General features: G+C 41.2%; 1 protein-coding gene across 1 annotated transcript; it reads right to left on the bottom strand.

Moving 5' to 3' along the window:
- Positions 1-12752: 12752 nt before the first annotated feature.
- CDH20 (cadherin 20) lies at positions 12753-50107 on the bottom strand. Its single transcript, XM_058831727.1, has 11 exons — positions 49865-50107; positions 43084-43378; positions 41253-41372; positions 37944-38111; positions 35917-36104; positions 31162-31415; positions 27640-27776; positions 25014-25135; positions 23041-23158; positions 15722-15973; positions 12753-14326 (listed from the first exon to the last, which is right to left on the bottom strand). The coding sequence occupies exons 1-11, from the start codon at positions 50105-50107 to the stop codon at positions 13827-13829; spliced, it is 2397 nt and encodes a 798-aa protein (XP_058687710.1). The 3' UTR covers positions 12753-13826.
- Between the last annotated feature and the right edge of the window lie 21982 nt (positions 50108-72089).

Here is a 72089-nt window from a genome sequence, read left to right on the forward strand (position 1 = left end):
CACTTGAATATATAAGCACCAAGATGTTTATACCCCAAAATGCCATGTAGAATACATAGGAAGTCCACTTCTTCTCCTGGGGAAAGTTTGATACTGTGGTGCTCTGCTCTAGCAGAATTAGATAACTGTTATGAAGCAGGAGTTACTATTTTGAGAAAAATGAAATTTTTGTGCAGCAAAATTCCAGCTAATTGGTATGTGAACTTTTTCTGTGGGACAGGGGTATTCAGTAAAAACATGGGGCCTCTGATAGCTTGAATAAGGGAAAGAGTATCAAATATTTCTTTTTTACTTTATAGGTGTGTGTATTTAAAATTGCACATGTTTTTAAATATCTAAATATTTTCTGAGTCTGAAAAACTGATCAGGAAGCATGTTTCTTCACAGAGCCTGCAACCCTTTGTCAGGTGAGCTCAGTGCAACCTTAACCAGCTGACATTACACTTAGTGTAGGCATTTCATGTGGATTTAAACAAGCCTAATATTTGATTACATTTTCTTTTCTTGTAAAAGCACCAACCTCTTTTCTTGACAGATGCTGTGGGTTGACCCTGGCTGGACACCAGGTCCCCACTGAAGCCTCTCTATCCTTCCCTTCCTCAACTGGGCAGGGGAGAAAAAATGTAATGAAAGGCTCCTGGGTTGGGATAAGGACAGAGAGAGATCATTAACAAGTTATAGTCAAGAGCAAATAGACTCAACTTAGGAATGCTAGTTTAATTTGCTCTTTTAATTTTTAAAATGGTTATAACAGCTACAAATAATTTAAGAAACCTTATAATTCCTTTATGAACCTATTCTTTGGAGTGAAGACCTTCATACCCTGTGTTTTTAAATTACACATATTATGACAGCACCTCATGTGAGCATATCTACCATACTGTACAATTCAATAGAAAGGATCAACTGTGTTTCATAGTAGTTGCTTAGTTTCCCCTGCAAGTTTTGATCCTTGCCTTTGTGAAAGTTAACACATTGCCTTTGAAGATGTCCTACAAGGCAAAATCCTGTATAACTGTTGGAGCCAAGGGGAGCACAACCATTGGCTCTGTCAGTGGGAAGTACATGTTTTGGGCTGTTACACCACCGTGAGAACCAAAATGTTCCAGCCAAATGCCACATGGTCCTTTCCAGTGGAACCTGGTGAGGTTCTCAGTGGCTTATGAAGAATAATGCAAATTCTTGGCCAACACTGTGTTCATTTAGTTAAGTCATGGGCAGCCTGGTTTAACCTGCTGGTACGTGAGGGCATTTCTGATAGTGCTTGCTTATGCTTGTTTGTGGCTCTGAGGAATGGTTCTAGTGACGATGGAAACCTGGGAGTGAAGCCTCTTTCCAAACCCTCTTGTTCCCAGTAAAACCCTCACTCTCTGAAGAGCAAGGGCAGTACCAGCTCTGTCACACACCATCGTTTCCCTGCTTTTGGAGACACTCTGCGGAGAACTTGCTGGCACTTTTACTTAACTGGGGACCTGCGTGGAAGAGTTTGTGGCATAATTCTGGATATTTGTAAGGCTACAGTTTTCTTTTTTTTTTTTTTTTGTTCACTTGAGCCATCTACAAATGTATCATTCAGCCTCTGTTGCTGAGAAGAGACTGCCAGGGCATTTTTTTAAAATTAAATTTTCAAATGCCTCGTTCCCGCTCCTGTGCTTTTTTTATTAGCCTTTTGGAAATCAGAAATTGAAATCTGTTTCTTCCCTCAGGTTTTCTCTCTCTCTTTTTTATTTTTATCCCTTTTTTCCCTTATATTGCTTGCGTGTTTGATGACTGGTTTTAGAAGTCAGCCTGTAAGTTCATGAAATGAAACAAGCCAAGAAACAAATGGTACTACACTGAGATGGGAAAGCTGTTAATATATTTTGCAGACTTCAGACACAGGCGGGAATGCAGGGACACAATAGGTAATATTAGAATGGAGTGAATCCCATAAATCCCTGTAGCACAGATGTGGGTTGCCAATAGGCAGCTGGTAGCAGACAATGAGGTCTGTAGATCCCAAATGAAATGTGTCTCATTGCAAGACACCCAATGTTACACCTCAGGAGATGTTGATATGAAGGCTGGGCATTGGAACATTGGTCCAACAAGCTGTTCTCTGTTTCTCTCCTCTCACTGCAGTGGGGTGTGGTGTCATGCTGCCGTCTGGAGGTGATGCTGGCTCAGCCTGGCCTCCCTGGCACCTGGCTCCTCACAGAACACATCAGCACCCCAGCCTGTGCCTGTCTTATTTATCTTTCCAAGTGCCCTTCCCTCCTGTCAAGGGATTACCTTTGTGTGAGATAAGAAGAAAATCAGTCCCTTCTATTATAATAAATACCAGACTCTGGGAGTCCTGGCCAGTGTTCCTGTCTTTGGCGGTTTCATCACAAAATTCTTGCTATACATGTGTTTTCATTAAAAAAACACCCGCCTAAGAAAGCAGTTCAGTTTTTCAATTATTTAGAGAGATTTTATCATGATTGGACGCTCTGGGACATGACCTCCAAAGTTGCTAGTGTTAGTGGCAGACAGTTAAAAACAAAATGCAATCACTACTTAGAACAAAAACTTATAATGATGGAGCAAAGAAAGCTTAATAATTTGGAGGTAGCTGCCTTTTGGTTTTTTTTGAATGCTTGTAACTGACATAAGTGCTACCCCTGCAAAAGAAAACATAGGGGTACAGGAGGACTACCTGTCCTCCATGTCTCCTGATTGCAGTGTGATTTATACTTCATCTGTATACTTGGTATTAGTGACACAAAGAATATAATTATTTTTTATTATTGTGAAAATTCTAGCTTTGTTATTGAAGACTTTCCAGAGAAGGGCTTCTGGAAATGTTCAAATTAGCAAGCTCATATATAAGGAGAGGACATACTTCTCTTAGCCTATGGCTTTACACAATTGTATAACCTCCTCACCTGCATCAGAAATTGCAGCATGAAGTAGCTGCTGAAGCCAATGTTTTTTGTTCATCCTCAGATCTTTGTTCAGGCATTTCTAACATGGCCCTTTTCTGTCTGCCCCTTTTCCTCTCCAGCTAAAAGAATATGAAGTAGGATCAATATTTTCCCCTTATTGTTGTTCTGTCATTGTGTTCTGAATGTTCTCTTTGCAGTGATATACTGAATATCCTCGCAGCCATGAGCATCCTCACAACCAAATGCCTCCATCTTCTCTCCACTGTCTCATTCCCAGCCCTTTTAAATGGTGCTTTTTGTCCATTGTGCCTCAAATCTCACGATCAGACAGCAACTTTCCTCTGCCTTCCTACTCCTTTTGGAGCCCGGTGATGAGATGTTGCCTCCTCCCTTCTCTCATGAGCTGTTCTGTCCTTAAATATGAATCCACTTGCACATCTCAGTCATGCTTGGCTGACACATGGTGTGGATTTCATGGGCCTGATGAAGCTCCAGATAGAGTCTGGTTGCACATGGTGACAGTTTGGTATATGTGCAGCCTACGTGGGGTCTCGGTCTGCATTTAGATACATCTTGACACCCTCTAATGCTGGTGTTTCTGGATGGAGCCTGTTCACTCCAGAGCAAACCTCTGGAGTTAAGCAGCCTTTGTCAGTATTATCATAAATGCAAAGTAGTTATTATTTCCTGTGAACTCTGTTTTGCCCATCCCCTGCACAGTGGATCCCCTTAAAAGCAGCTCAGGGAAATCCTGAGCACAGTTAAACAAATGAGTCCTGAAGGCAGTACCTTACAGCCAAAAAAATGCTTCAGTTATAAACTCAGCTCATCCAAACACCTTAAAAATGTTTCCAGGCTCCTCAAACACTGCTGCAGCGTGCCAATCCCAATTACCTTTTGCAAGGAAGGCAAAGCTTTTCCCGTTTTCAGAGTGGTGCCACTGGAGCTGTTGTAGGGTTGAGCTGGACTGTCAGCTCCATGGAGAATCAGAGAAGTCAAAAGGTCTGAGGGGAAGCAGGAGGCTGGCATGTGCAATGGTGCAGTTGGCTTACAAGAAGTTGCATTAGAGCCTGTCCATAGTGTGGCTCCTCATCGCTTACCACATTTTAAGCAAAGAGAGATGCTCCAGCTTTTATAATGTATTGATTGATTAGTGGGAGAAAATAGCGTGCCTGGAGATGCTGTCTGTAGGCTCTCTCAGTGGAACTTTTCAGCCAAAACTAGGTCAGGTTTGAAAACCTAACGTGTGCACTGAAGCACAAAGGCAGTGATAGAGAGAACTTGTTCCCAGTAATGATATTTTAAACAAAAGGAAAGAGTAGGCATTCTGTTTGTTTAATGGTGGCAAGCTGATCGGATGTTTCACTACAGCTGTGTTTTGCTTTTAAATGCTATCACAGCATTTATTTGCAGAGACAGGACAATGAGTTGCAAGCAGAGGCTGGCAGGGAGGATGCAACACCAAAAGTAGCTTTATAACATAATTTTTCTTGTTATAATTCTGACACATTGCAGTACCCATTATCCAGATACAAAATGAGAGGTTCTCCCCTGGCCTTACGGGCAGAGCAGCTAAGGTGGAGGAGACCATTACCTCTGTGTTGTGCACAGGGATCTGATACTAATAGAACAAAAAATTTGCTACAGGTCTAAAGAAACTTTTATCACACTATGTATGAAACTAGTGCCATGTTCTTGCATCTTGTCCTCATTACATATGTCTTTCAATTAAAAGAGGGGCTGGCCAGCTTATTTTTGTCACATGTCAGATTGAGCAGTGAGGCAGGTGGGTAGTCTGACACCAGGTATGTCCATCAGCAGTGGATGTGCCTGCTGGGCTGTACACCCTTGTGAAACTTGTGAAGCAGCGTGTGCAGCACTACAGGTACCCAACCCAGTAAGTGGAGTTTCTCTGAGATGTTGCTCTTCACCAGGGTCTCTTGCACTGATGTCGTAATGGGACTTCTCTTCATCCCTTTTGGAGTTGTGCAGGATCATAAATGTCAGGATCATAAAATCACAGAATGGCTGGGTTGGAAGGGACTATTAAGATCACTTAGTTTCAACCCCACCTTGGTGTGGACTGGGACACCCTCCACTAGACCAGGTTACTCAAAGCCCTGGCCTGGAACACTTCCAGCAATGGGGCATCCACAGCTTCTCTGGACAATCTATTCCACTTCTTCAGCACCCTCACAGTAAAGAATTTCTTCTGAATATCTGATCTAAACCTACTCTTTTTGTTTGAAGCCTCAGCAGTCCCTTTGGCACCTCTGGTCCATGGGGACACCTCCCATGTAGCCAGTAGATGATGGCTTAGGGAGAGAAAAACATTCATTTAGGGGAGAAATCTTTTTGTCCTGAGAAGGCTGTCTAAGGTAATGTGCAGGTTTTGCTGAGGATTCATCCTCTCTCTCTAATGCCTATTGAAAGAGCTTAGACATTTAATTTTTAAAGCTAGTCTGCATTTTTTTCTGGAAAAATGGGACCTGCTGTATTTTTGGTCTCAAATCCTGCTGGGCTCACCAAGACCCTCAGCTGACTTTCTTTAGCAATGGTATTACAATAATAGAATAATACTCTCCCAGGACTACTGATAACAGAGCCACTGTACACATCAAGAATACTGTGCTGCTTTAGTTAGTCATGTTTATTGTGTGCTTTGATGTTTTTGGAGAGAAGGTCTGACAAAGAAGCAAAATATTGTGGCTGTAGCTGATAAAGTGAGACGAAGGGAACAATTCAGGATCTGGCTTGCCACAGCATTTTGTTCAAATCTATTCTAGGTAGGCTTTAAGGGAGCATGCATTCCTTCAACCTCTGAGTGCTTTCCAGTAGTGTGTTAAGAGATGCTACCAACATCTGCTGCTTGTGAGTCATCCTTCTTTTCCTCTTTTCCCAGAGCTAGAAGGGTATGTGCTTTTTGAAAAGAAATATGCAGCTTTATATCCTATCTAGAATGTGCCTGGGGCTCTAAAATGCTTAGAAGTCTGCTTAGATAAATACCAAAATTCTTCATGTTGTTATGTGACTTTAGAGCGAGTAGCAGAGACAGTTACCCTGTGGTAGTCTAAGTGGAAAGCCACAGTACAGATAGACTATGAAAATTTGCCTGACCTACATGTAGCACCAATATCAGAGTCAAAACCATACCTCAAGTCCTGTAGTCCCTTGGTGTTGGCTGTTAGTGATGAGCTGGGAAAGTACATTGGGCCCTCTGTGGCTTATACAGGGTTATTATGGTTGTTCACCAAAGTGCTGGTGGCAGATGCCTTGCTTTCTGTGAGCCCAGAAATGAAAACATGGTACTGGGATCCTAGGGAAGGTTTTCAGTCTTCCTTTCTCCTTCACCAGACATGTTTTTGGGGTGGCTGCTGCAGTGGCTTATAGATTCTAACTCCGCCCAGGGGATGGAGCTGTTGTCTTGACTGACGCTGGTTTTTCTTGCACCAAGCTGCAAATGAAGTCAGGGCTGGCGAGGCACTGAGACTATACCTTATCAGAAACTGCTGACAGAAAATGCTTGTTTAATTTGGTCTTGTTCTAAGCAAAGCCAGCAGTTTACCACATCTTTGAATGTGCTGCTCATTTATCAAGCAGAACCATGAGGTGGATGGAATTTCTCAGAGAAGATGAAGGAGGCACAGTGCTTATAAATCGGTCAGTTTGGAACTCTCACTGTTGAGTGATGTTTCAAAAATGCTAACATCATCTGTAATTACTCAAAATTACACATAATTTATGTTGTGCTTGTTCACTGCTCTAACAGTCTGGGAAAACACTTTACAATTAACTCTGGATGATAAGATTTAATTAGAGCTTTCAGACATTTTTATCCTACTCATCTGTTTTGAGTTGTAATTGCAACATTGACTTTTGATTTTTTCAGTGGTTGGACAGTGGGCATGAATGGTAAATGATAGGTTAAAATATACAGAAATCATGAAGTGAAATTCCCTTGGATTAGCAGCAGAGATAATTTTTCTGTTGTGGGACTATATTTATCATTTAATTCACAGATATTTTATGTCATCACTAAAAAATAATTTTGCACCTGAGCTATAGCTCAAAATTCTATTGCCCACCTGTCACCTATGCCATAGGCATAATTTACTAAGTTTCAAGAGGAATTTTGTTTAGATCAGCAGACTGTTGGGACAGGTCACCATTTCTACAATGATTTCTTTTGAAATCATCATAATTTTTTGAACTTCTCTGTGTTCCCATTTATTTGTCTGTAAAACAACCTGGACTATTCTGTAGCAGAATTTGCAAAACACTCTACAATCTCAGGACAAGAGCATAGTGTATAGGCAGAATATGCACTTTTTTCCTTCCTTCTAGTGCACGTCTCAAACGCAAGATCATGGTCAGTCAACAAGACTGAGGCTGTTGAAAGTACATACCTCAACTAATTAATTTTCTTTTTGAGAATATGTCTCTAAGCTGAAAGTAAACAAGAATTTTTGTAACCAGCAGGCTGCCCTGGGGTTAGAACAAGTCATATGCAGGCTGAGGCTCTGTTTATAATTTCATTAAAAAGACATTTGATTGCTTTCTACCTCATTTTTTTTCTACTTTTTCCATCTGTGATACCTATGATTTTACAGAATATTTGGTTGACCTTCATAAAGAAATGACTTTGCTGGACAGGTGTGTCCACAGTGTCCCTTTGACAAGCCCCAAGAATAATCTACAAAAAAAGAAAATTAAAAATGCCAAATAACCCATCATGTGTTAACACCACTACTTGAAAGAAAAGTTTTCCATATTTTTCTTTTCCTCGATATGGTAGAAAAGACCAAATCCTCTGTTCAGCATTCATCATGGTACTGTGATGCTAAGGAGGATCATGTTGCACTTTGATTTACCCATGGTAGAAAGAACCACAGAATCATCATCGAATCGCAGAATAGCCTGGGCTGGAAGGGAACTTATGGATCATCTAATTTCAGTACCTCTCCCATGGGCAGGGGCACCTTTGACTGGTTCCTCAGACCTCCATGCAGCTGAGCTTTTAATACTTCTTGGAACATCTGGAACTACCAATCCTTTGACTAGGGATTCAGCTTCCTAAATTCCCTTGAGTCATGTAACCTTCACTCTTCCCACAAAGCAGAAGCAAAATCTGACCCCCATTATGACAGCTGTTGTCATTATTGTTATTGATTTTATGTGGCATGGCAAGAGCTTCTGCCTCTAGTATTAAGGTGTAGCTCATGCACCTTTGGTAAAATAATTATAGGATTAGGCCTCACAGAACCACCCTAGAGATATTAAGATGTGCATTTGAAAATTCATATTTCCCAAGAGGTCTATTCCCTAATGGTGAGCTTAGTAACAAATGAGGTCTGAAAATGATATTCAGACCGTGTACTGTCTCCTACATCAGCTCTTAAAAAAAAAAAAATCACATGATTTTTTAAAGTCATTGTGAAATGACTCTCTTCTACCTCCTCCACCATATTACTCTAATGTCTCTTGGGAAATACAGTATCAACATTGCACTGCTGCTTCTGCTCAGTCAGTGATGCAGGTGGCCTGACATGCCACCTCTGAGGTCAACAGCAAAATATCTTGTGTGTCAGTGTGGGCAAGGTATTCAGAAGGCTGTTATAAGAAAACAAAACAGAAAATCTGTCCCTAAAGTCTTGCTTTGACAGTGAGACTCCCCAGCTCCTACTGCTTTCCTAGGATCACAGCTCTGATTCCACCTCAGTTTCATTGCTGTCTGCTAATTTTCCTGTCTGTTTCAACAGGATGCACTGATACAGATTATTACTGCATTACATCCCAAATGAGAGGCAAATCACTGACCTTTATGCAGGAGAACGAATCCCTTAGGTGATACAGCTGTTTTGCAGCAGTGGCTGTCTTGGAGCTTTCTGATGCTATATGAATTGGTGTGAGGGAGACAGGGTACAACTGACTGAAACACAGCTCCTCTTCTGAATGCTGCACATCTCAGCAGGCACAAATTAGGATGTCTTGGACAGATCCACCAAGCTGTTTACACCAGCTTCATGTGGAGACAGTACATTAAAGGCTATTCCTTTTAGCAGGATGAAATGGGCTGTCTCACACCCTGACACACAGGAGAAGGGAGAGCACCAACATAACTAGCTTGCAACAGTAGAGATTTCCTCACATGCCATCCTCACTTGTTACTGATCCCATCTTCTCTCCTGAGTTAGATCTAACTGAGACCTAAGCTGGCATAAACCAAGGTGATCTTATTATTCTATTATCTTATTATTAATAATTAGAGCCTGGCAGCACAAACACAAAAGCAACTGAATCTCCTCAACTTTGAATTTGTCCAGGTCAGAACTTTCCTGGAATCTGTAAGATATCACTTGTGCCTCTTTTATATGCCTCCTTTCTTTTACTCATGGCCAGGACAAGTAAGTGGTGTGGTGCATATGCATATGCAGAACAGACTTCTGGGACATATCCATCCCTCGAATTTGATGGTTCCTGGGAGCTGTGCTCAGATCTCAGGTTCTAACTTGTGCTATGTGAAAGTTGCATCAAGGAAAATATAGGCTAATAAATCATATTTCGAGGTGACCAAAATAAAACTTCTGGGTTCCCCAAGGATTTGTGTCACTATTGCCTTTAATGAATGGTCTAAAAGGAAATTTTAAGCAACAATATGATGGTATTGATAATGATTAAGAGCAATAAAAGCTGGAGGAGAAATGGCAAAATAAAGAGGGGCCTAATAAAACTGGATAAATGGGAAATGCAGCAGCAAATGAAAGGCAGCATTGCTAGAAAATTTACTCTAGAAACAATGATGTTAACTCTTTTCATGCATTCTTGAGTTCTGTATTTTGCTTTGAAGAGTTGTGGAGTCCTTGACAGATGGTTTAAAGAACACTGCTACTCAGAGCCTAGGTGTGATGACCAGTGCAGGATAAAAGTGGCAGGTCATACAATCCACCAAGACAAGACAGAGGTGGGTGGTAGGAAAAGTAAAGGAAAACATCACAGACTATAGTGTTTGTCCATGTCCACTTGTAAAACCAAATGTAGAGTAGAGTAGAGGGCTTGGGAATGTCATGCCTAGAGCCAGACTGAGCAGCAGGGATGCATCCCTAGAGGCCAGGCCATTAACAGAGAAGCATACAGCTGCAGGGGGCCATAGCATCATACAGATGGCCAGGATGGGGAGAATGAATCACTCTTTGTCTAACTCTGTTTGTTAGACAGAGAGAGTTGAGATGGATTGCTTAGCCCTTACGCTCAGTTTTTAAGTGGCTGAAATTAATAAAATGACTTGCATGCTCTGTTATTTTTTCATCTGAACCACTGATTTGCAGCCACAGCTGAGACTAGGGGATTGTTGCTGGATGGCAAGTCCTTTTGTTTTCCCCTGAGAACTGGCAGCTGTGGAAAAGACGTCATCAGAGGAATAAACCAAAATGGTAAAAACCAGTGGTAAAAGCTCTGTGCACTCAGACCAACCTTGGAGCACAAATGGGCTGGACACTGGTGAAGGCATGTAGGACCTTGTCCTGGCCCTCTGACATTTCTGCCCTTACACCAGGGTAGTGGATAGAGTGGGTGCCGTGCAGAACTGGGACTATCCCTTGGAGGTGTCTGGTGGTGTGGCAAAGCCCAGTCCCTCCACCATGCCAGGCTGAACCCCCTGGCTGTAAACCATGAGCAGGTTTTATGTAGTGCTGCAAACGTTCATGCGCACTGCCAGGCCTGCCCTTGAGCAGGAGGCTGAGGACCTGTGTGACTAGAGTGCTTGTTTCACCGACAGCACCACGCATTTCCTTTGGACTTGGAGTCTTCACTCCTCTTCTACTCTGGGCCTGCTGAGCCCTGATGTGCCTGAAAATTGATCCTTTTCATATCTCATCAGGAAAACGGGGGGGTTCTTCTGTTTTGTTTGTGGCAGTTTAATAGATGCAAGTGTTGGTTGTTGGCATAGAGATTTCACAGACTGCAGAAACACTGTCACCTGTTCCATAAAACAGAAAAAAAAGTGCCAGGCTGCCAAGTGCCTACTAAACACCAGCTGGTAAGTGTCACAACATCAAGCTGTGCAGCTATTGACTGTGATCACAAGTTGAGGCCAACCTGAGGACAATCAGAGAGCCTAATGCTGGCATGCAGCTTAGGAAGGTGGGTTATGAATTCCTCTGTGGCATGAGTGCAAGCCCCTAGCAAGAGGGCTGCTGGTCTTCCCACACTGGGGGACACACAGCCTGGGAAACTGCTCCTGGCTGCTGCAGTGCCTGTCTTGCAGAGACCAATTCTGGGGGATTCTGTGGAGTCAAAACGGACCCGTGAGGCAGCTTGTGCTGAGAAAACTCTCAATCCAGAAGGTTGAAGGCAATATGATGCTGGACTGTACTTTTAGGCCCCATCCTCCCACTCTGCCTACAATAGGAAATTTAAACTATCATGGAATCAAGATATGAAAAACAATCTTGAGGCTTTTTTGTTACAGTAGACTGTGACTACTGGGAGAGACAGTAATGGTCTGAAAATACCAAATCATAGCTCTGTGGAGCATCTATGTGCGTTGCAGGCTTGTATGGCTGCGAGGGGTACATGCCTTATACTTCCCATGGAAGGCTTTCAGCAATGAGTATTCTGATGTCGTGGAAGACTGCCTAGAAAGCTTTAACAGCTGGGGCTTTAAGGAGAAAGAGGCATCTGCTTAAAATATGTAAAACTAATGTTTAGATCAGACAGGGAAGTGGTGGAATAGATGTCCTCCTGCCTGTGTTCTGTGGTATCGCTGTTGAAAGTCTGGAAGCTCTCAGACTTTCAACAGCAGCTTTGTGTCCTTTACACGACTTCCGTGAGCATGATGGTTGCAGTTTTAGTTTAATGTTTTAAAATCAATATGACATGTGAGAGTGAGTGCTATGGTATGAGTAAAAAAATCAAATAGTTGTCAGTGATCTTTTTGCATGGTGTAAAGCATGTTCAGGTGATAAGCAGAACCCTTGGCATATCATGAAGGTCCGGATTTTCATCACATCAGATTAGCAAGCAAGAAGTCACTAAAACCGTTTTTCCTTGGTGGCTGCATGACTTCGTGTGAGTCTGTGGAAACAAGGCTCCTGTCTTAAAATTGGTACGACCTAAGATTAGGCAAAGTAGAGACTGCAACGTTTTGCGCACATTTGCAACAGGAACTGAGTACAGCATGCCCATAGTAAAGTGTGGTAACTGGGTGGTTATGTGTGCATATCTACTTGCTGGGCAATTGGAGATGTGGAGAGTCCATAGCTAGAAACAAACCTGCAAATTCCATTGCAGACTGTTCTGCTTTCAGAAGCCTTTCGTCACTTTCCATGAAACTTGTGTTAGTGTAATTTCCCTAGCTCTTCTCATTTATACATGCGAACGAGAGAGGATCCAGGTGCAAAACTGACTGCAGAGTAAGAATAAATAGATATTTTACCTTAGTCTGTCATGTCTCTGAAGGCATGAGACTCTATCAGGGCTGTGTAACTGGTTTCCAAATGTATCAATGCCCCGGCCTTAGTGTTTCAAAAGTATCAGGCAAGACTGTTTTGACTTCAGCATGATTTGATTGGAAAAGTAGCTAGTCTGGTGGGCTGTACTTGGGCTGATTCACTGCTAGGGGCAATGTCCAAGTGAACAGTGATAAAAGAAGCAGACAATCTGCTCGATTCTGCAAACTGAAGCCTTGTCTCCTTGACATGATGCTGATGAACCATTTTTTCTTGATGCTCAAGGCATGTAAAGCTGCAGATAAGCACTAACTGCTGTGTGCAAAGCAGTCAATAAATTTCCATCAGACTTTCCCTTCTGTTTAACTTTTATTAAAAGAGGTGCTAAGGTATTGTACTGTATGCAGTACATCATATTTATTACCAAAATTAACAAATATACAAAACTTATACATGTAATTTTCTTACATCCATTTATTGGTCTATAATACTGCATTTGTTCAAGTAGGTTATCTACAGTATGTAAACATCCCTTGGATTGACCTCACACAGATTAGGAAAGCCCATCTAACCCATGTAGTTACCAAATATAGCTTTTTCTTATTTTAAAATTTATTTGGCTTTCATTGGTAGAATCTAATCTTCACATTTGGCACATGGAAGAGACATCTACAGTGCAAAAGAGGCAGATTTTCTGGTTTTGTTCTGAGCAGTTTAGCAGAGTCATGGTTTTAAAGAGTCAAGAATAAATTTACACAAACTTGATAGGAGATGGATTAGTGTTAACGCCAATGACTCACAGATCAGCCATTAAACTAGAGCAGAAATTCAAAGCCTCTTCCCCAGCCCTCTCAGTCAAGTGGGAAAAAAACCCCCAACCTCAGCCTTGTTTCTAAAGGATTAAAAAGGAACTCTGTTAGCAACAGAGGGAGGAGTTTAGTTTACAAGGAGCCCTCTGAGATTCCAGTTTCAATTTTCTGCTTTGCAGATTTTTTTCTCTTGTTAGCAAGCAATTCTCTTCTGTTTTAATGGGAAAAAAAATAACTAGTGAGAAGCAACTTGTCTGTGGTGGCAATTTCAGTTGGAGTTTACAGATCTTTGAACCCTGGTGTATAGAGCTCAGTAAGCTGCCGTGTACAAAGGGGAGAGAAAGGAAGAGAGAGAGAGAGAGAGAGAGAGAGAGAGAGAGAGAGCTCAATGCCATATTCCAGGTGTGAAGCTCTCCAATTTTGCTGTAAGAACCAGGAAAAACCTTCCTTCCTTCTGTTTCTCATAGTTTCAAAAATGTGACTTAGTTTAACTGAGTAAAGCTGATCCAGAGAGACCTTCATTCGCACCCTCCTTCCCATTCTCATCCAAGCACTGTATTGCTATTTTTTTATGAGGCCTCACCCATGTCCATGGAAGCATCTGATGAGAATGGACCGAACTGGACACCGTTTCACATGGAAAGCCCTCTGCCATTCCTTGTCTGTTACCACAGAGCCCCGCTGCTGTCTGTGGCCCCGTACATCTCGGCCAGCTTCTTGAAGCGCGGCCCCCAGTCCGTCAGGTAGTCGTAGCTCTGGTCTGAGTCTGTTGTCACGGACTGTAAGGAGCTGAGCGACTCCGCCACCGAACCGTTCCCTTCAAACATGTAGGTCTGCAGGGAGTCGAAGGGAGGCGCCCACAGGTCCATGTCAGCTTCGTACAGCTTGGCAAGCACGTAGTTGTGGACGTTGTTGTCCATGATGCAGGCCTGAGGCACATATCGGGAGAGGCTCTCTATTTCAGGGAGCATGTCCTGCCGGTTCTTCACCACTAGCTGGGCCTCCCGCGGGTTCCACATGGCAGCGATGTCGAAGGCCTCCGTGTCCTCCTCCCCGCCACCCTCATCGTCATACCTGACGATATTTTCGTGGATGTTCTCCTCCTCGTCAATGATGTACGGCTGCTTCCGCTGGCGCCGCATGGAGAGGATGAGGAGCACCAACACTGAGGGAGCCAAACAAGACATGGGGCTGTCAGCAAGGAGGCAGATCTTGCCAGGGCTTCAGACTTTCCTCTGCCCTACTTTCCCCTGGGTGAACCCAACTAGCTCCTTGGATTTAAAGAGCTGAGGTGTTTGCAAGCTGAGAGGTGTAGAAATCTCTCACTACCTAGTCAAAATTGGTAGCTTGAGGTGCTGCTAATCTGTGCCCTTTGTCATCTGAATTCTTAACTCTTGGTGACACTTAGGACATCCAGTGGTGCTTGCCACTTTAAAGCTATTCAGCTCAGAGGTCAGTAGCAGTTTATCTGCAGCACCACAGTGCCACAGAGATATTTTGTTTTCTGCTCTGTGGGTGGGTTTTTCAGCCTGCTTTGGGGATGTCTCTTGGGCTGGTCACTGCATGTGACAGAGATGGATGATCCTAAGGCACCACAGTGATATGTCTGCCTACACAGCAAAATGCAGAGCTTGCCCCTTGGTCTGCTGTAACGAGTTTTTTGTTTATCTGCAAGCCTCCTACAGTGCTGCAATGCTGGTGCTCCTTTCCCTCACTGTGCTTTTTAGCAAGGGGAAAAAGTGGTCATACAGGCACCAGAGCCCTTTGATATTGAAAATGTGTCATCACTTGGTGACTATTTCCAGAGTTAGAACTCAGCAAATATTTTGGATACTGAAATTTTGAACTGAGGTATCTAGGCTCCTTTGAAGAGCCAGAATTGAGGCACTTTTAAAGAATTTTTTCTGTATCTTACTACACTGTTCCTCAAACTGGGTCCCCTGAAATTTCAGGGAATGTGTGTTTTGAACTAGGTATCTCATGATTTGAGAGAGTGAACAAGGGAACTGAAGTTCTTTTGATACCAACAGCTAACAGGGGACATAGGATATCTGGGCAAGGAAAGCATGAAATTTAATTGTGGAGACAGAACTCATGCAAGACGCTCAGCCCCTTTACTGCAGCACAGGCACCATTTAAATGTAGAGTCTCAAGGTAAAAGGATGGGGGTGGGGACATCTCTCTCCAAAAGACAAGAAAAGGAACTGGGCTTACCACTACTGCTTCCTGTGGAGCAGGATGAGAAACTAACCTGCCCCAATCCACAGCTCTCAATACTTCCCACTGCCATATCTTTGCAGAAAAGCATGGCCATATCAGACACCCTAGCACTTTAGGCATCTGGCAGAAATTGTTGCAGGCTATAGTTTTCCCCCATTCCTACAGTCCAGAGCCTGAAGCCATAGGCAGCTGACTATACCATCGGGTCCTCAATTTGGCCCTTTAGGTATGCATGCACCTACATATACACATATACATAGATGTGTGTGTTTGGGTCCTACACCTTTGGTGGATCAGAACAGAAAAGTCCGTCCCTCCCAAGAAGAACTGAAGTCTTTACCTAGCAGGACAAAGATGCAGGCGAGGATGGCAATGAGTGCCCCTCGGCTCAGGCTGACAGGGAGGACGTAGGCCTCGGCATTGCAGGACATCACCATGCCCTCCTCATCGCAGCTGCACACGTGCACGGTCAGCGTGCCCGTGCTGCTCAGCACCGGGCGCCCGTTGTCGCTGATCAGGATGGGCAGGTAAAAGGTGTTCTGCTCGTGTTGTCTGAAGCCAGAGCGCCTTGTCAAAATCCATGCTGTATTGTCTACGGGCAGGAAATAAACAGAGAGAACAGCTTATGTGCAGAGCAAATACATTCAGCAGAGAAAAAATGTTAAAAAAAATCAGCCCTAGACCCACATCCATTTTTTCTTCTCTTCTTTTTTTTTTAATCAGTTCATCACTAATCATTTTGCCTCAGCTTCCCCTGTTCCAGTATCTTCTCAGGCCATAGATTCAAACCTGAGAGGCATATACACCTTAGGAGCTGCCTTTACCCCTTCTGATATAAGATGCCCAGGGCAAACTCACAGTGTTCAGATTTAGTGAAGAGTGCTTTCAGAGGGCAAGACAGAAATGAACAGTTGAAGGCAACTTGTTGTCCCTGTTTGCTTATGCTCAGCAGCTTTTCTAGATCTCAGACGCTGCCACCATGTTGGAGATGCTGGCATGTAACCTTTGTGGATATGCTATGGCACTCTGTGGTTTTTGATACATGGCAGGGTCATCTGCTTGAGGCAACAAGGAGACAAAGGAAAAAGCCCAGCTTGCTATCCTAAAGCAGCAGCGAGTTGAAAATTCATAACTAAACATTTTTTCTGTGAAATACATGCAATTTCAGTAGTAATTCTGTCATAGAAAAAAGTCAGAATGCTTCATGTCATTATTGTCAGAATTATTCTGCTTTCATTTGACCATTCTGGTTCATTTAGTGTGAGTGCCTGTTTTTTAATAAAAACTTAAATCAAAAGGAATCAAAATGATGCTGCTGACAAAAATAGTAAAAGAGTGACCTAACAGCCAGTTGCTGTTGGCCACTTCAAGGGAAATTCCTACCTTTGGGGCTTTTTCCTTCATATTCAACATGTTTTTTTTAATGTCAAAATTTACCAGTGGCATTTGAATTCCTGTCTATCTTCTCCCTCAAAGTCCTCAGATTGTGCATAAATTTTCTTAATAAAAAAAAGGTGAAAAAAAAGGTGAAAAAGAAATGGAAAGTGGATTCAGGAAGCTGTTCTCAATTCCCATCTCAGGATGCCAAAGCAAAACTTTGGAGATGAGTGTTGATTTTGTCAGTGATGACTTTGAGCCTTTTGGAAAGTGCAAGATTGAATGTCTCCAATTAGATCTGGGTCTCCAAGGAGTCTAAAGGAGCTTGCATGAAAATTGTCCTTTCTTACAAACATGTCTGCAAGGCTTGGGCCGGGAAAGATAAATGGGGAACACAGGTACTTCTGTTCTGGCAGACCTACAAGCTCTGATTCTGTGCACTCATGCTGTGGCATTTTTTGGGAGATATCTTCATGCAGTTTCTTTTACTACTTAGTTTTGTTTCCCATTCCCTTGGTTCAGAACAGGTCAAACAGTCTGGCCATCTGCATCTCCAAGTTGTTACCAAAGAACATTTGCTATGTTTGAAAATGCAGGATGCTAATCAGCTGTTCTCAGGTGGATTGACACAATGGGACTGCTACCTGGAAATGGCAAGAAACCTTCTGATCACAAGTAGACTGTGAAAAAACCTAAAATATTAACATAGAAGTGTTAAATGTCCTTATTATTTCTCTGTCCATTCACTGCTAAGATTTAAATATTAGGTGATTTTTTTTCAGTGTAGAGACTCAGGTTACATGCAGATAAATTCAGCTATATTACCTACTGTAGTCTGGACACCAAAAATTATTTGATGGCTTTTTGAAGGGAAATCAGGATCGTCATATACAACCAACTATGTAATATAGGCAAGCTCAAGCTAGACTAGCCAGATTTGTCTCCTAGACTTAAACTAATCCAAATTACAAACTCTGTGCTGCAAATCTCATGGCACCAGAGAGTACAGGCACACCTAAGTATTGAGATGTCATGTTCCACAGTTTGTGAGGTTAATTTAAATTTGTGACATGTTTATAAAAAGAATCTCAGGGTCTTTTTTCTTGCACATCAATAACATTTCAAGCTTTTACTCTGAAAACATAAAATTCTGAAGTGTGCTGCATGTCTGCATGCAAATATATAGTGAAATTGTAGCGTCTTGTTAAATCATGTGATCCCAAGAGCTGGACCTTTAAGAAAAAACCACCATGTGCCAGATGAAATCCAAAAGTTGCTTAAAACTAATTATGTGTCAGTGTTTATTGATTTCACCTTTGATATGCAATGCAGCTCTGCTCTGCGTATGTGCAGTGGGTATGGACAGACATAGGTAGGTCTCTTCCTAGGAACAAGCAATAGGACAAGAGGAAACAGCTTCAAGTTGTGTCAGGGGAGGCTTGGATATTAGGAAAAATTTCTTCACCAAATGGATGATCAGGCACTGGAAAAGGCTGTCCAGAGAAGTGTTTGAGTCACCATCCCTGGAGACAATCAAAAGATGTGTAGATGGGGCACTTAAGACCATGGTTAATGGTGGACTTGGCAGCATTAGATTAACAGTTGGACTCAATGACTTTGGAGGCCTTTTCTGATCTAAATAACTCTGTGATTCAGGAACGTGTCCCGAAACTCATCAGAGAGCAGTACCCTGTGCCTCCCACAGCTCCTGGGCAAAGGGAGTGCCGTGGACAGGAGCCCTTGCTTGCTCAAACCTTTCTCTTCTCTCTCCTGGGGCACATACAAGTGCTTTCTCTCCCTTGGGCTGTTTATGTGCCCTCTATATGTGCTCCACACCTATTAATATCACACTGTTTCAGCCCAAAGGCAGAAAGTGGCAAAGTGCCTGCATTTATGCTATTTCAATGAAAATACTTGGGTCACCCTAACTGTAGTAATTTGATTGTTTTTCTCTTTCCTGGGTGAAAGATTCACTTTCTTTAAACTGACTTACAATAGAAGTCACAACTTCTATTCAGGTGACAGCAAACCTTCATTTCATGTAAAATTTCTCTTTGTGAGGGGAAAAAAATTAGTTATTCTGAGCTGGTCAAACTTTGCCCGTAGAAGTCACAGGCAGTGAACCTGACAGAAGCTGTGCAAGCTCAGCTAGTGAGAGATCTCAAGGGGTTTTAATAATTCATTTTTCAGGCAAAAACCACGTTTCTATAATCTAATATTGAAAGATATATATGTATATATACCTTCTGCTGTGATGGGCTGACCGTATCATCCAGGTCTTAAATGTTCTTGGTGATTAAATTCTCTTTGTAACTTCCAGCATTACATTTCAGGCCTTTTGTTTCATTTTGCTTTGTACTAGGCAGGCATCCAAATCATCCCTAAAGAATTGTTCTACCTGTTACTCTGCAACTGAAATACATTGGTGCCAAAGCTTGTTGTGTGACTCATCAAAAGCCAATGTGATTTGACGTGCAAAGGACATGCTGGAATGTGATGCAGCATGGCAGAAACTTGAATACACAATTTTATTCTAAATTGGTATCTGCTAAGTCCCAGCCATCAAGAGAAGAGGGCTTGTGAGGACATGAAAGCCCTATTATATTAAAAAAAAGTAAAAGTAGGCACAATAAGAATGCCTAATATTTTTCCTCCCAGCTTCCAACACAGCACCTTTGGCTTGTAGAGGGCTGGATGGCAGCACTTAGCTCCAACACTGAGCAGAGATGCTGAAGATTGCAGCATGGCTGGTTCCACATTTGTGTGAAAACTGAACTTCCCACAGGTGTGCAGGCTGGTGTCTTCGTGTGGTTGTGAGAACAAGCCATGGAGCACCATCTTCCTGCAGTTTTCCATCTCACTGGAGAGGTCAAGGGAATTAACCACTGTGTAGGTCCCAACCTTGCGATCAGAGCTAACCACTGCTCTTCTCACAAGAAAGGCTTGGTTTCTTTCTGCATGCACCTGCAGAAGAACTGGGGATAATTAACCTGACAATTCTTTTAGACTTTAAAAACTGATTGTTTTTATGTAATTATGAAGAGTTAGGAATAATATAAAGAAAGATTACGCCAGGAGTGGGAGAAAGAACACAAGGAAGCAGTCAATCTAGACACAACTGGGTTGGGGAAAGAGTCACACCTTTCCTTGAGGATTTTCAGCTCACTGCTTACATGCGTGAAGTAGACCACAGTTTTAAGGAAGGCAGAAGTAGCTAAAAATTTTCCTAGAACAAATTTAATTGTGTTGTGAAGGACTGCCAGAGGCTTCCAGTGACAGGCCTGGTCAGGGTATGACCAATCTGATCCTGCACCCATTAAAAAAGGCTTCTCTCTTCAACAGTTCCTGGTTCCCAAAGGTGGAAGGCAGTGATTAAGGTTCAACAGAAGATCAGCTCGGAGTTTAATCTGGAAATGCAGTTAGCTTATTTTGTTGTTCATTCTTACAGCAAGCTTCTCTAACTTTTTCCCAGAATAGTCTCACTTGGAAGAAGGTGGAAGGAGGATGGCTTGACAATGCCCTACAGACGACACTAAAGAGATGGGAGACTCCAGTTCAATTCCCTGCTTCATCACATTTATCCTATAAGGCCTTGAGAAACCATTTGTGCTCAGGTCATTGCAGCTACTTAACGTGTCTATTTCTCACTGATTTTACTGAACTCAAAGAGAACCCAGCGTGTAAGTAGCTTAATTTCTCCTTGCCCCAGATCCCCATCTATAAAGCAGAACAATAGCATTTCTCTGTCTGCTGAAGAAGATATGCAAAGAATGAATAGACTGAAGAAGTTCTCAGAGACTAAAATTACAAGGGCCAAAAAAAAATGTAAAACAGCTCATCAGAATGCAAACTGTGATCTATCTGTTGCTCAGTATAAATCAAGGTTTTAATTGTTGCCAAGAAGGCTACATGTCTTGCAGTTTCTCTTACTGCTATATTGGACAACCAAGTAATCAGCACAATTGCTAATCTTAACAGTGCCTTCCCACAGCCTGGGAAGCATTCCTGTCTCGTGTTTATGGGCACAGGCTGTGACTAGCAAAGTGCATTCTGTTTTTTGGCTAGCCACCCTGTGACAAACAGCATAGCTACCCCCTCTGTGCCCAAGTTACATGATTTATTTAGTTCTTAGTGGCCCCTAGATGAAAATATAAGCATAAATTACTTTTACTGAAATGACTACTGCACTCCAAATTGCTGAGGCAGTAAATAAACCCTTAATCATAGAATCATAAAATATGCTGAGTTGTAAGGGACCCATCAGGATAATTGAGTCCAACTCCTGGCCCTGCACAGGATACCTCAAGAGTCACACTGTGCTGAGAGCTTTTCCCAAATGCTTCTTGAACAGAGACAGGTTTGGTGCTGTGTTCACTTCCCTGGGGAGCCTTTCCAGTGCTCATACAGCCTCTGGGTGAAAAATCTCTACCTCATATCCAACTTAAACCTCCCCTGACTCAGTTTCATGCTGTCTTGTCGAGTCCTGTCACTGGTCACCACAGAGAAGAGATCAGTACCTGACCCCCTGCTTCCCCTCACAAGGAAATTATAGACTCAGTCTCCTCCAGGCTGAACAGACCAAGTGACCGCAGCTGCACCCATACAGCTTCCCCTCAAACCCTTCACCATCCTCACAGCCCTCCTTTGGATGCTCTCTAATAGCTTAACATTCTTCTTATACTAGCTGGATCATTCAAATAGTCAGTGGTTTGATACTTGCCATTTTTATTTCAAATTAGTAACTAATAGTACCCTAAACTTCTTCTGATATATATATACACACATATGTAAAACTGGTATTTTATACAGAGTGGGAGGCATAGCCATTCAGTCACTGCTGTCACTATAAATTATTGCAAGTATGGCCTTAGACAGAAAAAGTGCATCTGATGCTGGGAGTTTTGCAAGTTTCTTTTTTTAGAACAATGCCTTGAGGATGAAATGAGCTTGCTTTGCCAAATGCTTTAGCAATAGTTGTGTTATATTTTTTCATTTGTTTTGGCAATATATACTCACAAATGAAAAAGACAGGGAGAGAAAAAGGGGATAAAAATGCAAGAAATTGTGTGGGGAGGCTTCAGGGACACTATACAAAAAAATTCTTTGAGATGCTTTGGGATTAAAGAGCATTAGCATGCTGTGGAGGAGGGCTCCAACTGCAAGTGGCATGTTCTAAGACATGTTTGGTTAGTGAAGGCATGGGATTCTTTATAAGCCTTTCTGTTGCTTTTCCATATGCCTGGAGAGGCCCAGATAGGAGCTTATAGAAGTAAATATGACAAGTAGGCATGTGTGGGGTCAAGGCTAGGCTTGGAGGCTGGCCATAGATGCTGCAGGTGGCCAGTCTTTCTCCCCATTTATTCTGGAATTGCTTGCTGCTTTGTGGTACTTAACACACTAAATTCGTACTGAAACCCAGCCCCTCAATACTGACTTTCAAAACTCTGCACCAGGTCACTCAAGGTCATCCCTCTTTCCTAATGAAGGCTGGTGTGGACCTGATTTTAGACCTTGTCTGCCCATGGAGATCAGCGATCAACAGCAGACACACAAAGGCCTGCTATGGCAGGACTTTCCTGCAGGCTCCAAATCCACCAAAGCTTTCCCAAAAGAATCAAATTCCACTAGTTAGAAACACCAGTGGGAGGACTCCTGGCAAATCACTGGCATTTGAACATTCTAAGTTTCTACTTAGGTCATCTTACACAGACCTTTAGCTGTACACCAAGTTACCTCCCTAAGGCTTTGCGAGTCCTCCCTACTTCCCTCGTTCTCTAGGGAAATGAGGATGTGCAAGGAGAAAGAAGAAAAATGCCTGGGGGAAAAGACTGGAACAGTACAAAAACCTTCCCTTTTTCTGTGCCTGGGAGAAAATATGAAGAGTACAAAAAAGAGCAATGTAATTCCCTTCAGAATTTTCTTCTAGTTCCAGTTACTATCCTACCTTTAAGCATCTCCTTTTGAGCAAATGCAGTTTCCACTCCGATAATCTGAGATGCCTGCAGCCTGACCAAAAGACCTGAATTTGCACAAAACACTGGCACATTTCCTCGAAAAAGAAAAGGGGGACTATTGCTAGAGAATATTTATAGGGAAGAAAATATCATATAACCTTCAAGTGTATTAAGTAATATGTCATTTTATTATTGCCTTTAAGGAGCAGGTGTCACTTGGTATTATTTGAAATGGCTGTCTTATCACCCACTGTAAGTCACAGCTTCTCAAGTCCAACTCAGGCATTAGAAATTAGAGTAGCTAACTGTCTGTGTCCACTCTGATTACCTTGATTATCCCTTAGAGTAAAGTTGGGGTTGTTTGCTGCCTCTGGAGCCAGGCTGTAGTAGAAGTGCTGACCCTCCTGCGGGTCATCCCTGTCGATGGCACTCACTGTCTGAATCAGCTAGAGAACACAAGAAAAAAAAGTAGAAACAGGTGAGAGCAAAATATTTATAATATAAACAAACAATCAAACAGATAATATGTATTTTATATCTTCAAATATATGCAACTGGAGCATTTGAATAAAATTGCCTTCCAGAGGTACAGTCTTCTCTCAAGAACAGAAAAGATTTTGCTATGGTCATACAGATCACTTTTAAACAAAGGAGGAGATATTCGGTTTAACTCAAATAACAGATACTTTCCTCTCATGCATCCCAATCTTCTGTTGCATGATTTTTTTGTCTTTTGAGGGCCCAGGTTTTTCAGAAGATTCATTGTGCATTATAGACCTTGTAAGAAAGCTCATATGTTCAGCTTCATTTTGCAGGTAGAAAATGACTTCAGGTTGATTATTTTGCTACCCTTTTAGTTTTTAATCAATAAAATTCTTCCCAAGATGTCAGTGGAAATCAGAGAAAAGCCAACCATGCAGAAACTCTGCATATGCAATAAATAATACCAAACTAAAAAATTAAGACAATGCTAAATCCAGAAAGAGATTTGTTACTTCACTTATAGAGGCTTTGTAAAGTAGGTCTAGCAGCTTGAAGCACAATGATCACTGAATAAACATTCTGGCATATTTTCAGACAAGGAATAAATCTTCACCAGCATTTTTTTAACTTTAAAGTTATTTTGGGATTCAAAGGCAAATATTGCCACCTTAAAACTGATTTCAGAATGTTTTAAAGTGTGGCAATAGAATTTAGTGTTCTCTGCTGAAGGGAGTAGTCCAGATTAGCATGCATAAGAATATTGAACTTAGCTTATTACTTAGGACACTTACCCTTCAAAACCAGGAATAAAGGTCTAGGCAATGATTTCTATTACCTATTTTATTAAGAATCTCTGCAAACTGGTGAGATGAAAATATCCTATATATGATAGTTGTAAGGACAGTTGCCCCAGCAGTGAGCAGCTGTTTTATTCTGCTTCACAGCTGGGAGAAGCTTCAGCAAACACACAGTGATACTACTTGCATAATTTTTCCTTCACAGATCATGAGAGGTGTGTCTATGTGTTTAAATGCTATTTAAACTAGACAGCTTTGCATTAGGAGGCTCCAGACCCCATCATAGACCCTGGCGGTGGAGAAGAAGTCGCTCCCTAAAAATGATCAGTGGCAGAGCTTGCAGCAGGCCCAGCAAGGGAGAGGTCATGTCTGTCTCTGGCACTGGTGACCTTGTTCAAGGGCTTTGATGGGGTTTTGGAAGGGAGAGGAGCAGAATGTTTGCTGCTTGCTTGAAGGTGCTGGTTTAGAGTGTGTGCAACGGGAAGTCTCGTGTTGCTTTTGACATCTCCAGTTCACAGCAGAACATATTCTGCTTGGCACCCCCTTGAACCTGATGCAGTAAGTTATGTCCAGCTCCTGTAAGTCCGGGTGTGCTTAAGGCTCTTAAAACATTTAGTAGTAAGCCTTGTCTGTCACATGTAGCCTGGGATGATTCTGTGGCACTTCTCATAACACTTCTCCTCTCTTTGATGCTGCTACAGGACACACTGGCTGTTTGCCTGCTGGCACATATCTAAGGAAAGGCTTTATTTTAGCTAGGAAATATATTGCACAGTGAGCCTAAAATTTACTTTGGGAAAATAAAAGAAATGTGGGAGAAACAAAAGAGCCGCTATATGTGATGCTCCTTCCAGTACGATATGCTTGCCTTTGGAATGAAGCACAGACGGCTTCTGAAAAGAGCTCAGATGAAACGTGTGAGTAGCTGAGCCCTCTTTGCAACACTCACCCTTCCTGGCATGCTGCCTCCATGTAGGACACCATGACCTTCCCAACCCCTGGTGTTACGAGCATTTCTTACCTGTCCTGCTTTGGCATTTTCACAAACAAAAGCTTCATAAAATCTTGCAAACTCTGGTGCGTTATCGTTCACATCCAGGACTTTCACCGTCACGGAGACGCTGCCCACCTGTGAGGGGTTATCTGGAAGAAGAAGGTTTAATGTAAAGAAAGGCAATATATGGGGAGGGAGTGAGCCTGCTCCTCACTCTGCTCAAGAGGTAAAGCAGGTTTTCCACTACTAGCTTGTGTTAAATCACATTTTTACATCGGGAACTGTGACTTGGTGACTTGGGTATTGTGTGTCTCAGAGTGAAGCTGCAAATGCTGCTCTCTCTCTAGCCTGGCTTCCCATGTAATCACATATTTTACAAAAAAAACAACTCTGTAAAAGACTTCAACCTAGTTCAGTCCAATGAACTATTTCTACAACAAACATTTTAGACAATGTCCCCTTTTATTTTTTCTATTGTTCTTCAACAGGGCAATACTGTTTGTTGAGCCTCCCTACTGGTGGCATGAATTAGGAAGATACTGTTTTAAGGATAGACTTGTTATTTAGAACTTGTCAAAAATGGCAGATTCTATCTCCAGTTCAGATATGCTTTTGCTCAGAATTTATGTTCCTTGAACTCAAAAATAGTGTCAAGTCTTTGATACTTTGTACAGAGGGGTTTAAAATGTAATAACACATGAAATTGTACAGAAAAGCTTTCAGTGAAGCTTAAAATTGCAATGAAAATTTTACATTCTGCATGATATCATTTGTGATATTTCTGTCCCACTGGTGCATTAGCTTTCTTTGACAGTAAATCCTTACATCTTTTCACATATCTTCACAAATTCCAGACTAAGTGGCTGCAAAATAATTTGTTTTTCTTACTGTGCTTGTCTGCCTCAAATCATAATTTTCCCCCCTTGTTTAATGATAAAGTGAAACTGTAATCAGAAAGAAAAGAAATATTAAGGGACCACTAGTAGTGCAAAAATAAATAAAATTCTTTAATATTAATATTCTCATCTTCTTTCTAGATGTAAAGCTTTGTACATTTATCTCCAAATATATCTCCCTTTATAGCAAGAAATGATATATTCATATAAAAAATAGAGTTTACATGCACTCTGGAATTTTCTTAAATGTTCAGTGTACTGTATTCCACAACATGTGTCACATTGTGTCATTGAGATAATACCCAAAAGATATTGTTTCTCCCTAATTTATAATGAAATCCTTCAGCTTCCCACATATGCATACACACATCTTGCTGACACATCTGGTGTTGTGGCAGACGAATACCTGCATTTACACTCTTAGAAATAATTGATCTAACCTTTACCACTAGGGGCCTTCAGAAGCGCACAGCTAAGACATTTTTGAAACTATTGACTAAATTAAAATATTGTGCTGCATATGTACAGAGCGAAACTCACAGAGGATTGATGGAAAGGAAACCGAAGGAAGACATGCCTTCCTATTGCTCTCTCTCTCAAACGCTGCTACAGGGGCAGCTTTTACAGACTCATGGAATTGCAATGGCCATTGGTGGCTGAAAATAAAAGTAGTGTCAAAATAGATGGGGGTGAAATCCCATTGTCTCAACCCCTCTCACTACTTAAAAGGGCACAGAAAACCATCATGTGCTGGAACAGCCTGAAAATATGCGGCAGAGTAACTCCAACTCTTGTGAAATAATCCCGCTGCTTTCAAGCTGGCCAATTGCAACTTGGGGAAGCTTGTTGAAACTTTGCTCTTCTCCAAGTGCCCCATATCACTGGCACAGCCTAGAAGTTTCTGAGATACAAGGAATGACTCAGCTATTGCCACCAAGCTGCAGAAAAGCTTCTGTTCCTCACAGATGAACTGAGATCCTGAGTAAAAGCTATGTGAATTGAAGGAATTTCAGGTGAAGACTAAGTGAACCTTTTATTTGCTTATGTATTGGAAGTTCCTTTATGAAGCTCACATTTGTGAGTATTTCAAACTCAGCTAAATTTTTCATACTGACACTATGAAATGAGCATCTCCTTCTTACAGCCTTGAAAAATACCAACACAGATGAATCTGGAGCTGAATTTTAGCTCATTGTAAAACCGAAAAGCATAATGAGTTCAGCATACTCAAAGATCCCAAAGCACTCTGGCCCAAATTATTTATGTAGCAAGCAGATGGCGATGTCATTTACTTGCTGTTGAACCAGAGCAGATTTCAACTAGTGACCTAGCAGTGTAGAATCACTGCTGCCTACCAGTCCCTGCACCACTCAATCCTCCCAGGCAGGACTGGGAGCTATAGCAGCTGTGCAGCCTTTGCAGTACTTGCTCTAGCTGCCTAGCCCTTCTGAAGTGAGAGGACTCTGCCAGAAACACATCAGAAAGAGTTTTAAATAAATCCCTGGGATGCTAATGAATTGAAAAATAAGGACTCTGCTTTTAATTGACATGCTTTACGCCTCCCACCACCCTGTGAAAATGAACATAAAAAAATAAATAAAATGCAGCATTTGCTTGTTGATGTCAGAGCAGCAATTCACTTATGTGTCTTCCCCCTCAGTGCATAACAATATGTGAACTTTGAACTCAGGTCTCTCTGCCTGCTTTGTCTACTGTATCTCTTTTTTATCTCTATGTAGAGTCTGCATTCTCCTTACTCAGCTCCATGGCCAACACTGTGATGTTGTGCCAAGAAATGTCCTCCCGGTCAAGAGGTCTTGCAGTCATCAGTGCTCCTGATGTTATGTCAACATAAAAGAACCGTCCTGGATCACTGCTCCTGTCAATCGAGTATCTGCAAGAGTACACATGAAAAAATATTATGCAACCCTTGTGAAAATGGTGTGTTATAGCCAACAAAGTATCCCAGCAATGGGGATAGTGTTGTACACAGCAGATCCACATTCTTCCACAACCTAGTTATGTGCTTCTTTGACTTGCATAGGTACAGAGTGAGATGCTGGAAAAAGTTCACATGGCTAATGGCATTTAAGAGTGAGTATTACTTGAATTGAGGTGAAATACAGGAAGATTTAGAGGAAGAAGCCTCAAAGTAAGGCACAGATTAGTGCATCTGTTTTACAGAGAAAATCTGACAGTGAGGAGTATAATTTATTTTTCTAAGAGAAATAGTTATGCCCTGTCCCTAAGTAAATTCAGACAGGATGAAAATGGCTTCAGATCAGTTCATTCTCTGAGCACCTAGGTTGATGAGGAGGAACTGGTCATGTCCTTGTTCTTCCATATTCTCTCCTTCTTCGGGGGAATAAACTCCACCTGCATCCTGATGCATGCTACTGATGGAGCTGTGTCAGCACAAGGGGAGTGATGCTTGGCTTTCTCATAGCATCCAGTCACAAAAACAGCTCCCTCTGTGAGGCTGATTCATCATAATTACTGAACCTGCCTGATCAATGTCATGTCAGCTCAGTGCTGGGAACCAGTTTCCTCCACCTGTGAATGGGGGATTGTTGTGGTGCCTGCAGGCCAGAAAACCTGGGCAGGGAGGCAGCTGATTGACAGAGGTCACTGCAGTGCTTAGTCAGAGGGACAGTTTCTCAGGGTGTGTAAAATACTCAGTATCCTTCACAGGCATCACCTTGCTCTTAAAGGCACTTAGTGCAAACTGCCTTCCCAGCTGACTCTGAGCATGGTAAGGGATACTCTGGCCAAAGCCACACACGGGCCTAGGTAAATGTCACAGCCTAGAACAGAGCCCAGATTTACTGTCCTTTTTGTTGGTTCTTTCATCAGAGTGGAAGGAAATTGAAGGCATTAGTCACAACAGACAATGAACAGGGCTCATTTTTCTGAATTTTCTCCTTTCAGCATGAATGTGTTCACTGGAACAAGCATAAGAGCCTTATCTTTATATAGGGACTTATTAAACCCAGATATAAAATTCTTTTACACTCTTTTTCAGAACAATCAAAGAGGAAGGGATGGCAGGTTTGTATCCCATTCCTTCCCAGTCCTTCCTATCTCTTCTTAAATAAAGAGATTTCTCAGGCATTTGATTTATTTAGACAACAAGTATGAGTGTTCCTATATTTTGGTATAATAATTATTCTTGTATGAGGGCTATAAAAAGAATTTCTCTCTGACATTTTGAGGCCAACGAGTATCTGAAATTGAATATAGCCTTGTGATCACTGGTTCAGAATTAAGCACCAGTGTCAAGAGGCACAGGTGGATCTTTTTCTAGATTCTCCAGCTAAGTTCTCTTGTTAATAGTACCTGCTCCTGCACACTTATTTCCACTGTACTATTTAGATAATCTTCCTGAATCATTTAACAACAATCATGGCATACTTCCAGCCATCAGAATTTCACAGTGTAGGAGCTGGGTACTGGATGCTGAGAAAGTGAGGATTTGAGCCAGATCACAGTTTAAATTCCATATGGATTTAAGCTTGTGCAACATAGTATGTATCTGGGATTATTGTCTTTCTATCTTGCCTTGCCCTGTGCAGTGAAGCCTTGCCCTGTGCAAAGTGAATTTAGTCCAAGCTTAAAACATTGCCAGACTGATACTGCACTGTGTTGGAATGAATGGAAGAGACTGTGGAAGAGGCAAGAACTAATTCTTAGTATCTGCATTTTAGAAAGCCTTACAAATGGTATTTATTCTTACTTTTTTTCATCTGTTTCTTTACCTCAACATGGGGGGAAAGGAGGGAAGGAATGAGGAAAGAAAGGGCAGTGGAAAAGGAGGAAGGTGGGGAGAAAAGAAGAAGGAAGTTGTTGAGGAACAGAGTTACAAAAGAGTCTGTGCATATTTAATTTATTTTTTTTATTATTTTAATGTAATTTTGTTGATGGATTTTGTGCTTTATAGAGGGCTGTTCATCAAGGGCAGCCATTGCAAAGCTCTGAAAAAGACTAAGAAAAATCTCATTAAAAATAACAATGATCAATTCTACCCTATGATAGTCCTCAGAATTATTGTTATACTATTTTAAGCAGATTAGCAGAGAGCTGTTGCATTGCAGGGTTTGGATAATGTCAGACAGTAATCAGCAAAATAGGATGTGAGTGGAAAAAAGTTTAGGGTAATGAAATTGTGATGCAGACAGTATAATAGTTTTACTGAGGAATTTGAAGCAATGTCATGAGAAGTATGATAACCTTATCATGTAGGCAGAAAAGATAGGTATATTAAAGTAGCATAGATGAAAAAAATAATTAGACCAGCAACAGAGAGTGCAATACCATTAAGAAGAATAGGCTTTGTGTCTGCTCAGATCTCTCCTAGCTGAAGCCCACAGAATTGCTCATTTAGATTTTACTTTCTTCAAAAAATTCTAATACTCAATGTTTCAACTCCCTCCTGTATTTCCCAGGACTGTTCCTAAACACAGGCATCTCAGAAGCTGGACTAATGCACAGGTAGTCGAACAGCAGGTCAACGCCCAAAACTCTCAGATGAGAGGAGCAGCCAACCTGCTGGGATAATAAATGTGCATTCACTGGTGGCTTCTGCAGATAGTGAAAATCTGTGTGGGCTGGCCTTGGAGAAGAACAGCCTTCTCTGATAAATGGGGCTGGCAGTGGCTGGCAGCCACTATGGAAAAGAGTGCTATGATCACACAAATTTGCTCCTTTGGCTCCTTGCAGAGCTGCAGCTATGAAGCTCCCATGGCTGTAAATATACCTGTACCTTTCTTACCGCCTTATGGGAATATCTAGCTCTGCATCTTTGACCAGACACTAGATAATTTAGCAGTTTTTGAATATTTATTAGCATGCATTCAATCTACTCCAAAAGTAGCTGTGTGTTAGAGCTTGTTGACAAGGGCAAGCTTTGAAAGAGAAGGGCTCCCCCTTCTCTTTCAAAGGATGAGCAAGTTGATCACCTTGCCACAGGGATGACATCTCAGTGATGCTGTCAGGTTTTGTGCCAGCAAAGGCATGATTTTGGGGTTTGTTTTTAATGTACACTATCAGGACATGCCTGACTGGCTCATTGCAAGGCTTGATGCAGATGTCCTCCACAGCACAGAACCAGGGGAGCTCCTGCATTGCTTTGACAGAGCCCTCAGTGTGTGAGGTCTGGTTTGCTAAACCCACTGATAATTATTGCTGGCTGGAAAGACCGAGAGTGACTCTCACCATCACTGCCCCACCAACCAGACCTACTAAGGAGTGCTTGTAGGTCAATACACAATGAGAGGACAGACCTGATGGAGTTGTTGGTCACATCTGGGTCCTTGGCAGAAATTATCTGTATAGTGGTCCCAATCTCCACATCCTCAGGCACTTCCACAAAGTAAATGCTGGGCTCAAACACGGGAGGCTCATCCACATCCTCCACACTGATGTGGACAGTGGTGGTGTCACGGAAGGGACCCAGGTTCAGGAACCGCATTTCCAGGTGAGGGTTGGCACCCTCTACTTTCAAGGTGTAACTTTTCTTGCTCTCAAAACTTAAAGGCTGAGGGGAAAAAATACATCTACCATCAGACACACTGAGCCATATCATTATTACTTTTAATTTCAAGTGCAACAAAGATAAATATTTGCAGATGCAGAAAAAGCATTGAAAGATAGTAGTATTAGAAATGGCACTGTATACTTTTCCTATCTTTTATTTGATAGTTGAGCTGAAAAGGCCAGGAGAAATACTTGCAGATCACTTCAAAATACATATTCTTTCATTCTTCTTGCTCAAATGAAAATATAAGCAGCCACCACACCATTGCATTGTAATTCACACAATCTGTTTTATGCCACTTTGCAGAAAATACATGAAGAAGCAGACAGCAATGGGAGCACCTGAAAATAAGGCAAGATAGTTGGTTCCTCAAAAATGGACACGGTGGCAGGAACAAGGATGCTCACAGAGGAGGTAGAGGTCCCAATTAGCATCCTCTTTTTTCCTCTGAGGACACTGGAATCTTGTCTCCAAGAGCCCTGTGTGCCAAGTTAATAAAGGGCTACAGTTAAGGAGCAGGGAACATGGTCAGCCTCTCCTGCAGGTTCTTATTCCAGCTTTCATCTGTAATCCATCTGTCCTAGAAGTGAGGTTTTTTCACCTCCTCCTTTCAGTAAGTGTCCTAAACATGGGTTCACCATCCAGGTGTGATGAGTGCTGGAATTTGAATCTGCTCTTTGCCTACAGAAGTTTAATTTCAAAACAGTTTAATTATAAAGAATCCCTGATATCTTCCTGTGGGAACTCTTTGACTTCATATGAAATGTGAAGTATTATATACTCAAGTATTATTCGAAGCAGGGAGTGAGAATAGTGTCTTTTTCCCTCTTCCCTTTTCCCTTCTCTCTTTTCTTTCCTTCCTGAGACAATGGATAAAGAGTGCCAGCTTCCTCTGTTAGTAGTTACATAAATTTGATTTCCTGTCTAGATAAAACTGCTTATTTGGTATACATGGATATAGAAGTAACTAATACTGACACTGAACCTCTCAATAAATAAATTTTTCATCTCCCTTCCATCTTCTTTTCACAGATCCCTGAAGAAAATGAGGTGTCTCCAAAACCTTCTTAGAAATGAATGAAAAATTCCGTATTTAATGTGCTGCTTACCGGTCTTGGTAAGAGGTAACTGTAAGGATTTGACAAACCAGAATAACAGTATGGAAGGATCAGTCCAAAATATAAACAAAATGTCACCAGATGAAGCAACTCACGGAGGATACAGTCAAGCTGTAGTCAGAAGTTGCAAGCAGTTGTGCTGTGGTTAAATGGTCACAACCCTTTACTTGAATAATCTGGAGAGGCCTGATGCTGAAAACCAGCACAGCTGAGTTCCCTTAGCTTGCACAGATTCTGAGTGAGACAAATTTTGTACCAGGAAAGAAATGGCTAATCTCAGGGTCACTCAGTGGGGCATACCCCTCTTTGCTATATGAATAGTTTTCAAAAAGAGTGGCTTTATTTGGACATAAGGATTTGACCCTGGAATTACCACACACAGCAGCAGTTCATTTAGACTGCAGTAAGATGTCTGCTGTTCCCATCCAACCTCTTTGCTTCTTCTATTCGGCTCTTTCTCTTTGAAGACCAACCACTAGACTGACACATGGAGATGGGCAGGAAAATAAAAGAGAAGGAAGACACCAAAGAAAATGGAAGTCAAAGGTGCAAAGGTCAGTACTGTGGCAGTAAAGTTCTCCTTTGCCAGTCATAATCCATTTATTTCCTGCCATGCTCAAAGCTGGCCAGTTCTGCAGCCATGAGGTGTACATTAGTTTAAGCAGCATCAGCAGAAGATTTCCATGCTCAGGCATGGCAGCAGTGTGCACTATGGACCTCAAAACACCTTCTGAATTCAGTCAAGTCTTCAGTACTTGTCTGCTGCTACAACAGCCTCCTTCTTCAGAAGTGGAAACCTTGTAGTGACATATCAAAGCTCATGCTTTCACAGTAAATTATCAGCACTGATATCTTGCATAGGAATGCCTGACTAAAGACTGGCATTCTTGAAATTGTAAAACTGAAAATCACTGTATAGTCTGTGGCAGCAGCTACAAACAGGTGATCTAAAACTTGTTCCTGCTGCCTTTAGTTCCACCTGGTACATCAGCAACTACTGCAGGCATAGCACTTGTCAGCAAGGGGTTGGTTAGGTCTAGAAATGTAATATCCCTGGCTGCAGTCATTACTGTCTAGCAGTTGCATATTTATGTGCTATAAAAATAGCAGTAAGATATCCACAGGACCAAGCAACACTTATTGTCCATCTGGCAAGGAATGTGCAATGCAAAGGTACCTAAGCATATACTAAGAAAGAGGCCATTATATTAAGTTGTTTCCCACATGAAGAAAACTGCATGAGAAACACTGCATACACACTAAAAAGCAAAGTTTTAAAAAAAGCAGTTAAATCACAGACACACCTAACAGCTATAAAACCCAATTATGTTATTAAAACACATAATCACCTAGACCGAGTTAGAAAAACAAGAAAAATCAGACAGGTGTGCTAGACCATCACATTTTTGATGCTCCTCTTTGACTTCATTGTCAAAGATGACTTTCCCTCTTGTTTTTCTCCTGTACTAATATCTCAACACTACTGTCCCCTTCATCAGATTTGTCTCCCACGGGTGCATTCAAACCTCCTCCCAGTGCTGGTCCCATGGGGAGGGCAGGCAAGTTGTCATCTTCTGTGAACTTAGCATGCTGCAAAACACAGCCAAGGGGAGAGGCAGCCCATGGAAAATGCTCCTAGTCCTTGTCCTCCTTCTGCCAAGTGCTGACACAGGCACTGAGAGATGGGACCATGCACGTGGAATTTAGCAAGACCCATTGTGAGAAAGTGATTGATCAGGCAGTGTCAGGGGAGGAAGGTAGGACAGGACAGGGCTCTCTTGTGTGCAGTGCTGGCTGGGTAACCCACCACCCTGCTTCCGCGGGCAGTGCAAAAAGGAAGGCAGGACAAAGAGGAAGGTAGGGTGAGCATCAGTCTCCCAGGCAGGGAGCTTGGAAGGAAGTGTAAATCTCCAGGAGGTGCTCAACATTTTGTGGCTACTGTGATAAGTAGCCACAACACCACAAGCAACAGTCTTGTCAGTAACTGTCAGTTATGGCTTTCTGATGTCCATGTTAGAAGTGTTAATTATTTCGCTTGGGAAATCTGTCAAGAAATGTTAAAGGGGAAGTTTTGCTTACTTTTAAATAAGATTTCATTCTCGGTTTAGAAATTCTCTCTCCCCTCTCCCCTCTCCCCCTGTTTTGATAACCTTTTATATCAACACCAGTTGAATTTTTTTTTGTTTTCTTGGGTGGATCCAAAGGACAACTTTCCCAGTATTTGGCTGTTGATAATCGCAGCATTACATAAAGCTAGGCATACATAAAATATCACAAATGTTTACGTACAGTAGGTGGATTGAGCAATATGTACCTGATGCCAGTACATATCTGGTATGATCAATACCACATATTTTATAACTCTTCTGTACATACATGAACATGTAGCAAAGCTGTATTCATAATAACAAAGGTCAAGCTTATTGACAAATTCACTCCAAAAAACTATTTTCTTTCATTGATAAATGAGTGGAAAATTACATTAGAGTTTGAATTCAACATCTATTTCATTGCAGAAGATATGCTTAACTTTAGGGACTAATATGCACAAAAAAAAGAGCTGGGGAAAGGTGACCATAAACACATGCTTAAATGCTTTGCTGTAGGGCATAGAGGCTTGCAAGGTCAAAGCTCTCCCCTGTATTGTTCCATTTTAGTGCACAATTTAATCCCAGGACATTTAAATGGAAACTATACTTCCTTATTAGTGCACTAGATATGCTTAGCCAGAAATATGGTTACAATTTCATAACCTAGAAACAGAGTTGAACTTCTAACATTTATGTAAGATTGTAGAATAAATATCCTATAGCAGGGAGCCTAAGAAAAATAGTCGATGCCTTCCTGCATAGCCTGTGGTACAGAGTACCAGCAGTTTCACAGCTGCCATTTTAGAGACAGCTTCCTCTAGCCTAATTAGCATTTATGGATCTTCAAGCAGCAATTAAAAAAAAAAAAAACACTGCCTGGGTTTTATTGGTTTATAAATAATTCCAAGGCATGCTTTATTATTGTTTGTGGAACACCAGAGTGAAAAATATGTACAGTTCAAATGCAAATATTGATCTAATTTCTTGCATTGTAGGATAATTAAGCTACAGAGAATATTTAAATAGATAAATAGGGAATCAGTGCATTCCTTTGGTGGGAAAAGACATGTTTATGCTAATGCTGTTTCCACTTTATAAAAGTTGTTCCTAGGAATGCAGTCTGCTTTCATATTTTAGCAATAAATGTTAAAGAAATTGTGTTTTACAGCCAGAAAGGGGCTATTGTCACATAATGGGAACCAAATTATTGCAGGCATAAGGGAATATTCCACATATAAAATGTAACCAGGACTGTTAGCCATATAAATTACTATGAAAAGGAAACTTTTTTACCTTTCTCACAGTGATGATGCCAACTTGGTAATTAGGATCAGTGTTAATATCAAAGACATCCAGTCCATCTCCATCCACAAGGCTATATTTCATCTCAGCATTAATGCCTTCGTCCAGGTCTTTAGCAACCACACGGCCCACGGTGGAGCTGATGGGAGCAGACTCCAGCACACTCATCTGATAATGCTCTGGCACAAGCAGCACAGAGAGAGAGAAGAGAAAAAACAGGCTATGAAGAGGAACAAAAACAACTGCAAAGCAATGCAAAGAGTGGATCAGGGAGGCCACAGCATTTCATGGCCTGCAGCGTCTGTAGTACATGTCCCAAAGCTGTGACAGCAGTGTGATTTCCTGTAAAAAGCCACAGCCCAGCTAAATTTCCTGGAGCAGTTTTATTTAGGTGTTTGTTATAGCAACAGGTTTGTTGAATGGGTTTTTTTAAAAACAGCAATACACCTGAAGATAGGAACTTCAACTAGAAAAATAGGGCAATTAACACCAGTGCTGTTGCAGCCATGATATAAAGCAGGATATGGAACAGATTTAATAGGACAGACATCTTTTTATTAGATCAGTTTGTACAGCAGGAATAAACATAAGTTTTGAGCACCACAAATCCTTTCTCAAGTCCCTACAAACTTCTTTTCAGCCCTGAAGAAAGCTCAGGAGCTTGCTTGCTTCTTTCAAATTTACCAGCTACTCTATTAAAATGTATTGCCTCTCCCTAAAAATACTGTCTTGAGCACATCTGTTGCATTGCTAATTTTCTTAGCAGCAAGACTGGGGAAAGAGAAACCTGCTATTTTAAAAGAGTATTTTGAAAATATAAATGTTGCATCTAAAATACTTCTCTGGCATCACGCTTTGTTTTCAAACCTTCCTTGCTGCACCCCCTCTATTGACTGCACCAACTGTTAAGCTTTACAAGACAGAATAACACCAAGGATGAGGTTTGATGAATTATAATTTTTCTTAATCAAGAGTTTGATATCAGTTACAATTCATGCCACTTTCAAAACACAGTTGGCAATGGTGTGCTCAAGAAGTTGCTCTAACAGAAGAAGAAAACTGGAAGTTGAGATTTCTTAGTGGAACACTTTGATTTAGCAACATGCAGAAACAGATGGACAAGAAGAATACCAACAAAACGAACTGCGGGAGTTTGCATTACTCAGCTAAATGAGGAAAATGTCAAAAACAAAATGGCTTGAGATTGATTTACACTACTAAAATAATCAGTTTTCTTTAAAAATCCCAAATTACATCCCTTGAAAGATTTAGTCCAATCAAAACTGAAAAGCTTCTTTTGAATTTTTAATGGCAATATAGAATTATGTAAATAAATGTGATAAATAGAAATCTTACAAACAAAGAGCAAAATATTGCAAATCTTGTTTTGAAGTTCACTTTTGTAAATACAAAGCAAAGTTTCTGATAAGAGTGAAGTTGCTAGTTTTGCATCCATTAATTATGGCTATTATATATCTTAGGTTTAACTGCATTTTGCCAAGGTTTAGATGAACCTTTCCTGTAGAACAGCCTGTATGACAACCCACTCCACACTGGCAGCACAGCTCCCAGATGCTCTCCTACTGTGGCTTGCCTGGAGTGTTGAATGAATTATCTTTCAACTTCCAGCACCACCACATGTCCCTGATTTGAGAGACATCCTCTGGAGATAGGATGAAAAGACAATCAGAGCAGCTACTAGTAGCCAAAGGCAATGGCCATGAGCAGTCTAAACACAAAAGTTCTCCTTCCTACCTTTTTCTGTAAATTAATTTCCCATCCTTTAAAAAAAAAAGTGTTGTTTTTGATAATTTTAGAGGTCAGAAACATTTTCTGAAAGGCAAAGCTGAATAATTCCTTTTGACATTTTTCTGAAGGAGAGTTCCATATCAAATCTGAATTTCTGCCCATCTCTAGTCATCACTATCCTGAGTTTGAAAATGGCTGTCATGAGAGCCAACAGCAGACATAAAACTCAGCCACCCCTTTTTGCCTGTCATGGCACCATGGGTACTCACTCTGTGGAAATCTGGGTGGATTGTCATTGACATCAGAGAGAGTGATGTTGACTGTGGTTGTTCCAGCTAATCCTCCCAGCTGTCCACCCATATCCTTGGCCTGGATAATCACTTCATAATATTCTTTTGCTTCTCGGTCCATGTTCATTAGAGCTGTTCTAATTAGGCCTGAAGTTGAGGGTGAAAAGGCATTTGGGGAACAAAAGAAAACGGCAGTTAGAGAACACACAAAGAGGGTGGAGGGCTCTTGCTCCTGCATCCTATTCCCTGTGTCAAGAATGAGACCAGGCTCTGCACTGAGTCCCACCTTTCCTGGTGGAGTAAAACTCACCCAAGTGGAATCTAGGTTAACAGAAGGTGTGAATTTTAGAGAAGTCAATTAAAATGCATCAGCTCTGGGACAGGCTGCCTGTTCAAAATTAAAGCGCTGCCTTCCAAGGAAAAGCTTTTTGGGAACAGTGTGCTACGTCGAATTAAGGCCTTGCTCCGGACGACTATCTCTGCACAAAAGCTGGAAGTGATGTTCTTTGCTAAAAAATCCATCAAGACAAGTTTTCCTGAGCACGCAGTCCTAGAGACCACCTGGAATGAACCCGCGGGCTTCGCTCGTGTCCTTCGGGACCCAGGCTGGGGCTGCGAGTGCAGAATGTCAGGAGACGCCGTCGCGCCCGCTCCGGAGGGGCCACCCTGCTCCCCCAGACCGCAGGGCATCCCTAGTCCCTTCCCTTCGGGGTAACACTACTGCGAGAGGACATGAGGTGGCAGCAACACTTCTCTTACGGAGGCTGCGAGAGCCGGCCCGGGCAGCGCCGCCGGTGCCGCGGGGCTGCCAAGCGCTCCCGCTGTCCCCGCACGGCTCCGCGTCTCCCGGCTGTCCGTCCTCCAGCCCTCCCAGCCCCACCCAGCTGTCACACCTCCAGCACCTCCAGGGTATCCCATCGAGCAGCCGGCAGTGCAGCCCGGAGATAATCCCTTGCTAGCTACACGTTTGGGATGTCCTTCGGGGTGGGGGCAAGTGTGTCAGTCTCAGGCACCATCCCAGTCGCACGGCTCAACACGCAGCACTTGCACATCAGGACACTATTAACTTGATTGATCTGCATTTAGTCTTTATTTTTAGCAGAAAGACAATATATGCGCTTAATAAAAAGCAGTAAAAAGATATTGCGTTGGCAATTATCACTGTGTGTGAAGGGAAGAAATAGCGACCCGTACAGAACAACTCGCAGTGCGCTATTTTAATCTTCCTGCGTGGAGTCCTTGAGTCCCATCCTACAAAGCTGAGTGCCTCCTTTAATGTGCTGTAGTTCCTCAGCTCCCATGGATATATAAATAAGATACGAAAATACTTGGCATTTTGGGAAGTATTTTCTCCATATATAAACACTTTGTAGGGAATTTCCACTCTTGGCTTGACCTAAAAAAAGACATCAGTGCCTAAACCCCAGGCTCTGCCATGCCTATGCTTGGGGCCTCTGGTTCCTAGGGGAGGGCTAGTCCAGGACACCCAGACTCTGAGCCAGATCAGGTACCCAGAGGTGCAGCAATGCAGAGCAGGGAGCATCCGATGCTGCAGCACACAGTCAATCAGAAAAGAAATGCTAAGGAAGGTGGTGAACATAAAACCCGTCCTTAGGGCTATGGGAAAGGCTATGGGAAAGGTTAAGACCTTCAGGTCTTCCAAAGAAATGTACTGGAACCATTTCTTTCACTAAACTGAGTGAGGTTTCTGCTTTTAAGAAAACAGTAAAGAGCAGAGGTCATGTCCTTTCTTTTCTATAACAGCCAGATGGTTTCTTAGGAAGTGGGAGACTTCTTTTATCTTCTAGGGGAATATGATTGTGGTCAGGCTGTAAAGGTATTTTGGAAAAAGGGAGGAGGGGGCTTTCAACTTTCCTTTGAAGTTGTGTTTTCACATAGACACTTGTTCAGCACCTGTGAGGACAGTGACAGAATAGGAATAGGAGCACACCTCTGGAACCAAGAGAGTGTGTTGGAAGGTAAATGGTGAGTACTCCAAATGCTACTAGAGGAGGAAATTTTGTTCACTATTGGGTGTTTTAATCACTATCTATCCATACAAAGGAGCTATTGGTCACTTATGCTCTAGCATAACATTTTAGAAGAATGTTAGAGTTGCAATTGTATTTTGTGAGCTACCAAATCCCACAGGTGAGTTTGCAGAGGGAAAGCTGATTGCAGTGCTGTGCTTGTGATAGGGAAACGGCCTCTGGCTCACAACAGTGCTTACCCTAAATGGGAGTCCAATTGCTGGCTGAGGCAGCTAAAGGCTGAGGCATCTCTGAGCCTCAGAGATGCAGGTGTAAGTTACTGGGAAGTTAATCAGAGGAGAAAAAGCCCTTTTCTGGGTTAAATACCCATAAAGTACATGATTTTGGACTTAAGGGCCTATTTTCTGTATAAGCTGCATTCTTGTGGTTAAATCTGTACTGGATCTGACCCTGAATATTGATCCTTTACTTTCTTAGAAATAATTTGATTAAATCAAATTAAAGCAAATCTATGGTTATGCCCTTATTTGTCTGTGGTTGATTACGAAAGGAGAATTAGTAGTTTATTTGTATTGTAAATATAAACAAAGCTGAGAAATAACATGCCACATCCAAGTTTGTCTTTGGCTAGAACACCTACCCCGTAAACTGCTTACTTTGGAAGAAGTTTATTCAGTGTTTTTCCTTTTGCCCCCTAGGGCTCTGCAGTGACTATTGTCTCATGAGTTTCTGACCTTAGCACTATAGATTCCCTTTAGAAACTGTCAAAATCTGTCAGATTCCACTTTTGAATATAAACCTTGGATGTATAGAGAAAAGATAGAGAAAAAGCAAGCGAAACAGAGAGGGTGTCCTATGGATAAGTGTAAGGTTATTAACAAGAGCGCCCTTAGGTAGAACTACTCCAGATTACTGCATCCTTTAGTTTGCACTTTCCAGTCCTGGCTGGTTGATAGATATGTTTTTTTCCCCCTAAGCCTTGTTATCAACTAGATCTCTTGAAGACATTTTTCAGTGATAGAAGCCAGCAAGAGTATTTACAGCACCAAACACATCCAGATCCTGAGTTGCAGAATATGGTCATGCAGAGGTGTATATCACTGGAAAAAGCACGTTCTTCTTCTGGAGCTCACTGCCACAGCATTACTTTACCCCTCGCACAGTGCTGCTCTGTCTTGGCTCCAAGCCACAAAAAGACATTTCTCTGACCACAGCTATGATGCACTGCCCTTTCTTTCTGCTTGCAACTTTTTCTTTTGGTTTTCACGCTGACTCATTCCCTGATGAAATAACATACCTGTCCGAGAGTCCACAGAGAAATATGGTTGTCCTTGGAGAATACTGTATACGACTCTCGCGCTGTTCCCATAGGTTGGGTCATCAGCATCTGTCGCTGTCACCTGGATAACAGAGGTGCCTGACAAAGAAACCATCAAGGTAAGACCTTGTGGGATAAAGAGCTGGCAGAAAAAGTACACAGTTCAAAGTAAATTGAAATGCCTAACAAGAGCTTTCCCACACTGAACTTTTTCACTTGATGCTCGTACTGCTTGTGCTTATTGTTCATACATGTAGCTCATTAGCACTAAAGGAATTAATAGGTATTGTATCATCATGCTACTATAAGAAGATATAAAAGAGCAAATACTCTATGGACCACAGTTACAGAATTGCTGAACTGACAGTACTTTGTTATGGTTGACAGAGATGGTAATTATATACTGCTTGCTTCTTTTTCCCTTGTCTTGGTTTTAAATGCTATTAGGATGCAGCTCAAAGAAGTTCCATTGCTCTGCTGACATAAATCATGAACTGTTGTAGCAGGCCCACAGATGCTGTAAGTTGACTGAGGGATGGAAATCGTACACAAGCAGTGAGCATGAAGGGATGTACCTCTGCGATAATCTCTCTGTGGGACTGCAGTTTACATTGCATAGCCTAGAGATTATACACTGCTTATGCACTGAAGTGCCTTTGCAACCCATACAGAGGCAAATATATTTCTTTATTCAATTGGTTTTCAAGGTCTGCTTCCTCTGAAGCTAGTATGGCTTGCAGGTGATGTAATTTATCAAGAACAAGAAGAAGGTGAGGCACAACTGAAATATATTTGGGTTTTGACTCCTTAAAATGTCAGACAATGCCTTTTTGAATATATCTAACCTTCTATGTAATGTTTTGTGTTACAAACAAATCTGATGTTACTAGATAAGCGCTTGAAGAGAAAACTGAATTTAAGCTAGCCATTACCATTAAGAAACATTATTTCTGACTGGAACTTCTGTATTTGATGCCTCTCTCTAGCTTTATGTCAGCATAATATTGAAGAATGAGAAGATGAAGCATATCTGTAACTTCAGGACATGAAATATATAGGGTATTATTATCTCTGCAGTGATGTCACAGAGCCAAAAAGCAATAAGCAAATAAAGACAACTCAAAAAGAAAGAAAAAAAAGTCCAGAAAAACAATATTTTATGTGATTATTTGATTTCTTATATGGAAATAATTTCTCCTGACTTGTGTCAGGATATGAAGATAGGAAAGCTGCTGTTTTTCTTCTGCATTGCTATAACAGGAGCGTCTTCAACATGATCTCATTCTGTAAAAGTAGAGGGCAAATAGTACCAGAATCTCAGGATTCACTGAACTTTGTTCAGTGCAGGCTTACATGAATTAGAAGGGGATAATGACTGTTTTCATGTCTCCATGTTTTCAAGGGCTCCTGGACAGTAGTTGAGCTCTTAGTATGAACTTGATTAGGTTGCTAAAGCTGTGTTATTTTTGGGATCGTAATGGCTGTCTAATGGACATTATTATTTCTACCACCTGATGTCAGAGGAGAAAGGGCACTATGTTACTACAAATTGTCTAAACGTGGCATGCTTGAATCACGCCTTTTTTCAGCTCAGGCTTCCCTTGGCATGTTTTCTTTCAGAGGAGCTGATGCTGGTGTAAAGCCTGAAGTCTCTTTTCTACAGCAAGCAGGCACCCCAGGATAAGCTCCTCTGTCCTGCAGCTCCTGTGTAAGGAGCAGAAGCTGAGGTCAAGGAGTCAGTGAATTTGTGTTTTGGTGACCATCTCAAATTTGCTTGAAAGGGAAAGATACTCCACAAAATCTGTCTTACCCACAGGTGACATTTCTGGAACAGAGGCTACGTAAGGCCCATCCAGGAACTTGGGTTCATTGTCGTTGATGTCTTGGATTTTGATGATAAACTCTGACTCAGGTTCCATCGGCCGGCCCGTTCGCCTGTCCAGAGCCTGCGCTCTGAGGGTGTACTGTGACCTTTCTTCCCGGTCCAGCCGCTGAATGGCATGAATGTCCCCTGTTGTATCATCAATGGTGAACACAATACCAGCTCCCTCTCCTGAAAGGATGTATTTGATCGAACCATCTCCCCTGTCCATGTCAGAGTGGAGCTGTGGAAAGGAACATGATTCAATTAGACCATGAGCTGGGAAGGCAGCTGCTGAGAAACACTTAAGCACGTGATCATCTTGAGCATTCTGGTCTCACTGTCGGGACTCACAAGCTGGTTTTAATGAACTCGCTCTGCTGAAAGAGGCAAATAGTAAAGTCTGTACTGCATAGTTGCAATTAAAAACCCTCTCCTGTCTTCTTGTTTCTGCACCCACAGCTGTGCCAAGAGAAAAGGCAGAGGCACCCAAACAGGAACAGGCTCTGTGCCTTTTTGGAATCTCACTCAACATAATAATCATCTTTTGCCCTGTTGCAATGGCCATTGAGAAGACTTGGGATAAAGTTAGGTCAGCAAAGCTGCAGACTATGCTTGTTCACATGGCTTAAAAGGAGTGAAACACTACTAGGGGTAGCATAATGTTGGGGAAAATAAGGCAAATCTGTTTGGGATCAAGGGGAAAGCAGAATGGGAGAGTTACGTAGTAAGGGTTATGATTCAGAAATATTTTAATTTTTTTCCATTAAATATTAGTAATAAAATTAGTCTGGATCCCTACATCTTCAGGAAGGAATATTGTCAAACAGTAGGTAAGGAAAGCAACAAGAAACAGTTGCTTATGCCCATGGCAGGCTATAGAAATGAGAACCATCCCAGATTTCCTAGGAAATTAGCAAACAGATTTATTGCATGACTGCTAATTAGGTCTGAGCAGCCACAGATAGCTGCGAATGCAACAGAACAGAGCAAGAGTAAACACAGTTTACTTAATTATAATCTAAAACAGGGAAACACATCATTCTGGGGACGACATTCTGTTAAACACCTGGTTCCCATGAAATACTGGAATGACTATCAAAAGCAATCAAATTGCTTAATTTCACTCATGCTATGAAAATCCACAATGGTATGCTCATACTTCCACACTTTTGAGGAATAAAGATCAATGCCCAGTGGCAGCAATCCTTCAGAACTGAAAGACAGGAAAGCAATAGACTTGAGGTGCAATAATCAAAATGGTTCAGATGTGAATACTGTTTTCCTGTGTTATTATCATTGTGGGAGATGAAAAAAAGGATAAATAATACTTAAAAAAAAAGTAGTGAAAGTGGGCTGGATTCAATTAAGCACATTTTAAAATGCATACATGAACAAACCATCTCAGAAACACGGTCAGAAGCAGGTGTGTTTAATGCTTTGATGAGCTAAAAGGACATAATCTTGGAGGACGGGGCCAAACTTAGGTAAATATTTGTACTGGAGAGAAAAACCTTAGAATAATAAACTGAATATATGAACACAGGATTTGAAGAAAGAATCCAAACAGAAATGGATAATTTCTGTCAAAAAGTAGAAGTCACACTTTGTACAATTGATTACCGACTATTCTCTCAAGAAAGAAAGAAGAAATCTCATCTCTGAGCTGTTTAAAAACATAAAAAAACATATACAATAACTTATTACATAGGAAAAGGTTTAATAGGAATGTGGACAGAATGACTTATCTGACCATAGAATTTCTAGGGCTAGTGAAGCAGGTCCTCAGCTGTTTTAGGACACACAATCCTGTTGACTGGGGAGCGGAAAGACCGTTTCCCCCAATGAAGGGTCTGGTCAGGAAATGCTCATTCTTTGAAGGGTGTCCCCCTTACTTGCCTCTCAGGTAGGTCATATGACCTATGCAAAACTTGGACCCACTTCTGATTTTAGGGCAAAGAGTGCTTGCAGCTGAAGTGGGATCCCGTGGTTTTCCATGGCATATCCCAGCCTGCAGACAGGTCTGTATGGAGGTGGCCCATGGACTCCAAGTGACTGCTAGACAGTGAGTGTTAAGGGCAGCAGCACTTGTGTGGCTGCAGGAGCTAAAGGTGCAGGTTGTGACAATGGCTGTGTCAGGCCACTCCTCCTCCTCTGCCTCCATCCCTGCAGTGGCTACTGCATCTGAGAAACAGCAGTATTTTGGATAAAAGCTGGCTGCTCTCAGGTGAGGTATTAACTGAACAGTGGAAGAACAAGCCCAGAAAAATTTGGCAGTGGTAAACAGTCAAATTTAGATGGCTGTCATGTGTATTAATTCACATGCAGACACCAGGACTGCGAACTGGCATATCTTCAAGAAACACCATCTTGTGATTAATTTAAAAAAAGACAGTTGTTGTCATTACTTATCCTAAACACCCATAACTCAGAGATTATCACTGTAGGAGCTAGTAAACAGGATTCTTCCAGAAGGAGGACACTATTATAGCTTTTCAAATTGATTCAGAACCACTAAGCTACATCTTGGGCATTTGTTTTAGTGCATTAGTGTACCAGTGAAAGAATGCAGCAGCTGAGACAGATACACATGTTAGACCTGATTGGGGAATTAGAGCTAGGCCTGATGGAAGAAAATGTGTTTTGGAACACCAACAAATCCTCATTAAATAAGGAAAAGAAAAAAAAAAGGAGAAAGAGGAAGTCAAAGTCAAATTCAAAGTCAAAAGGCAAAAATTAAAAATAAAAGAAAGAGAAAAATGAAAAAAAAATGAAAAACAAGGAAAAAAGAAATTAAAAAATAAGGGAAAAGGAACAGGAAAAGAAAATTAAGAAGAAGAAGGAGAAAAAGAAGAAGGAAAAGAGAAAGAAAAAAAGAAGCATTTTTTTTAAATAGCAGCAGACGTTCAGGAATTTTTAGAATACTTAGAAGCAAATAATGAATCAAACTCATGGGTTAAATTACACCTTCTCTCCAAAGCCTATTTGGAATAAATGCAGTTGTGAAGGAAGCAAGCAAGGAATGAACACGGCATGCTATTAAGAATTTGGGAGTACAAGAGGATCTCTGTCTAACTGTGATTTGTTAGAAACATTGGGTCTCAACCAAGGCTAGGCAGTAAGAAATACTAGCAGCACTTTTGCAGTTTCTTGTATAACCTGCTCTTTCTAGACAAAGCAAAAAAAGAGTATAAAAGACATAACACTACCAGACTGCATAAATCTGAAAGAATTTGGTGTCTGAAGGGGCTGAAGCTCACACCAAACTTAATATCAGGATGCTGTTTGGAGTATAAAAGTCACTGTGTTGGGAATGTGATCTAGTTTTAAGTTGGCTCTGTCTTATGGGTGGTACAATAAATTGTGCTGCCATGTGGTTGATACAGAGTAGGAGGAATAAATTTGTACTTTCTCCTCTGTATTAAAGAATGGATTATTGGAGGAATAAAGCTGATAAGTCCTGAGAAATTTTTAACTGTGTCAACCTGCATTGCTTCTTTTGATTAGAATAGTACAAAAAATTAAGGATGTTACATCTGCATTGGAATGACACATTTCCTGACAAAGGGCAGGTGGAAGAGAGTAGCGCTGCAGTCAGCAGCTCAGGGGAGAACCCACACAGCTCTGCTAACCAGTCTGTGACTGCATCCTTGATGTGTTTCTCCCTTCTTTCCTTCCACGGAGGTAGCACCTGCAGGGGATTTTTGTAAGGATGCATGAGTGAGTGTGGTTGATGTAAATTGATAGTCTGTGGAGAGGTTACATTTTATTCATTTATTCAGCTGCTGTGATTCAAATGCTTCTTTGAAACAGGGTTAGGGAGTCTCCAACATGGCAAAATGGTGAAGTGTGTCCCCAGTTCAATTACTGACACAGTGTAGGCTGCTCATTGAATGTGGAAAATACGTGCTGTAGCAAATGGTTTCCCTGGTTCATCCTATTAGCCAATAATGGCCACCTCTAGGAAAACTGAAGCCTTGTATTTATCTGTGACAGGACCAGGAACCCTCTGAAGCTGAAGTACTTTAAATCACTATCATAGCACTGGAGAAAAGCAGAAATTGTACTGACTTCACATCAGGAGTTTCTTTTATTTTCCTGTCCAGAACATATTTTGCACCTTGCCTTAACAGCTGTCCAGGAAACTTCACAGAATCATAGCAGCTTTGGAAATCGTATTAGGCAAACCTGGACCTATGGTGCTTTTTTGGTTGCTCCAGTCATACAGAACCAGCCAGAACCAGCTGTACAACTGGCTCTGTGCTGTGCATTCTTTCTCCTTCTGACAGGGGTTTGGAGAGAGCAGATGGATAAAAGCAAGGCCTGGCTATGAGGATGTTTCAGGATGTTGTGGGTGGTATCAGTTAGAAGAGGCCCTGCTGGGCCTGGTATGGGACCCAGGGCTGTTTCGGAGCGCTGGTGCGAGCAGCCAGCAGCAGACTGAAAGCCCTGTTGCACCTCCACCCCACTCCATGCAAGCCTTTACAGAGCTATTTTTGAGTCAGCCTGGGGTGACTCGGGCTGAAAAATTTCTGGGCCGCCAGAACAATTAATTCACCCCACAGTCTATTCCCTGCTGACCCCTTTCCTAAGGATCCCTAAGACTCAGGCAGCACAAATGCAGGCGGGCGATGAATTGTGGGAGGCTGCAGCCCCTTGGGAGCGGCTGTGCCTCTGGCTGGGTGAGGCGAGGGGAAGCCTTTGCCTCACAGGGCCTCACCGGCCTCATCCCAGCGCTCGGCCGGCGGCCCCGCACACGGAGCGGGCACGGATGGAACGCGTGAGCCCCAGAGGCCCTTTTAGCAGCAGGGCTCCCCGGTGCCCGGACTACACGGAGCACTGCCGAGAGACGAGACCTTCCGAGGGGTGCAGCCGAGTCAGCTCAGCAGTGCTGGGACTAATTGGCCCTGTTAACCGTGGGAGCTAATGAGCCGCGTGCACGCCGGTGCGAGCGCAGCCAGTGCCCAGGCAGCCCTGGAGAAGCTCCCTGGCGGCGGCCGGGGCCTCAGAGCGGCGGGCACAGGCCATGAGGAGCCGTCTTGGTGTCCTTCCCTTGGGCAAAGCTGAGCGGCAGCAATTTCAGGAGTGCTGCTGAATGTGTGTGCCAAGTGCGTGTGCTCCTAATGGCAGCACCAGGTCTAAAAGATGAGCTTTCTCCCCATGCTTGTTTGACCTAAGATTCGGCTCACAAGTGGAAGCCTGAAGTCACTTCAGATGCAACTGAGAGTGTGAAATAATAAGTCTGGCCCTTGTTCCGAAGGTGGGAATTGCCTGAAAACAAATATTAATTTCTTTAATCAATAGAGATACCAGGAGCTGAAAAGCGAGGAGCACAGATGAATGAAGACTAATGAGGTCTCATCTGGAGGCAATCACTAGTAATGCCATTGCTGTGGGAGGAAGGAGGGCACATCTTGCTGTCAGTCATGCAGGGATAAATCAGGAGGAGGTCTTCTGAAGCCTGTGGATTCATTTTGATTTATACTGGTGTGACTGAGAGCACAGTTGAGCTCTATGGGGCTACTATGAATGATAAATATGAGTCCAAACTGGGTCTCTGGATATCTAATTTTTTTTTTTTTTTCCCTGCAGATGTATCGCTTGGAAGGAAAAATTGAGCCTATATCATATTAAAAAAAAAAGCAATGAAATGCGAAGGAATTATTTTCTGACATCCTTTCTAAGTTATTTTTCATATATACCTATGTGTAGTTTCCACTTGTCATAGCTGTATCTGATATTCTAGGCATGTAAAATCTTGATTGTATTGTTCAAACACTTAAGCACATTAACTTCCTCCACATTTTTGTCCAGATTTTTCACCTTGGTGTAGAATAGAAGCAAACTTGATGCTGACCATAAAACTTTGAATAACAGGGTCAATACAGGGTCAGCAATTCAGGGTCTTTAAAAACAATGAAGGAGAATAGTTATAGTGAGGCAGGTTGTGACAGCAGTAGTCACTGGTCTGATTTCCAGCAGCTTCTTCTTCAAGGAGACACAGAATAGTAAATGCAAAATATTGCCAGGTATAGGTATAGGATGAGCTCAGGAATACATTTTACACATATCTGTACTGATGGGTAGGTTCTTGGAGTATAAGGGATCCAAAAGTAGGACCCTTCATAATTGGATTTAATGGGGTGTCCATCCACCCTTCTAGATCTGGAGCAACTTCTTTGTAGTACACAAAATTAACTTGCAGTCAAGATATGGTAAGCCAGAAGATACTCTGACCCTGAAGATTTGCAGAAAGCAAAAACTGAAATGTCAGTTTTCAAGGGAAACTGGCTATTTAATTTGATTTTGAATTACAGATTCTAGCTGACTTGATCATGGACAGAACCATGATCTCAAACTCTTCCTTTCTTTCCTAATCCTTAGATGTCAATATAACCTTGCTTTGCCTTGACATTGTAGGAGTCCCTGGAAAGATTGCTGCAGATTTTCTAACACTACCTCAAATTGGAGATGATGATTGATGCAGCAGATCTCTTTGAAATAGGCAAATATATTGACAGCCCCTTGAAATAGAAATTCTTCCCAAACAAAGGTGACATGGGGCAAAAGCTCTTGGGAGCAGAAGTGAAATTAATGCGGATGAAGTCACTGTCAGAAAGAAGGCAAAGGCACTTGAGGAAACATCCCATGTTTCACCACAATCTGCAGATACACAGGATTGTGTCCTGGATGGATGCTCTTACAGACATCCTCCCGCTGTGGGTCTTACCTTCCCAACGTAGAGAGGGTCAGTTCCTGTGTATTCCTCCAGAACAAAAAACTGGTTCCACACCCAGCTCCTCTTCATACGCTGGTGCAGCTTGTCTGACAGGTTGTCTTCTTGCCCTTCAGGGAGGGGCCTGGCACTTCCTGACAGCACAGTTGTAGTAAGGTCCATCAGTCCCCAAAAATACAAGGAGACACCAAGTCCAAACAAGTTCTTTGCATTGCTCATTCTACCTGAAGTCCACATCCGTATACTAGGACTGACTTAAAAGTCCAAATACAGTAATTTGGGTCCCTTGAGAAAAAAAGTAGGTCTTCTGTGTAGTCCTTTGAGATGTTCAGGAGAGATCCTGGTTCTCAGAAATGCAGTATCCTGTAAAGTTAAAGAAAATTTGTAAGAGGACGCCTTTTTCCTCAAGGTAAACAAGTTTTCTCAATAGGCAAATATGCTATGGAGTATTTAATCTTCTATATAAAAATGTAGGATTAAGATGCACTCCTTTTGAAAACAGAAATACTATTACCATATAAGCTGCAGACCTGGAGCCTTAGGTACATCAGGGTTTAGTCAATAAGTATGAGTTCTCTGCTTTGCTAATTTAGCTGTAGGGTTTCTTTATGATATTGATTGGCATGAGTTAAGTGCATGCTCTTTAGAAATATTTATGATCAGAACTCCTTAGAGAATACTTAAAAACAGTTCATTCTGGAAAATTATGATAGCTGAAGAACAATATTTGGCAACCATCTTTCTGTTTGGAAACTATGCCACTGTCGTTACACACACGTCCATGCACACATGTCTACATAAATACAGGTGTTATTGCTGTATTGCAAACTTTGAGTATAATTTCTGGAAACTCTAAGTTATTTCTGGTTTTATTATTCTTTCAGCCTCTCTGTTGCTTGAATTCAGGTTTCACACTCTGTTGCCTCCTCTCTGTGGAGCTGATTGCTGATACAAATGCAACATTTCTAGAATTTGAATGGTCAGTTAATCATTTTATAACCCACAAAATGTTTCATAGTGCTGACAGCCACATACTGTATGTCCAAGCAAGTCATGCTAACACATTTTTTTCTTTCACAGTCCTTAAAGACCTGTTTAGGCAAAAGAATGCTGGCCTTATCAGAGGACAGTTTCTCATCAGTCTGGGTTTTTTTCTTGTCATGAAGTCAGTTTAGCTGGGTGACTTCACTCTAAGCTATGGATTATAACTAACCTTTCCTTCATCATTTTGCTGAACTTAATGATCTAGTGCTGCATGCAAGTTACTCTGTCAAAACACTCCATACATCCTCTGTTGGTCCAGTATTTTTGCTGTTCCTTTAAAGGACACTTATTTTTTCATGACAGACTAATTAGGAAAGGCATGTGGAGCTCTGAGTCTTAAGCCAGGAGTTCACACTTCCTTTTACTGCTGTTCTACACTTTGGTGTTTAGGCTTAATTAACTGTTTTGTCCTGTGGAAATAAATGTAGCAGAAGATGTCTGTCAAATATTTTCAACTGAAATCCTTGAAAGATTTCAAAATAATAAAAAGTATTTTAGACAGTTGCATGACTTTAAAGTAAAGCCTGAGACAATGCAATGTTTTTAACAGAGTAGAAGATTATGGTTATGAATTCCCCAGTATAAAGGCTGGTACAACTGGAGAACTGGGTACACTTAGAAATCTACCGAAACAGAAATTTAAAAAATAATCCAAAAGTTGGCTGAAATCTGAAGATGGCAGTGTAAGTCTGGAAGTGATGTCCACAGGGGGAGCAGAGACAAAATGGCCATCTAGGACTAAATTTACACAAATAATGTTTCCAAGTATAAAGCCCAGAAGAAATACAACCACATGGTGCTGCTAGTCTATACAGTAGTGAAGTGTTGCAAAGTAATGGGTCCTTTACCTTGAAAAAGTTTACAACCTAAGCCTGAATAGATACAACAAAGTCAAAACTGTAAGCACAGAACATGGTAAAATTCTTCTAAGCAGGGCAATGTCCAGAACTGCTGGTTGTTTAGACACCGACTACGTAATAGTGTTTATTGTCTGCAAAGCTGAAAAATGGGGCTTTACCTAAGCAGTACAAACCCAGAAGGACCACAGCAATCTGTGTGTCTGTCACTTCATGAAGAAGTTGGCAGCTGTTTGTGAGAGGCAGGGATGTGCCTCACAGTCCCTGCTGGATGCCCACAGCCAAAGGAGTCCAAGAACTATGTGCTCAGGGCTTGCCTCTCTGTGTCCTGTGATGCCTCCAAACCTCCAATACACCTCTAAACTGGGGAAAGAAGGCTGAAGCCCTCCACACATAATGTACATCCACCATGCTCTTGGCATGTTCTAAACAACAAGTTATTCTCAGCAAAATCAGGGGGACATTATTTACAACCCATGCTTTCTGGTGAGTAAATATGGGAAAGAGCTTCACAACACCCCCCAATGTAATTTGAGGGAATACACCACTGCCTCTGCCCTTCAATGGAAAGAGAAACTGGGGGCAGGCTATGATCCAGCAACTAAGGTCCTACCTGGAGTTTCTGCTTTAAAAAATTCCATCTACTGCACAGATCAGTTACATTTTTGTTTATGTGGAAAAGAGGTGCTACAACATTATGGACCAATTCCTGTGGCAATCAGAACTGTGTTTGTAGGTGAATTCTCAAACCACAAATTCAAAACTAATGGTGTCAGATGTCTCCTGCAATTAAGTTCAGCCATCAAGGATCAACAGTGCTTAGGCAAGGTATCAAGATATTGTTAAATGAACTTGCAGAGTTACCAGTATACCTGTAATGAGGCAACAGCAAAATAAATCTGATAATCAGGATGGTTTTCATCCACGTGTCTCAGACTCCAACAATGTGGATTAAATTATCAAGAAGCAAGATAAGTAAAAGCAGTGAAAAAAGGGTCAAGAGGAGTGATGTAAATGCTTCAGGCTCTCTGTGAGAACAGCTTTTGTCATCTGAATGTGCAGTTCCATGGGGAACCTTTTTTGAAAACAGTGTACAACTCAGTGGTCCCTGGCAGCAATATCCCTAAGAACATTTCTTGTTCCAAATGCAATCTTATTCTGGGGTATGGCAACTGTCAGGAAACTTGCCATTAAGTAATGTAAAGTCTCATAAAAGGATGTTCCTTCCTTGAGTACCAGTAGTTTCCCCATTTAATGCCAGCCCATGTTGACATGGTCATATATTTTTGTATAAATGGAAGAAAGCCGTAGTATTGAAGTGGAACAGAATTTTTTTTTTCCTTTGTTAATAGCAGAGTTTCTGGTTTCTCATGCCTTTCCAAAGCTATGAGCAAGCAGGCGCAAACCCATTGCATTTTGTCCCTTGCCTAAGGGCAAATTGATACCATTAATAACAATGTTTAGTCCACAATGGCTCCTCAGTGAGACTGAAGGAGAATGACATTTTCTTTCTGTCTCAGATCCTCAGCTTAGTGGGTTAAGTTAGTTAAGCTAGTTTTATTTTAAAAGGGTTAAAGACCTCTGTTAACTCCTGGGCTGAGATGCTGCTGATCTGTCTGGGTCTCTTTTCCTGCAGTGTCACCAACCCCAGGTGTGTACTCTTGGCTTCTGCATCTGCAAGGCCTGCAGGTCGAGGAACACATTTCTCAGCAGCATAAAAAGGCACTCACTCTTAGGGTTTGAACTGTATGGTAGCACAAGCGGTGGCTGAGCTACAGTTATGGCCATGGGTGACTGAGTCTTTCGGAGGACTCATGCAGATGGCTTCTTCACCAGATGAGTGTGATGAGTGAGTACAGGGTCACTTCAGCTGTAGACACAACACTTGATTAGGATAAGAGCCAATGCTTGGGGTGTATTAGCTTGGTGGGATCTCTAGACTTAGATGATCCACAGTGGTTTTTGTCACAGATGGATGGCTCAGGTTTGGAGGCAGAATCTGTTCCTTTCAGGAAATCAGGGGGACCCAGCATACAGGAAGGGTTACTTGACATTACTGAGAGAGGCAGAACTAAACTTTTAATGTTCCCTTAATGCAAATTGTTTCTTGGAGCCCTTCAAAATGCATTCTTAAGGAAATCTGCAAGGATGGAATTGATGAGCCTTTGCTTGCCATTTGAAATATATTACAGAAACACATTTCGTGACTCAGCATGGGGATGTGCAAAGAATTTGAAGGCAGTAAAGAGAGGAAAATCTTGTTTTCCTTGCTGAGATGCAAAAATTGAGCCCAGGAAAACTACATGACCAAAATCTGTGAGCTTTCTGCAGAGGGTGTTTTATTTTTTAAAAATAACTTAAATGTTTCATTTTGTTTCTCACAGTTGTCTACTCCATTGTAAAACATTTAGGTGTATCTATGCAGTTTATGTCCCTGACCCAAAGTGAATGTCTTTCTTGCCCCTGCTTTTGTGATGAATATTTGATTATCAGCTCGGTTGTTTAGGTTACTTTCTCTGTTCTTGACTTGCAGACATTGCTGAAAATCCTTTTTCTTGTCAGTCAGCAGTTACAAATATGACTTTTGGTTTCATAAAGACCCGTGAAGATCTGATTGATCTTCGTGCTACTTGTGGTTTATACATGGTATAAAGGAACTACATAATTGTTCTACACAAAAAAGAGCCTGCCAATGAAAATATTAATTTCTCTTTTAGCCCATATTGCAAATTAAAGTCGGCATTTTCCAAGTGTGAACTACTCTTCATGCTCTAATTCTACAGACATTCACCCCCCACCCTCATATTTGTTCTGTAATTAAGTTGTTCTTAATTGAATAGCTAATTCTGGGCAAAGATGAAAAGGAAAATGAAATAACTGCCAGAACCAACTTCTGGCATTTCTTGCAAGTGACCCATTTATCTTATTAATTCTGAAGAGAACAGCACTTCCAACAAAAGGATAAAAACATTAATAGTTTGGATGACCATATGGGCACCCAGAGAGTTCCGCTGGGATTGAAATGTATTGTGCTCAATATATATTTACATAAATGCCAAGGATTTTATAGCCAAAAAGCTCAGACTTGAAAAGCTTTACTGACACGCTTACTATACTCATCGGAATGAGCAAGCGGTCTCCCAGAAAATCAGTGGACTATTTGCATTCATAAAATTAATTACTTGCTTATATCTTTTATGCCTGGTCCTTGCAATGGATTTTGCTGTGTGGACTGAGCACTCTTGTGGAATGCTACAGACCTTAGTGGAACCCATGCAGGCACATTGCTTGAGCAGAGGAAATTAATTTTGGGGGGATTTATTACACCGAGAAAGTGGGGAAGAGAAGCAACCAGTTTTAAACTCCCCCTTCCGTTTTCTCTGTACATGGATACACAAATACATGTGACACTTCTTAAGTAAATGTTTCAAATGTGTCGCATTTCCTAGCAGCACATACACTGCTAACTAACAATATGCTAAAGAAAATGATTTCTATGTTTAATGACACATTTAAAGATTTTCACCCCAGTATTTTGCAAAAGAAATGAAACAAATTGGTAATGACCACAGTAAGAAGAAATTAAATTTGACTGAAAAGAATTCTTCAAATGAGCTGTTTACTTTGTTCCTTGAATTTCTAAATTTTGATATTTTAAACCAAGGTGGAGGTGGGAGTACTGTGCAGTTTTTTACCCACCATGAAATGGATAATTCCTTTATGTTTTCACAGATTAGTTCCTAGGGCTCCTTTACCCTCATTTGCTTGCAGCTTTGACATAAGACACATTTGCAATAAACCCACAGGAGCACCAGTCAGTAAGTGTCTGTAGGCTGTATTCTGCACCAGACACACCACCACAGTGGGTGTTAAAACCACCTGCCAGGGATGGAGGCTCTGCTGATCAAGGACCTAAAATTTCTTAAGAAATTAATGCCATGCTTGTTTCCTTTTCAGCCCTAGTGAGGTTATATCTTGGAATGCTGTTTCCAGTTCTGGGCTCCTCAGTACAAGAGAGACATGGAACTCCTGAAGCAGGTCCAGTGGAGGGCACTTAAGATGACCAGGGGACTGGAGCATGTCTCTTACGAGGAAAGGCTGAGGGAGCTGGGCCTGCTCAGTCTCAAGAAGGACTGAGAGGGGACCCCATCAATGTCTATAAGTACCTATAAGGGACTGTTCCAAGAGAATGGATCCAGGTTCTGCTCAGTGGTGCTGTGCAACGACAGGAGGCAATGGGCAGAAACTGATGCGCAGGAATTTCCACCTGAACATGAGAAGGAATGTCTTGACTGTGCAGATGACTGAGCACTAGAACAGATTTCCCAGAGAAGTTGTGGAGTCTCCCTCATTAGAGATATGCAAGAAATGTCTGGTGGCAATCTTCTGCCATGTGCTCTAGAATGACGCTGCTGAAGCAGTGAGACTGGACCAGATGACACCCTGTGGTTCCTCCAACCTAACCCATTCGATGATTCTGTGATTCTATGATTTTAGAAATCCTAATGCTTGCAGTACCTAAGTTAGTTATCTCTAAACAGGCTGCATAATTATAGTCCCAAATATTTCTTTTTTTATTACTTTTCTTGAAAACAGATTTGGCCTTAACATGTATTTTTATTTTTATTTTTACTTCACTTTATTAAGATCTTCATAAATACAATGAAACTTGACAATATACCATATGGTGCATAAACATTAACTCAAAATACAATCCATTGTCATAAAATTACGTCTACAGATTAGTCAACAATCTCTCCTGGGACACATCAGTGAACTCATTTTGCTCAAGATCTGAAGTCCTTCAAAGCTTTGGAGAGTCTGCAGAGTGAAAAATCCCACAGAACGATAGAGAGTCCCATCGTATAAATCCCAGCCCTATGGTTATAGATGCATAAAAAGATCAAAAAGAATGAAAAACATACACAATCACAAAGTAAACATTTCCAAATAGAATTATGCTGATAACTTGCATCAAGGGAAGATCTGATCCCCAGCTTTTACTCAGTGTGAGGCACTGTAAATACTACTGTAATGAGCAGTACAGAAGTACAGGACGGCTTCTAAAGCTCCATGCATGTCTAACTAACTCTGCTGAAGTCAACTTCAACAGGAACTGAAGTTCAACAGGAACTAAATGTAGCATTGCAAATACACAGCAAAATTCAAATAAATTTCAGATAAAACAACCCCTCTTTAATCAAGGATGTGCAAAGATACACAAAACCTATGAAAATCATACTAATTATGCTTTCATTATTAAGCAAAAATTCATTTTAATTTTCACATCCTGACTACTTTTGCCATGCTGTCAAAAGCACTGTACAAATAACTCTAAATTGTGAATTGATGTTCATATAAAGTAGCACATATGATGATTTAAAAAAAAAACCAAATAGAAAACCTTTCCTCTCCCCAAAGTGTGACCTTTCTTTGCAGCTGTACCAGGAGCCTTTGCTCAGACTTGTCTCAAGGCCCCTGAGCAATACAGGCATCTGCCATTCCCTTGCTATGGGATAAAACCTGTTCTTGTTGTACACTTGGACTGCATTTTGAACCTGAGGTGTCCCTGTCGGTGCTGCATGGTGGCTACGGTAGCAGATCATGTTCTTTAGCTACAAAACATTTCATTTTGTGTGTGCTCTTCCCCACAATATGACATATTTCCATGTAGCAGTGAAAAATGGTTTCTTTCTTATCCCACAGCTACTGCACAGTTGATAAGGCTCTCTGATAACCCCAAATGCCCAAGGCAGAAAAGGTGTTATCTCCCATATGATGACAGATATGAGAAGTATCTGCCTGCCTGCACCAGGTAGAGGTAATACTTCTTCCCAAGCATGGAGATCAAAACCAATGATTGGCAAGGGCCTATGTGCTGTTGCTGGTGAAGACAACTTTCTAATTTCATTATGACTGTGTTCCTTGTTAATTTGGCATTTCATACAGCATTTTGTCATATTAGAAATGGATCCAAACCAACCCATTTGCAAAAGCAGCTGTTGAAGATGAAGAAGTGAATGGGCAATATATTTTTCTAATCCATCTCACCATCTCTCATAATTACTGCATGCACCCACTCGAACTTATTGGACAGTGGGCTTTTCTGTTGTTGTTTGTGGTTTGTCTGTTTGTAGGTTTTGTTGTTGTTGTTTGTTTTTTTAAATTGTGTCTTTTCATAGGGAAAGAGTATTCTTTAACTTAGAAATTAGATGTAGGTGCTCTAAAGGTGAAAATCTTTCTTCAAATTCGTATTTCTTGACTCTGACATTGTTCAGCAGTATAACACTGGCACCTGCACCTCCCCTGATCTCATTGATTGCCTTGTCTGAGCATGAGAACATAGGCTACTAACCAACAGGATGAACATTTTCAAGTCATCTCCAAGCTACAGTATATGAAACCAAACTAGCAAAAGAAACAGAAGTCTTCAGCCTCCTTCTGTGTCTGAAATACTAGAGTCTACCTTGCTTTTATCACCTAGCTTCAAAGTATTTCTAGAAATACAGAGTATTTCTATGAGTGCTTAGCCTTCACAGGACACTTTCAAGCTGAAAGAATAAAGTAAGAAGCAATAAATATGTGCTGACCTCATTTGTTCCAGTTCTACGACAGCAAGCAAAAGGTCCATAATGCCTGAAAAACAACCTCACATGCTTTGCATGCCAGCCTCTAGGTTTTAATCTTCAAACTCAACTGTTGCAGTTTCCACGGAGAGTGTAACATATTATCTAACTGTCCTCTATAAATGTGACATGTTCTAACAATACCTACCCCTCGCAAAAAAGTACGTATTCTCTATTTTCCGTGTTCTTCATAATCCACTGTTGGGACATGTTTCTAGCTTTCCCAGTGCCTCCCATTTCAGAAGATGAGTATCCTAAATGAAGCAGTTCTTCTGTCTGGATTGCTTAATGGCTAAGCAGAACAAGCATGTACTAGAATATAAAAGAATGTTTGTCTTGCTGGCAAACTCTTTGCTTGTCAGTTTGTTTCAGGTGAATCATTCAGAGAAGAATCCAAAACCCTGTGCTCCATCTGTCTTAGTATTCAATTTGTAATGGTGATGTAATAGCAGCTTTTGTAAGAGCTGAGGTATTCTTGGCCAAAATTCCCATCCTTCCATTATCTGCTGTGAACCATCTGGTTGCTGTCCTTCAGAGGGGAGAATCTTTTGCAGCTGTTTTGAGTCTGATTTCCCAAAGAAATGAGCTTATGCAGTGATACAATTGCACTGATATTCTCTTAGCACTGTGAAAGCAGAGATCCCAAAGATTACTGTATTTCATAGCATCATAGAATCATTAATGTTGGAAAAGACCTCTAAGATCATTGAGTCCAACTGTTTGCCCAGCATTTCTATCTGCTCCCTGTGGATTAGAAAGTTTATTTGAGAAGGGATAACCAGGTTAATGTCCCACTGAGGAAAGTATGGGCAGTTGCACAATGTCTTTGACTAAGGGATCATCTTCCTTGCAGTTCTGGAATAGTAACTGAGGTATTTTAGCTGTTATGACAAGGCAGCTGTAAGGAGCTGAAATTATTGTGTATGAAGGAAGAGATATGAGGGAAAGACATAGCCATAATAAACCAGGCTTTGTAGCTTTACTCGTCTTCACTTGTTTGTTAAAAGTCTTAGAGAAAAATTTTATTCACATATAAATTCTCCCCACTGCTTTAAAGCCTTTTCCGCAATCCAGCAGAGCACATCAGTGCAAACTTTTGAGTATGGACCTGAAAGTAAGGCTTCCATTCACTGTTACTTGTGGTCACTAAAAGGTTATTTGGCGCCTCTTTAATATTTAGGGACACCTCCTCTTTAGGCAGGGAGACATCAGTGGTGTACGAAGAACTAGTGACCCTGAACACAGCACATGAACATGGAGAAACCCTATAAGCAGCAACTGCAAAGTCATCAAGGCCCCACTGTTGGTAGCCACTTCATGTAACCTCTCAAATAATTCATTCATTGTTGGTAGCCAATTCATGTAACCTCTCAAATAATTAGAAGATCCTTTATTAGATGTATATGTGTACTTAATCAAAAAGATTCTTCTTACATACTTTCTTAATGTATTCTTTCTTATTTACAGATCTGCATTTTTACCAGCAAGTTCTGCATCTCAATCTTTTGAGATACCAGGATGGGCTTGTCAGACTAGGTCTCTGCCCTAGTGAGATTTTTGCCTTTGGAAATTGCCAGTAGCTGGTACTTCCAAATAGTTAAACTCCCTTTCACATGCTTTGGAAGAGATAGTTCAGAAATGAAACAAATTCTGACAAAAGAAACTTAACATCAGAATAGCTGTGACTAATAGCAGCAAAGAGGATTACACCAGGAAGCTAGAAAGGTGGTACATTCCAAGTGGAAATGGAGTGGTCTTTTAATCTGTCACAAGTGAAATCCTAATGAGACAACATATAAGAAAAGGAGAAGTGGTATTTTTCTTAGATATCAAACTACAGATTTCTGGGGAAATGTATGAGATGTGAAAGACATGCATGCATATGTAAATAATTTGCCTGAAAGATAGTTACACAAGGAAATTTTGCTTCAAGGTAAAGCTGAAAACTCCAGCCTTGATGTAATTTGCTTCTTCCTCCTTGTTGGAGAAGTCTGATTAATTATTTTGTATTTGAAGTTTCATAGAGGGGAAGAAGAAGTGGAAAATAACAATGGGAATAAGCACCAGTGCTCAATGTTGAGGTCAATAATGTGATGCTGCTTGATACATAATCTTTAGTTAACCATAAAAAATAAGACTGTACTGTTGTGAGATGATGGAAATGGTGAGAACAATTCCTTGCTGACCCTTGTAATCAGTTTATGCACTGAAGCGTGAGTTTTGATTTCTTCCTTTTGACTGAAGAATCGTTTTTTCTCTTTAAAAATATGTAGCAGTAGAAATACTACCTTCAGTTTCTCCCGCATTTTCATCCTTTTTCTGAAGCTTTTCAGCTTCTCTTTTAAATTTGGGGGAAGCATGAAGAAATAGATCCATTTTTACTTCATCAACTTTCTTAGCCAAAAGCCAGGTACAGTGCCCAGTGAAAATTGATGGGATATTATATATTAAGTTCTGTCTTCTCTCAAGTCATATAACCTACATTTTTGAAATCTCTTGCAAAATTAATCAGTCCACACTGAATTTTCCCTCAGGTACTTCAGAAACCAGCTAAAGCAATAGAAAAAATTAGTGAATACCTTCATGTGATTACAGAAGATAAAGTGAGTTCCTAGAGGACTGGCAGAGAAAAACTATTATACATGTATTTAAGAAGGGAGCAGTAAGGAAGAGGAACCACTGAATTACAGAGCCTTCATTGTAACTTTAATATGTGGAAAGTTACTGGAACCAACAAGCAAGTTTCCAGCATGTAGAGGATAATAATGTGCTAGGGAATAGCAAACATGTATTTGTGAGGAACAAGTTGATTACAAAACCAGCCTGATTTTTCTCTCTGGTTAGGATAACTGGCCTAGTCTATGTGAAACGAGAGAAATGCACTGCATCTTGACTCAAGTGAAATGACACTGACAGACTGGAAAACAACCTGAAGAACCCCTGTCAGCAGCTCAGTGTTAAACTGGGCGTCAGCATCGAGTGGTCCTGCAGGATTTTGCTTCATGACCAGAACACTGAATGGTAATGCTAACAGTTACAAAATGTGAGAAGGACATCAGGCTGAGAGATTTTGTAAGCACTTGGAAAAGATGGGGGGTAGAATTCAAAATGATCTTGGTAAACTGGAGAAATGTTTGAAAATCAGTACTAGAAAAAACCAATAAGGACAAGTGAAAAACACAAGCCTTGAAACAGCAAAATCAACTGCCCAGGCATAGAGAGGTGAATAACAGCCTATGAATCAGCATTGTAGGAAAGGAGATGACCACAAAATGAATAGGAGCCAAAACTATTGCATGGCTCGCTCCAAAGGAGGAAAATGCTACTCTGGGCCGTGTCCACAGGATGCTGGGCAAGCTGCTTGTGTCATGTCTGTAGAGCTTTTTTACTGGCAACCTCAGCATAAAAAGGCAGCACCTCACAGCTGAAAAGGAAACATGGACAGACTCTCAACCTGCTGCCAGGAAAACAGCAAGAAGTTTTAGCAGAGGTCTGGAAAAAGAGGACTTGTGAAAAGGTTAAAAGTTTGTATTTTCTGAGTCTGGAAAACCAAGATTTGGGTGAGGTCATAAAAACATATTTTAAAAAAAGTGTAATGCATACCAACAGGTATAATGAGAAGATGCTGAGCTACATCCTAGTTTCCAGGACAGGTGAAAGTGAAATAAATGTGCTTTCAAGCAAGAGTAATTTAGGTTACAAGCAAACCAAGCCTCTAAGAATATAAGAATAAGAAACTGGAACAGGTGACTGATAGAACCTCTGAAATCTCATATTTTTTCAGCTTTTAAGAAAAGGCTTGAGAGTGATCTTGGAAGTTGTTCGGGTGATCTTTGATCCTGCATCACAAACAAAGGACGGAATTAATTTAGAAAAGTCTTACATTTCTATAACCTTGAAATGCAAATAAAAAACACATCTTACAATGTAAAATAAAAGGTCCAAGGACTCATTATGTCTATGCTACTCTGTCATTTTTTTGGGTCTTCCCACCTCTTTGTCTCCTCCTCTGTTAGGCTGAATCCACATGTTCCAACTGTGTTTACTGCATAAATACTCAAATAAACCAGCTGGTTGTACTGTATGATAGAAACCTTATCAGGCATGGATATTATTGTTAGGCTTATGTGAACATACCAAGTGAATCCTGGAATGATCAGTGTTTTTCATGATAATTAGGAAAAAAGAGGAAGAAAAAAGCCCTCATGCTTTTCTTGGTCATCATAAGAAATGGGTCTTTCCAGGAAACAGATGATCAGAAGGTGTTTGTCCAGGATTGCCATGCTGTGGGGCTAACGGGGGATAAAACATTCTCTCCAGCTGCACTCTGTTTGCTCTGGAGGGTCCCCACTTCTGTAACAGCAGCAATTTCATGACAGGTAAATCAGATCCAGAGCTTTGTATGCTTAAACACTGTTTCTTTTAGAATATCCTCTCAAGCAGGAGGTTGTACCCTTGATCTGAGTATAAGGACTTTAGTGTTTCAAGATACTCTGTAATCTCCATAACCACATTGAAGTGCTGCCTTACTTCATAAAATGACCATCAAACCATGTTCTATTGATTCAGAAGGGGCCTCTGATTCTGCATGTGCTAATTGATACTTTATTAAATAGTCTAAGTTACCATACAAAAGTGCTAACTAGGCCAAACTCCCTGCAGCTTTGTAAAAGACCATTATTCCCCAATGCCTTTTAAATCCCTATATGAGAAGATAAGGACTATCTACTCATTTTTCTCATTGATTCCCTCCTCTGAGAATAGGTTCACAGTCCATATCCAAGCAAAAAAAAATTAACTGACCCCTTCTATTAAGTACAACATATTTTCAATAAAACAAAGTTTGAATGCCAGTGACTCCATCCTAGCTTGCCGTACAGTATCATGGGGCACAGCAAGGAATGCTTCTTTGCATTAAGCAGTTAACATATAAAAGAGACTCTAGGTATCTCTGCCTTTTAAAAATTGATGGACACTTTCTGTAAAAGTGTTCTTTTTCATCTCTTCTAAACTCATTTTTCTGTTTATCTAAATCCACCTAAAGCTGGCACTGATTATCTTACTTTTGGCCTATGTCTTCCAGTGATGCTTTCTACATTACTACATTTGATTTTGGACTTGCCATGTTTCAATGTGAAGGGTTTCAATACGCATAAGAACCAAATTTCCCTCCCTAACCAATTTTTTTCCCAAAAAAGATTCCGTCCAAGTCTCTAGATTTCTATGGACTTTGCTCAGGGAAAAATCTTACTTGCTTGGCTCATTTGCACCTCCCAGATTGGAAATATTCAGTAAGAATATTAAGGAGAGCAGAACCATGAAGGTATGACCTCCAGTTCTGCTGAGGCATTTAAAAGACATAAAAGAAGTTACAACACCTACCTATATACTTTGTAGGTACACCTGTAAGTTTGGCATTGAAATGGCAGAATTAAATGCCTATATTATATCATTAGCCTGTTAATTGTCTCATTACCAATAATGAATAGCAGCAGGCACAAAATATGTCTGAGGAAACTAAAATTTTATTCAGATACTATTTATACTATTGTGACATTCCTGGGGATGGATATGCAATATAAATTCATAGTATTACCTGTCAAAAATCTATCACCTTTTCTCCAGCCCTTAGAATATCTTTCCTTCAAGAAGTATTTTTCTTGCCAATCACATGATAATAAGCAAAATGCAGCCTAAATGAAATTTTCTACCTTTTACTGCCAGAATGATCTCCAATTGCATAATATAAGGGGACTGGTTTTCTAAATATTTCACTCAAGTAAAATTAAATAGTAGAATATAATGTTATATAATATATTATAAAGTGATATAACATAATGCAATATAATATGGCACATATGGAAAGCAAGGTGTCCATTTTATCTAGGAGATGTGTCGTGCTTATGAAAATGCATCACTTGATAATACCAGGAAGAGCAAACACAAGATGCATGCAGCTCACATCCCTAAGTGCTTGGACAGCTCTAAGGCAGGGGGATATGAGACACCTTTAAATCCACAGTTTGTGATGCACTGAAGAAATGATCAGATTTGATTAAGTCAGTTGCTGATAATTTCTAGTTAAATATTGAAGGTAGAGTAATAAACCAGTGAATGTGATTGACTGGGGAAGCCTCAGCAAACAGCTGCAATTTTAGAGGATTTAAATAGAGAAGTGGTATCTTGCAAAACTGATATAGGGAGAGCTTTGCGGTCTGCTGGAGTGACACAGAGACGTGGAGGACTGGGTTGTCCGAGTTCTGCACACAGGCAGCCTCAAGCACCACCAGCAAAGGCTGAAGCAAAGTCCTTCCTGCGGTAATTGTTGAGCTATCACCCACTCTGCCTGCCTGCACTTTCCACCTCCTCCAGTTGGCAGAGACCATACCTGGGGTCCCAGTCTCGAGAAGCATCTACAAATGGCTGTGGGCAACCAGTGGGTGCCTGGCTTGCACCCTCTCTAGCCTGAAACGGAGATGAAAGACCCCATAGTGCCTGTCCTGGACAGAAGCTCTGCAGAGTTTGTACACCAAAAATCAGGCAGAGGAAGAAAGTCTTTGTCCCACAGCCTGCAGGGTATCTTCTTGCTCTGTTCTAGAGAGGTCTCAGAGAACCCCTGAGAGCCACCCCACTGCGTGAGGAGTGTACCTGGCTGGGAGGCTGGAGGGATGGCCCTAACAGAGCAGCAAATAATCACTGCTTCTCATGCAGCGATAGGTGCAGGAGGAGTAAAGTGAGGATTTCCCCATGCATGGGGACCAGACTGCTTTGCTTGCAGAGGATTTTAACAGGCATTTACTCATCTTTGCAGCCTTAAAAAAAAAAAAAAAAAAAGTAGTTTATTCTTTAGTGATAATCTCCACACAACATTAATTTCAGAGAGCCAACTCTAGCAGTAGTTCCTGGTCATTTTGCTATGAAGAAAAACTGAATAAACTAGAAAAATGTGAACAATGTTACTTGGAAAAATGTCAAGGACAATAAAACTTTTGGTTTCTGGTTTAATATTCGTTCAGTATTTCATGAAAAAGCATAGCGTCTGTCCAACATTATTAATTAGCATGAGCTTCATTCACTGTAACTCTTCTTTCTCTTCAAAGAAACATTGTTAACATACATCGTTATATATCCCCCATTTTGTTTTCCCAGAAGGCCCATTTTAAAACAGCTTGTGTTGTTTCTGATGCAATACTATATCAATCTGATTATATTGTACATAATAAGACATGCCCTCAGATAGAGCACTGCATGGATTTTTATTTAGAAGGACACCTCTGATGTTGTGAGAACTAGGAAATTTAAAAATTCTGCTGAAATAAAAATGAAATTCTGTGTCACTGTAATCAATCTTGATTCTCTATAGAAATCTGGGCTCTGTGTAAGTGCCAGTCTAATCTACTTCCAAATATAAGCTTCCATTTTAAATCAAGACATGCAGATTAGCCATTTGAAAAGGAATTTTCTGAAAGCACAGCTAGAAATGTATGTCCCTAATGCCTATTTTACAAATCATCTTTTCAATTAGAAGAGTTTTTTGACTAATTTAAGAATAATTTGTCCATGTCACTGTCACTTTCCAGTAATGCCCAGGTCTAAACTTCCAGTCTCCTTGAACAGACTATGAGGAGCAAATAATGGAATTATTCCAAGCCTCTTACATGGATACCAATGAATGCAACAGACAGCTACCAAATATTTCTGAAGCACTGCCTCGGACAGTGTTTTTGTCCACATATTAGAGAACATAGCATATTAATTGTTTCTCACCAACACAAAAATACAATGCTTTTCAAATCTTTCCTGGTTTTGAGCAATCCACTGCATACAACAGGAAGCAACAGAGAAATTGTACTTTATGCCACTGAGAAAAATAAATAGTAATATTACAACATACCTTTTACTATGTTTGCATTTCTCTGTTATGCCATTTGCTACAGCAGCTCAGTTTACACACTGCATTTCCCTTGTGCTCTTCTGGGCAGTGTGTGCAACAGGTTGCCTCAGCAGCTCTGCCCTCTTTTTAACATAACCCACTCCAAAGAACAAGTCTGGTTTGTACTACAGCATGCAGCAACTTTCAGGAACAAGAAAAGACATAATCACAAACCAATCAGGCCCTCCTTGTCTGATGATCTAGCCTCTTTCTCAACTGATGCACCAGTGTGTGAATGGGACCAGTAATCCAGGAGGTATACAGACACCATTCTCTGAAAAGGATGCCAGGAGAACATAAGCTATATGAGAGGGCAGTGGAAACAATAGAAAACGTTTCATGTTGAGGTGGCTGGGAATGAATAATGCATGTCTTGGGGAAACAGTTGCCCCATTCTGGTGTGGAGGGCATGGAAAGAGTGGGCGTGAGAGGTACTTCCCTGATCATGTTAGCATTTCTAATTAAAATCATCATCTGCACAGACCCAGAAGACATCATATGACAAGAAAATAATGTACAGACTTCCAAGGGGGGACACACTCCTATTACATGGACCCACAGAAGAAGTAGCTCAGATGCAAATACAGTATTTTATGCAGGCAAGCAGGCACTCACAAGTGAAACCAAAGGACCAAGTGAAATCTTAGCAGGTGACATGTTTTGATCTGGTACTGTTTAGACACGCCATATAAATGAATGCTTCATCTCAGAAGAACCACCCTTTCAAATTATTGTTAATTAAGTAATAATCCTTGAGAAATGTGTCGTTACCAACAGTTAGGAGCAACTTTATTATGCTTTCCCCAGGCTATTAATGCTCAAACACAATGGCCACTAATTGCAGTTAGAACTAATTTCCCAGGAATTACACATGCACTTTCTAACTATCTGGTGGCACAGTTTTTGCTTTTAAACTTTGTTTTTTCAACTTGTCTAACTAGAGCATTGGTCAGTCATAAAAATTATTCTCTAATCGTCCTGCACAGAAATTACCATTAACAAAAAGAAAGCTGATCTTTGCTACCTTCGTACATTATTAATTTTTTGTTGCAGACAACACCAGAAAAGGTTATAATCCCTATAAACAATGCATCAGCTCTAAGTTCAGCAAAGCTAGCAAAAGCATTTTCAATCAGTGCAGTGAGCTTTGGATAGGTCTCGACAGTTTCTTTAAAAACAAGCGGGGGCTCTGCTGTTTTCTGAGTTTACATTACAGCTCTTCTTCTGCAATATGGTATTAATGCAATAAGAAATCATTTCTGGGATGCCAATGACCAAACTTTGACATTTCTTCTTGTCAGCTGTTTTCAGTGTAGACAAATTAGGTGGCCATAAGAATTATTATTACTGAGCATTTTTAAAGGGATAAATTGAGAAAATTAATCCAGAGGCATGGGAAAAAAAAAATCTACCTGGAATTTAAAGTGATTTTCTCCACAAACACTTCTCCCTTCGGCTCAGGAGCAGAGTATAAGGAAAAAACCTTAAAGAATAGCTGCCATTGTCATTACATTTTAAAAGCATTCACACGACAATTTAAAAAGAACTGCCATTTCAGCTATTTCTTAAATAACCTTTTTCTTCCTCCATAATCATGGAATAGATTTCTTTCACCTTTTGACTAGCACTTTGGTTTTTTTTTAATAAACTTACACACTCATTTTTGCAGGAAATTATATTTTAAAATGCTTCTCAGAGGTGTTTTATCATAACACTTTCATTTGGGCTGAATTAATGTTGAATCCTGATTTTCAGAAATAGAGGGAGAGGGAGAGAGGGAGAGAAAGAGGAAAGAAAAAAAGCTTAGCTTCTACCCCAGCTCCACAACACACTTATCTTCAATTTGCATTTCTAAATCAATCTTAGCGTAACCTTTATCTGTAATAACAGAATTATTCTGATACTTCTGAAACACAGGCAGCAGCAATGTAGTTATCTGCTGGACTAGCCAGTCAAGAGATTTTTTCTCCACCTCTCTTCACCAGTGCACAATTTGTTTTCATGCCTTCAGTGCCACAATGTCAGTCCTTGCTTCACAGTTTTTATTCCTTTTTCTTTTTTTTTAGGTCCTCGTCTCTCTCTTTTCGCCATTAAGATGCGAATGGGCTGGTACCTCAGCCAATATGTCTATACATGCCTGAATAGACTTGCAGAAAAGCAGGGTCTCCTTTTGTCTGGGCCCGTAAAGCTGTATGTCATTCCGCACCGACAGGCAAGGGCTCCTCTCTCTGTGGGAGATTGCCAATAATTGCCAGAACAAATTAAACTAGGGCTTATCTGTTCCTCTCCCTTTTCAGCTTGAAAATGGAGGAACAAGACCAATTTTAGCTGGTGACAATGTAGCATAGAAATAGATTGGACACAGCTTATGTGAAGTCATACTGTAGATAGCAGGGGCAGGACACTGCTTTGAGGAGTGAGGTGATGTTGTGCTACATGGACTCGGCGGATCCTTCTGATCTGACAAATAGGAAATGAGTTGGGAGGTTAAGAGCAGTCTGTCTGGCAACCATTGTCACAGGTGAAGGGTTATTTCTGATAATACATCTAGATGTGGCTCTCAGGGCCATGGTTTAGCGGTGGACTTGGCATGTAGGTTAATGGTTGGACTTGATGATCTTAAAGGTCTTTTCAAACATAGCCCTGTACTGGAGTGGACTGAGCAGCCCAGAAACATAGAACAGACTGCAAATATGTAGGCATGTTTTGAAAAATAAAAATGAAGTGTACAATAAATTCTGGATATTCCCACACACAAACACAGCTCCTTCCCTGCCTTTGCTCCCCACCACTTACATCTTAGTCTATGTGAAAGCCTCACGAGGTACAGACTTAATCTGTGACAGATCAATGGGGAGAATTCTGGCTTGTCTCTGCAGTGAGTATTTGGAAGTCTTGGGCTGAAAAGGCTGTATTAAGAGATAGCATAGTTATCAGACACAAATTTTCTATAGCAAAGAGCTGTCATCTTCCTTTGCAGATGAGATAAAATGAGCTCAAAGTGCTTTCTCCAGGCAAAGCCAGACTGGAAACCACACAAAGGAATGAATTCTTTGACAGTGTTTGACAGATAGAAATCTGAACTATCATATTTGAAAGGGACCCTTAATTCTTGGGGCTGCTGATTGTCAATGAGAAATATTAGGATCGTCTCTTGACCAACACGATTACTGCTATCAAATGAAAATGTGTCAAACACCTTTCAACACACTGTTGTCAGTCAAGCTCTAAAAAGCCATCATTCACTGTAAACTATCTTCTCAACTACCACTCTGCCTCAGCAGACTCCTCCAGCCACAAAGTCAGTGAGAAATTAATAGAGAAAAAAACTCCAGCAGCTCTTAATGCTTTCAGCTTTCCAGCTCTTTTTCTCTCAAGCCCTCATGTTCCTGACCCATGTCAGAAAATCAAAAACGAAGCTGTGACACAGTAATTAATGAAGACCAGAGGAGGTAACTTCAGGTCGCTGGAACTGGATGGAACATCTCTTAGTAAGGTCACCCTTGTGTCCTATCAGAGGACACCAGAAAGGAGAGATCATCACCTCTCTCTCCACTTCCCTGTCATGAGGAAGGTGTAGACAGCAATGAGGTCACACCCCTGTCTCCCCTTTTCCAAGCTGAACAAGCCCAGCATCCTCATCCACTCCTACTAAGTCATGCCCTTTACTCCTTTCACCATCTTAGTTGCCCTCCTTTGAGCACATGCTAATATTTTAATGTTCTTATATTGTGGAGCCCAAAACTGCACACTGTACCAGAGGTGAAGTCATACCAACGTTGAGTTGTAGAATATTTTCTGTAAGACTTGTGACAAATGTTTGCTAACATAATAAAGTGCTAGGGTCTTGCTTTTGTCTTTTATATGGAAGAGTTCATTTTATCATGACACACAAAAAGCAAAATCCTAGTAAAAAGTGAAAACGCTGGGGAAAAACCAGATAGACTGAAAAAAGTAAAATGCAAAGTCTTATTTTCAGTTTATAATGTCAATCCCAAAAATGCCCCTTTGACCTTAATAACGGCAGTAACTTGTGAATCCTAAATAAGCAATTTTGTTTCTTAAACAGCGCATAACTAGAATAATTACCTAAAGACACAGCATAATTTTATACAATTTTTAAGTGTCTCTGGAGGAAGTTATGCAAAATTCAGAATAGGTTCATTCTCTATTAGGTATGCAAGAAAAAGTATTAGCCAAGTATAAGTTTTAGTGTGATGTTTAGTTCTACAATCTGTGAACAGTCAGCAAAACTGGAATGGCACATCCATTCTGAATTGACTTTTTTATAGTCATAAGTCTGAGAATTCAACTTTTTCAGAAGCACGGTCTTCAGAGAGTCTTCAGTATTTTAGTCCCATACATTCTTGTTACCAGCTATTCTTTTTGGTCAGGTCACATATGGGTGAATCACCATCCAGTGGACAAAAGTTCACATTTGAAAAGGGTTTTTTAGGGTGAAGACAGAACTCAGGTTTCACTGTTTTGGACCTGAAACCACAGCAATCTCAATAAAACCTACACTGCTGCCAAGAAAATATGATCAATTTCAACCACTATTTATTGTCTAGAAATATTTATTAATTAGGAGGCATCAGTAAAGGATATTCCATGCCTACAATGTGGGATAGATTGTCATCAGCCTTAATTAGAGCCATGCTAAAACCGAATATGGAATTAGAGCCATGATAAAACCGAATATGGAATAAAACTCTCCTTTCTTTTTATAAACAGTCAAATGAAAAAATGAAAAGAAACTTTTGCAGAAAGATAAACATAGAAGAGTAATTGCATGTCAGGATGAAGTTAGAGATGACCGCTAAAGTGCTTGCCAATGCAAAGTGAAGAAGAGACAGCACTCATGGGAGGAATTAGTACCCATCTGCCTACCCACTGGTAGGCTCTTCAGAGCCTTGTGAAGTGAGGGATAACTTTGTTGGTTGTGACACTGAATCTGCCTGGTCTGATACTTTAAGCAGAAACAAAATCAACCACTTCAAATGGTGCCCTGCCAATTAGCCATGAGACTGGGCAGGGAACAAAACTTTCCCAAACCAATCACAGCAGGATTGACATCTGTTGGAGCTTTATTGTCTCATGGTGGCTGTCACTAAGGGCTTTAAAAGCCTTGCTGAAGTCGCATCAGAGTGAAGAGGGGCCACAAGCTAGTTTGTGTGGGTGGGTTGGTGGCTGCCCTGCTGCTCCTCATCCTTGGAGGCAGACAGTCCTACCTGATGGCTCCCTGACTAGGAGCTGTCCTCAGTTCTAGTAGTCCTAGGAGAAGATGCCAGGTGCCCTTGCAACAAGGCAGCACCTCCTGCCATGCCAGAGGAGAAAAGTGGGAGAGGAACCAGTGCCCGACTCACCCATTTTCCACTTCCCCTTGTTCCTGATAGCTCAGATAATTTCTTACAGTCCTTCCCTCCAAAAACTGAAGACAATGGCTCAAGTAAAGGAGCTTCCATTTGGATTGAAGCAGAGGATCCTGCCTTTATAGTGAGCAGCAGCCTTTAGTACAATAGAAGGTGGTGCTGAAGGATTGTAGCTTTCCTGCTCTCATGACTGAGCTGCATGTCTCAGTCAGCAGCTCCATGCAACTACTTAGTTTATCAGCCATTTGAGCTGGTAATTGCTGTTGAATATCAAACCAAAGAGGCTTGGCCTTCCCTTGATAGGACAAGCTAATCCTCTGTCCCATCTATTGAGGACAGCCTGTTCTCCTGTTTGATATACTGGGGCAGAAATGATACCAGGTTGGT

The sequence above is a fragment of the Poecile atricapillus genome, chromosome 2, assembly GCF_030490865.1.
Source record: "Poecile atricapillus isolate bPoeAtr1 chromosome 2, bPoeAtr1.hap1, whole genome shotgun sequence".
Classification (NCBI taxonomy): Eukaryota; Metazoa; Chordata; class Aves; order Passeriformes; family Paridae; genus Poecile; species Poecile atricapillus.

What these genes read in the sequence shown, in the direction of transcription:
- CDH20 (XM_058831727.1), bottom strand. Translation starts at nt 50,107, where the DNA reads ATGTGGACTTCAGGTAGAATGAGCAATGCAAAGAACTTGTTTGGACTT. An exon ending in TCCAGAAATGTCACCTGTGG is followed by an intron (nt 41,373 to 43,083) that starts GTAAGACAGATT and finishes TTTCTTTGTCAG; the next exon opens with GCACCTCTGTTATCCAGGTG. An exon ending in TCCACCCAGATTTCCACAGA is followed by an intron (nt 36,105 to 37,943) that starts GTGAGTACCCAT and finishes TGCTTGTGCCAG; the next exon opens with AGCATTATCAGATGAGTGTG.